Source organism: Pinus tabuliformis, chromosome 6, assembly GCF_031772625.1.
Source record: "Pinus tabuliformis cultivar Carrire ecotype Pingquan chromosome 6, CPIR1, whole genome shotgun sequence".
Lineage (NCBI taxonomy): Eukaryota > Viridiplantae > Streptophyta > Pinopsida > Pinales > Pinaceae > Pinus > Pinus tabuliformis.
Window position 1 is genome coordinate 1934634991 of NC_142292.1, and position 72089 is coordinate 1934707079.

General features: G+C 39.5%; 1 protein-coding gene and 1 pseudogene across 3 annotated transcripts; both read left to right on the plus strand.

Annotated features, from left to right (window-relative positions):
* Positions 1-12552: 12552 nt before the first annotated feature.
* Positions 12553-14608, plus strand: LOC149266927 (protein TRIGALACTOSYLDIACYLGLYCEROL 1, chloroplastic-like). 3 transcript variants are annotated; one of them, XM_089431245.1, is made up of 2 exons: positions 12553-12831; positions 12950-14608. In XM_089431245.1, exons 1-2 carry the CDS (start codon positions 12729-12731, stop codon positions 14236-14238), a joined length of 1392 nt encoding a protein of 463 aa, XP_089287371.1. In that variant the 5' UTR covers positions 12553-12728; the 3' UTR covers positions 14239-14608. The 3 variants fall into 3 exon arrangements, with proteins under 3 accessions (XP_089287371.1, XP_089287360.1, XP_089287364.1); XM_089431234.1 differs by having other exon boundaries at positions 12555-14249; positions 14359-14608; XM_089431238.1 differs by having other exon boundaries at positions 12555-12829; positions 12928-14608.
* An 8917-nt stretch (positions 14609-23525) lies between these two features.
* Positions 23526-50165, plus strand: LOC149266928 (boron transporter 1-like; annotated as a pseudogene).
* Positions 50166-72089: the final 21924 nt, after the last annotated feature.

Below are 72089 nucleotides of genomic sequence, written 5' to 3' on the forward strand. Positions count from 1 at the left end.
TGGAGGCTGGGAAAATTATTCCACAGAAATTCACAGTGCCGCTTTTCTTTGCGTTGGAGGAAGAGAGAGTGAGAACCCACACGTGGATGAAGATAGCTAAATCAAAAGGAGTGGCAGATATAGGCCCCTTGGAGGAACAACTCAAGGAGGCATAAAGAGAGTTAGCTATGGCCAAACACGTGGCAAACTGCCAGTAGGTATTCCTACAGGAAGAGAATGAGAAACTTAAACTGCAGCTATAGGAACTGAAGAAAGAAAAGGGCACATCATCAGGGGACACTACAGCAGAACATCAAGGCAAAGAAGGACTGCAAGTTGGTCTTGGGGAGCCAACCTCGCATCTACAGGAAAGGGAACTGCAAGCACAAATCGAGATACAAGCTCTCAAACAGCAGTTGCAGCAAAAAGAGGCACAACTGGCTTGCATGGCCAGTTGGGCCATGGATGCTCTACAATGTAGACAACCGGCCAAATCTTATGGCCTATACCTACGGGACCAGTGGCTGCAATTTCAAATTAATGCATTGGCGCAGAGGGGTATCTCCCAAATCCAAGACCCCCAGCAGTTCACAGAGTTATGCAATAGCAGTTCATCAAAGGACAAGGCTAAACTATCGGAGTTCTATCTCCATAATTTGGCCCTTCCTAATGTGACTTCATGGGATCCCAACACAGTTGTAGGAGATATGTAGTTGATGGCATTTGCCTCATGGTTGAACCATGAAGAAAAGAGAGCAGCAGAGGTCAAAGAGGCCATGAACCAAGAGTTACATGAGCCCTGCTGATTAGAGCAGAGCCAGGGGATCCCACTGCATTGATATCGGCCCACCAACACTTAGCCACCAACCCTCAAACTTTATTGAAATACATGGATCAGCAGGCTCAGGCCATAGCACATTTCGAGGATATGGAGCGACTATTAGGGGACAACTGTGTTCATGCTTGCACCCGCCGATGGAACACATTGTCCCACAGCCTCAAAATCAGAGAATATCACACTCCAACTCGAATGAGGGAAGCTCTAGCATGGGTGCCCCTCTACAAGAAGTCCATACAGAACCTCCAAGCCAGCTGGATTGGCCTCAAGCTAAGCCCACCTTTGCTTTTAGGATTGATGGAAGGCAGCACAGAAAAAGAAGAGCATAAGCAGTGGGAAGAGGTGGAAAGGAAGGCTAGGTTCCATGCCAGTGAGGAGGATACGACTTCAGAAGCCTGGGATGTGAGAGTGGCGGTGAAAGCAATGAAGGACGAGGAGCTGGATTAGTTGCTCAGGGATGAGCAATCATTTTAGCTGGGGGGTGGTGATGAGCCCCAAATTTGGTAACATTTTGGGCTCATTTGGCCTAACTACCCTTGCTCAACCCATCATTTTTCATAACTTATGCATCATTTTTAGTATGTTTATGTCATTTGTACGAATAAGGGCAATCACTATTCCTAGGTGGCTAACACGTGCTCATTTCAGTTTTTTTGACACATGATTGGAGCAAAACCGAGCAGATAAGGGCTAGGAGATAGCCAAGATGGGGTTGAGGATTCATAGGAGGGTTGTCCACGGCATTAAATGGCCTTCCTCGGGATCTTCACCCCCAACTCCGAGCTCCAACAGCCACCACAACCGGATCTGGAAGGCAGCCAAACGGATTTTGAGGAAGCAGTTGTTCACTCCCAGTTTGGTCAGCCAAGTCCCATAGATTTAGGAGGCCAGCTTGGGGCCTGGTGATGTATAAATGATAAGGCTTTAGTCTTCGAAAAGGACTTTTGAAACATTGTTGCACATTCTGCACTACGAGCTGCTAGCTTTGTTTTTGCTCTTTTGTAGCTATCATTGGCATACTTGTTGACTTATGATTATTATTTTTTAATGGGAAGCAGTCAGATTTGATCTCAGTTCTGAGTTTTTAAAGGAGCCATAGCTCTCGGGGTTGGGCCCAACCTGAGAGCCTAAGGCCTCCTTCTTTTGTATTGATATCTTTCCTTTCAGCAATATGGTTTTCTTTACATGCATTTGAAACGCAGTTTGTTGAGTTAGATTTCTTGGTGTGGTTAAGTAGGTCATTGTTAGAAGATAGAGTTGCTTCAGATGTTTAGAATAGAGTGAAGAGATTAGAATTGATAAAAGTTCCAGAAAAGGGTTGCCTGCACTCTCATTTTCACCTCTTTCTAGGGGCTGGAATTGCAGACAGTGCTACCCACCAAAAACATTGGTTTGCGTACTCATGCAATCTTTGGTGCAATATTTTCGTTTGTAGAAGTTGTCCATGCGCTCAGACCTCTTGGAATGTTTCTTTGCTTCAGTACCATACATGGTTTTCTTTAGAAATAACGTTGTTGTTCATTGGTTCCATTAAACAGTTAGGACAGATTAGGAATGTTTTGATTATGTGCAGGACGTGGATGATTTGGTTCAGTTTATATTGTGCAGTACATCTCCAGCATTCTCTTGCCCTTCTAAGCTTCATCCAGGCCAACTACTCATCTCCAAATTAGACCCCTTGTCTCTCAACTACTCTACTGCCCACGACATCCTACCTTTCTTCTTGGCCTTCCATTCCCTCTACCCTCTTTAAGACAAACTAGTTTTCCACACCCTCTCATCACCTCACCTCCCTGTCACTAAGTCATTACAAACCCCTCTCCTACCTCCCTACCCATCCATGCAGCCTCTTCCACTCACCCATCATCCAAAATCCAATCGTAGAACATCTTGTAGGAATTACTGAACATCCTGTAGAAATTCTGAAACATCCTGTAGAACCCCTGCAGACTTCCTGTAGAAGCTCATAAACTCGGTTTTTTGGCAGCCAAACTTTGTGAAACTCTCTGGAAGGGTGTTAGGGACCCCTTAGACCCTCTCTGAACCTTCCCAACCTTTTCCAAGCATTTCTCCTCCTTGATCCACCTCTGCACAGTAAAAAGCTAGTTAAAAGTACATGCATGATAATTCTAATAACTGAAACAAAAATACAAAAAATGTTTTCTTCAGATAGAGGTAGTCTAGACACATGCATTTTACCGTCATAGAAGTAATGGCATCTCTTTCAGTAGTTTTCATTCCCATCTTTGCATCAGTAAGACTAGCTGGTAGAATTAGGGTTTGCAAGGGTTTGCATTTCTTGTTGGCTTTCAGTTCCTTTCTGCAAGTAGATTAGCTTCCTTTGAGTTAGCTTTCGTCCATCAGTTAAAAAGCTTCTTATAAGAGCTCATAGAAGTTGGCTTGAGCCCCTAGCGGACTTGTGCCAGCTAACCAAGTGACAGCTGCGGCAAGAGCTAGTACTTGTGCATACAGCACCGTCGCTTCCAAGTTTGTTACGAACTACCGGGTTGATAAAACTAAAGAAGGAAACTCCAGAAGTTGTAGCAGTATTGCTAGAATGCTGGAGCCCACCAATATGGTCACCATGAGATACTAGAAAAGGTGGGAGAAAATGCCTATAAACTTTGTATACCCCCATACATGCACATTTACTTAGTTGTGAATGTAGAGAATCTAAAACTCTACTAGCCTTTCCCTGCTAAATCGGGAAGAGGAACATGTCCTACCTTCTATGGAGGACTTGACACTAAATGCTTAGGCATAATTAACATAATATATCATTTTGTAGAAGAGGTCCAAACTACAAGATGAGGGAAACATGACCTTTGGTAGATTGGGTTAAAAGGACAACTTCTAGGCAAGGCTAAATGGTACACCCAAGAGAAGGTGGATGAAAAATTTCCTCACCTTATTCAGTAGAAGCTTTGGTGGACCAAAATCCTCCCAAAATGGGGTAGTGTCATCTGGATTAGATAATTGTATTATTTTTCATCCATATCAATGCTTTTAGAGTGGAAAAAGTGGAGGAATTAACTCACATGACTATTTTTACTGGTGGGACCTAGTTTGGTAGATGAGGGTCCAAAACCTTCCGCGAGCATTTTGAAGCATCAAAGATGTTTTTGGAGGTAAAATTTTTCCAGTTTAGCATGAAATTTCTTTTCCTCTTCTACACATAAAGACATTTCCAAAATCATAAGAATCACCTTAATCAGAGTTTGTATGAAAAAGTTTTGCCACTTGGAAGTTGACCTTCTTGTTTTGACCACCATAATTTGAGTTGATGCCACGTCATGCCCCACTACTCATGGAAATGTAGCTAACCATGTGATTATGATGAAGTTGACTCTAGAAGAGTCCATATTGTAACTCTAGTTAAGAGTTGAAGGAGTCAAACCTAACCACAAGGAGGCTATCAAGTTGTGTTATAACTAGGCCACTAGGATTAAAAGGGTTTTGATTATTTTCAAGTACATTCGTTCCATAGACAAGCTGAGTAGCTGATAGGGATAGGGAGAGAGCACACATGGATGATTTGTGCATTACAGTAGCCCACAAGCCACATACTTCACTTATTTGTACTTACAACTATTTTCTATCGAGAGAAAGAAACTAGAGCGACCTCACCTTCCAGCTGGGTTTTCTCCTTTAAGGGTTTTCCAAGTTATATCTTCTGTCAAATGTGGTTTGTAAGTTTTTATTTTGTTGTTCTCTATTTTCTACATAATTAAAATTTGTATGCATACACAATAAACAATAATTTATAGATCCTGAAATCTAAAGAGAAATAAACCCTCATAGTGTAGATTTCATATTTTTAAGTATATTTTTATCAGATCTATTATGATGAACTATCAAGTGGAATATCCACGATAATTTGTTGATAAATATGCCTTTCACGACTTTGAGAGTGTAATCTAGGTCTTCAACTTCCTCTAAATCTCTCAAGATTTGTTCCTATCACTTCAACTTCCATTATGACCTTTCAACATCCTTGAATGTGCTCTCTCGATCCTGTGCACTTGTCATGTTTACCATTATCACATGTTAGTTGCATTCACCATTATCATGCACAAGTGTTGCATTCACCATGCACACTCATTGCACTAACCATGCATGCTCATCACATATTATGCACACTTTATATTGTGTTCCAATTGCATCTTGAAAGAAGTTAGAATTTAACGTGCTCTTTTCTTTAGCTTGTCAAACATTTGCTAACTTTGCCCCTAAAGCACATGATACATTCCCTTGCCCCCCTGCACCCCATCATGCCCATGCTTCATTTATATCATGCTCATCTAGGCCACATTCATATGTATGTATCATGTTCTCCTATTTCAAGGATACTTTTGCATTACACTCTTCAAAAAAAAGTTTAACCTAAAACAAGACATTATATAAGTGACACTTATATTGCTCCATTTTGCTCTCTCCCTTCGAATCTAACAAACTCAAAATGATTGAATCACGTATTTATGTTACCCAAATCACATTCTTTGATCATTTGGAGAGAATTTTAAGAAACACAATCATTACACAACCCAATATTTAAGAGATTGCACAATGTCCATCCCATATAAAATTATTGCAATTTTAAATTTTATATAACAACTCATAAAATATAATAAATTTAAGTATGCCAACATAAATTCATCTTAACTAAAAATCTTTTAAATACAAATTACATTATTTTTAAATTTATCTAAATATTTAATAGATATTTACTTTTATTATAAAATTACAATTCATTATGAACAAAATTACTATTGAGGGGTTTTCGCAGTGTATTATATTAGATATCATTTTTGGGATTCAACTATGTTAAGTGATTCATCTATGACCATTTCGTGATTTTTGAATTGTCCACTTAGCACTCATTATATTAGATATCATTTTTGGGATTCAACTACATTAAGTGATTCATCTATGACCATTTCGTGATTTTTGAGTAGTCCACTTAGCACTCATTGCATTGGGTGATGCTCACAGGGTTGAAGAAGTGGGATTGACACTAGTGAAATGAATCACATAGCGCCAATCATCACTTCCGGGGCTTGCACCCGGTAACCAAGACTTCCCAAGAGGTCACCCATCCTAGATTGTCTTTAGCTCAAGCGCGCTTAGTTGAGGAGTTTTCCTCACAATCAAGCCCACTTAGCTTGCTACCCCATTTCTAAAACCTTAGCAAGTATTGTGCCTCATGAAACATTCAAGTAGAGTTCCCTTTACTCTTTTGAATTTAAGTATTGAGGGGTTTTCACAATGCATTATATTAGATATCATTTTTGGGATTCAATTGTGTTAAGTAAGTCATTCATCTATGACCATTTCCATGAGAGGTAGTCGTAACTGACTAATTTCTCGTGATATTTAAATAGTCCACTTAGCACTCATTGCATCGGGTGATGCTCATAAGGGTGAAAAAGTGGGATTGAAACTAATGAAATGAATCACATAACGTGAATCATCACTTGTATTAATTCTTTTTAAATGTCAATTTTAATTATTTTTTTATTTCCCTAGATATTTAATAAATTCCAAATTAAAATAAAATTTGTATTATATTTTAAAATTACATTTATCATAAACAAAATTACTATTTATAATTATAATTTTCTTCTACAACTCCTTTCCAAATCCTTGTTTAAATTCTCATGATCTTGCTTAAAATTTTTCCATACACCTTCCTTTAATTCCCTCATAAGCGTTTGGAATCTTGCTGGATAAAAGTTTCCGTAACAACTTCCTCCCAAAGTGTTGCCTAAAGAAGAGAGAAATAAAAAAAATTCAATTGTACCTTATCCATGCTCTATACTCAAACCAAAAAATTGAGTTTCCTCCTTGTTCGAGCTTTCCATTGCATCCCTTCGACTATAGCTGTCACGCCCCTACACCTGCGGTAGTCTTCCAACCGCTTATAGCGAGGTGCGGCACCACCGAACGCTTTCTTTTCACCAATACTAACATTCATGGACTACGCCTAATTCACTTGTCCTTACTTAGTTTGTGTTTCGCAACCAAGTAAAATTACATTTATCCTTTATACCAATGAACACCCATACTCATTCATTATCCACAACAATTATAAAAGACAATAACAATTGCACAGTATAAAGGGGAGGGGCAACTCCCGAACAAGTTTGCCCGACAATATATTATAATCAATCTTTCTTCATAATAATACAATCATCACAAGTAATGCTTGGCAAACTCTAAGCCAATACTTAGCTTCTTTTACAATATAGGCAAATCGGCCTTTTACAATAACCATGTGCACGCCTTGCACAAAGGGTGGGTGCTCACCCGAGTCACCAAGACACTCTAGTCAATCCCAGCACAAATCTGCAATAAAGACAACCCTGGGAACACCTTGCCCAACCCACAATCGGCTCCAAGTAACACCCAAAACTGCGCCCTCAAGACATGCGAATGAGCTATGCGCACTCCCTCCAAATCTACGCACTTCTTGTTCACGCTTGAGCTTGTGCGAGTTGCCTTGTTCGAACTACTTGTCAAATGAATCCTCCACGCACATAATATATATGCGTGCTAACATGGTTTCACTGTGGGTGGTGGCACTCCAGCCGACCCCCAAAACATGGTTATCACACCGCTGCGTGCGCCCAAGTACATGTCGGCCTGCCCGCACATCTCTTCCACGCACATCGAGTATATATCCACAATCGTTCCATCGCATTTCCCAAGTGTCGTAAAACTTTCCACTTGTTTCGTCGCATAAGGTTCTCCATTTCGTCGCACCGTCACAGCGCACTCGTGCGCCTGCGCCCGCCCGTGCGCCCGCGTGCCCGTCGTCCGCCCGTGCGCCCGCGTGCCCGTCGTCCGCCGCGCCCGTCGCCGCGCGCCGTCGTCCGCCCGCGCGCCCATCGTGCACGTCGACTCGCCCGATGCCCAACCGCGGTCGTGCCCGAAGGCCTTACATTCTCCTCCACCTAAAATCGTTGTTGTCCTTGACAACATACCATCCCGGTAACCATCCACCAAGATCATCACTATCCATGATGTCAACTCCTCCACATAAGGCAAACATCCCTGCAACATATGTAGAACTCCATCTCCATCATGTCTCACCTTAGTGACCAACTGCCACCAAGATAACCATACCAAGGTATGCACCTCTATGGTATGTCCTCCATCAGATATCATCTCGGTCCATGATGATCGACCCCTCTGCCACAATTTCCACTGCAACATCTCATGTCGACCTCATCATGTGTCACCATGTGAACCTCTGTCATGATACTCCAACAAAATGCCAACACACCTCTGCACACTTCGCGACCCCATGTCTGAACTAGTTGGGTAGCTAATCCAACTGTCATGCTCAAACCATGAGAGTGAACATCCTCATGCCATCATCAGTTGTTCCTCAAACATCCTGCCACATCCTTGACTCATCAAGAATCTATCTCCATAATCCATGCTCAAGTCTACGGAAACTCCACCCATCTGCAACATGTCATGATGCTTGATGCCAAGCCATCCCTGCACCATCAGTCATACTTGCTCAACATGTTTAAGGACTCACTGCCATGAGTAGCTAACAATGAGCCCCATCTTCTTCATCCATCTAAGAAGATGTAGAGGGAGTAGAGCCTGAAGGCTCTCCCTCACTAATCAACTCAATCCATCTATCAGGATCCTCAATCTCCATCCTTTGTAGATAAGCAACCCGGTCTTCCTCCTGGACATCCGGTCTCACATATACCTCCTCCTCATCATCATCATCCTCAACCAACTCTAGCCTTCTTGACAAAGGCAAGATGCTATCTGAAAGTGATCTAATGACCAATGACTGCTCGGTAAGCTTTGCCTCAATAGTAGACAACTACTTACTCATGTCTCCCATTCTCTTCTCATCCTCCATTTGCATCACTCCCAACTTACAAACATGCCTTGTCACACCAATGGGTACATCTTCCCTTCCATCATAAATGTAGAGCTTCTTCAAATGTGGAACAATCATAGCATCAAATTGTTTCATGAATTCCATCCCCAATACAGCTTCATAGTCATTAATCCGCACTATAGTGAAGGCAATCTTCCCTGTCCATTCACCAAGTGTAGTGTCCACCCTCTCAGCTATACCAAGAATCTCAATAGGAGGAGAATTCACTGTCTTCATTTGTGCCTTTGCCGGTACAAATTTCAGCGCAATCCTTCTCGCAGTATCTTCACCCATGAAGTTGTGAGAAGCCCCACTATCCAACATAGTGAGTACATCAGCACCTCCAACCTTCATTCGAACATACTCCAATCTGTTCCTCTCAGGATCTCTCCTAGAGACCACATCTGTAGTAGCAGAAGCACCAAGTATCTGCATCATCCCCACAGAAGCACCTTCATTCTTCGCATCAGATTATGCAATAGCAGCCACCTTTGGTTTAGAAGGACAATTCTTCACCGTGTGTGGTCCAGCACATATCCAACACTTCAAGGCTTTCTTCGTGTTCGAACTATCATCTGATTTCGAAGCATCATCCTTCTTCTTATCTTTCGGTTTATCAGACTTCTTCTTCCTGTCATTAGAAGTCTCATCATAATGCTCCACCAACTTGTCAACAACAGCAAAAGCTTCTTCAAGTGTCCTAATCTTCTGCCTCTTCACTTCATTGCGTGCCCAAGGCTTCAACCCAATGATGAAGTTGAACACCTTGCCCCTCTCTGCCATGTTAGGAAGTTCCAGAGCTGCACTTGCAAACTCCCTCCGATATGCTTGTAGGTTCTCGGTCTGCTTTATGTACTTAATTTTTGTCCTTGCTTCCCATGTTTCATCTTGAGGACTAAAATGGGTCTGCAAAGCTTTCTTCATGTCATCCCACGAAGTGATGTCATCAGCACTAACATTGGCAATCTGATCCAACCTCCTTTGCCACCACATCTTAGCATCCTTTGTTAAGAACTGAGCAGCTACCTTGACCTTTGTCTCATCATCAGATAGACCCAATCGTTCCAAGTATTGCTCCATGTCCCATAGAAAGTTGCCAAGAGTCTTTGCATTCCTTGTGCCATCATAAGATTCCGGTTCCTTGACCTTCACATGAGGCACTCCTCCACCCGCGTTATGCCTCACGGCCTTCTTCAACGCCGCTATCTCATCCTTGGCTTCGTCAAGAGCTTTCTTCAAGTTCACAATCTCTGCAAGACCCTGATCCCTTGCTTCTTCAACCTCCTTGACCCTTACTTCAAGTTGTGTACACATAAGATCAGTGTACTCATATTGTGTCCGGAGTTCATCGTGTTGTGTTCGGAGTTCATCGAGCTCTTCCTTTATCTTCGAATTGGCCTCTTGTTCCTTAGCAAACAAGTCCATCTTCTTATCCCAAGAGGTCTCCATATCCTCCATCTTTTCCAACACCTTTTCAATGAACCCAATAGTAGTATTTTTCACAACGTGACTAGACCCAGCCTGAGATTCAGCTGCCATCTCTAACAACCTATTTCTTCTTTGCAATCTAGTTTCGACCATCCAACAGCTTCACCAAGTCACCTGCAACCCAAGTCCTTGATGCAACACTTATCAGGAAGTGTTTCACCAACCTCTTTCACCTGCAAGTACCCTTTCCACTGTCACGAGCAACCCTGCTCAACGGCTTCAAACCGAAGTCTTGTTCTCACCTGTCAAGTGTGTACCAGCTTCAATGCTTCAACACCTGAACCTGTTCACAAGCTTCAAACCTGTACTTCGTCACGAGCAACCCTGCTCTAACACCAACTCAAACCGAGCTCTGATACCACATGTCACCCCCCTACACCTGCGGTAGTCTTCCAACCGCTTATAGCGAGGTGCGGCACCACCGAACGCTTTCTTTTCACCAATACTAACATTCATGGACTACGCCTAATTCACTTGTCCTTACTTAGTTTGTGTTTTGCAACCAAGTAAAATTACATTTATCCTTTATACTAATGAACACCCATACTCATTCATTATCCACAACAATTATAAAAGACAATAACAATTGCACAATATAAAGGGGAGGGGCAACTCCCGAACAAGTCTGCCCGACAATATATTATAATCAATCTTTCTTCATAATAATACAATCATCACAAGTAATGCTTGGCAAACTCCAAGCCAATACTTAGCTTCTTTTACAATATAGGCAAATCAGCCTTTTACAATAACCATGTGCACGCCTTGCACAAAGGGTGGGTGCTCACCCGAGTCACCAAGACACTCTAGTCAATCCCGGCACAAATCTGCAATAAAGACAACCCTGGGCACACCTTGCCCAACCCACAACCGGCTCCAAGTAACACCCAAAACTGCGCCCTCAAGACATGCGCATGAGCTATGCGCACTCCCTCCAAATCTGCGCACTTCTTGTTCACCCTTGAGCTTGTGCGAGTTGCCTTGTTCGCACTACTTGTCAAATGAATCCTCCATGCACATAATATATATGCGTGCTAACATGGTTTCACTGTGGGTGGTGGCACTCCAGCGGACCCCCAAAACATGGTTATCACACCCCTGCGTGCGCCCAAGTACATGTCGGCCTGCCCGCACATCTCTTCCACGCACATCGAGTATATATCCACCATCGTTCCATCACATTTGCCAAGTGTCGTAAAACTGTCCACTCGTTTCGTCGCATAAGGTTCTCCGTTTCGTCGCACCGTCGCATTGTTACAGCGTGCCTGTGCGCCCGCGCGCCCGTCGTCCGCCCGCGTGCCCATCGTGCACGCCGACTCGCCCGACGCCCAACCGCGGTCGTGCCTGGAGGTCTTACAATAGCCCTCCCGGTCAAGAGTAGCCTTAAAGACAGTGAGGACATTTTGTCCATAAAATTTCGAATATTCTGTCAGTCTAAAGTTAAACTTGAGGCATGGTCAAGGTGTGAAACGAAGGAATGTTTGCAATACCAGTTATAATCTATGTTACACGGGAAACATTCCCAAGAGTTGGGAAACCCGTTCCAATGGTTCCCACACTCCCGGGAACTTTGGAACTATATGGGAACGTTCCCTTTTCAGCAGGAGCTGCAATGGGAGCTTGGGAAAGTTCCGGGAGCTTTGAAGACTATTTTTTTTGGAGTTCTGGCGTTCCCTAAGGTTGGGGAATACAAAGTTTTTAGAGAAATATGCTGAACTACCCACAAAACATGAGCCTAAGTTGAAACCTTCGCAGGAAGAAAGGCCAAAGACATCCTTAACACCGATATCCTTAATTGAGAAACTGGAGCAATCCCTTGATGGGTTAAGGAAGTGTGTGGCACCTCGATGTAAGGGCGATATCTGGGATGTCATGTTGATGAGTATTTCTTTTGTTGTTTATGTATATATATCACAGAAGATTGTGTTTGCATATTGTATGTGGCAGTCAATGCTTAAACATTAGAGTTGCTTTACTTTTTCTCTTAAGAATAACTAGAGAAACATAGGTAAAACTGTTCCTTTGTATTTTTAAGCCAGATTGTTTCAAAGACTCGTCATGTGTCATAATGAACTTGACATTTTAATATTTTATATATATAAAAGGAAGAGACTCACGAAGAGAGACACCCACAGAATATATTTATATATAACTTTATAAGAGATATTATATATTATATATTTAAATTAATTTTAATGTTTGAATATTTTGATTCAATATTAATTTTGATAATTATATAAATTACATAATTAAAAAAATATTTTATATTTTTATATTTTATATTTTTTTTATTATATAATATTAACGCTCCCGATTAGCAACTCTAGCCACCCTTACCAAAGTTCCGAACCTTCCCACGTTCCAAAAACTCATGCAACATTGGTTATAATCCTAAGAACTTAACAGGGTTAGTTCAGAGAAGAGGAGCTCATGGCTGCAGCCCCCGCTTCCCCTCATTTGCAAGCCGTTATAATCCTAAGAACTTAACAGGGTTAGTTCAGAGAAGAGGAGCTCATGGCTGCAGCCCCCGCTTCCCCTCATTTGCAAGCCAATTTGGAGCAGGAGAAGAAATTTAGTGCTCGAGGGACTTCAAAAACCGTCCCCACTTCTTCTAGGTATGTAAACGAATAACCTTAATTATTCTGCGCAGGCTTGCATGCATTTTTATCTGTGATTGGCGTTGTAATGTCAAATTATTGCCAATGAGCTTTAGCTGAACATGGACCTTTGGGCACACAAATATTGGATTCGCCCTGGTGTCCATCAATCTTATAGCCCGCATCGAACATTGTACAGTCACTCTAGATCGGGAATTGGGATTGAAAATGGCTTCTGTGGCCCCTTCCGGCCGTCGTTCTCTGGTAAGGTCGATCTGGTAATAAATCCTTTACCAGGGTTTTATTCCGGTTGTGGTCTGCGCAGCCCTAATGGCATGGGTTTCAAAGGAATGAGGTCAGGTTTTGTACCTGGGCGATTTTGGCCAAATAGCTACTCCATTAAAGGGTTGGCTGCACGTAACCGGCAATTTTACCTGAATAGCTATCCTCTAAACCTGGCATCTAAGGCTAGGGAAGTCCATGTCATGCAGCACACATTTCCAGATGGAAATACGGTACTTAAACTAAAACATCATGTCTGCAGGGGTAAATCTTTGGCAGCAATTAATGAATCTGTTTGTCATCCACAACTTAAGGAATCTGGAGATTTTGTAGATCAAGATGTAGGGAGTTCAATTCTGCAGGGATGGACACCACCCAGATATGTGTGGAGAGCTCTGACCGCGTGGATGATAGCAGGTCAGGTGATTGCCAGGGTTTTGAAGGGCAAAATCCATTCGAAAAATGTTTTCCAGCAGCTTGAGGTGGTTGGGCCTGGTTCCACTGGAGTTTGCTTGCTGACAGCTGCATTTGTGGGGATGGCTTTCACCATTCAGTTTGTGAGGGAGTTTACTAGACTGGGCTTGACTAGATCAGTTGGAGGAGTGTTGGCTCTCGCTTTCTCGCGGGAGCTCAGCCCGGTTGTTACAGCTATCATCATTGCAGGCCGAGTTGGCAGTGCGTTTGCTGCAGAGTTGGGCACTATGCAGGTATCTGAACAGACTGATACATTGAGGGTGCTGGGAACAGATCCTGTGGATTACCTTATAATTCCACGGGTTTTGGCGTGTTGTTTGGCTTTGCCAATTTTGACCTTGATCTGCTTCAGTGTATCCTTAGCTGCTAGTGTTTTGTTGGCTGATGGAGTCTACAATGTAAGTGCCAACATTATCTTGGAGTCTGCAAGAAGGTCTTTGGACCCCTGGGACATTATCAGTGCAATGGTAAAATCTACAGTTTTTGGTGGACTGATTTCTGTAATAAGTTGTGCATGGGGAGTTACAACTGTAGGAGGGGCAAAAGGTGTAGGGGAGTCTACAACTTCTGCAGTTGTAATCTCCTTAGTTTGTATCTTCGTTGCAGATTTTGTGCTGTCATGGTGCTTTTTCCAAGGTGCAGGAGATGCTCTTAAGGCTGCTATGGGCTAGTTTCTAGCTCGGTATGACTATTGTCATTTGACAACATGTGCATATGTAAACTGGCTGTTAAAATATGCATGTTCTTTGAGAAAGAATTTATTGCAATCATTTTATGTTAAATTGTTGCAGAGCCATTGTCACCTGAACAGCGAGCGAAGCAGAGTTAGCAGCCATCTGACAAGCTTGCATTTTGATGTTTCATAAATATAGATCTATAGCCAATGTTCCACCAAGGTTCCGGGACGAGGGGGCGCGGGAGCGGCCTATGCAAAAGCTCCCCACTATTTTTTAGGAAACGTGGGGAGCGTCAAGGTCTTAAAAACTTATAAATATAAAATATAATTTATTAATTGAGTCCACTATGACAATTTGGTTTGAATTGAAAAGCTGCAAAGCATGATCATTGATATGAATATCATTATCTAAATTTCTAATATCATATAAAATAATAAATTTAAAATTCTAATTTATAATCATACATTATAACAAAATACAAAGACAGCAATACCACCATCTTCAGCATTCTCATAATACACAACAAACCTCAACAATGTCATTGTAGAAGATCACTGTAGATCTATTCTTCTGCATCTCTGTTATCAATAAAAGATCTTAATCTCAGAATCTTAACACTTCTGTCCTCTGCAACTTCAACAATATGTTGTCAAGGCAACTCTGTTCAGTTCTAGGCCAAACTGCTATAATCATTGGTGAGTTTTGCCCATCTGTACATAGTATCAATTACAAGGATATACAAAACAACAGTGTTTTGTTATGCTCGTGTGAATTCTATTGTCAATTGTATCCTTGTTGAAGAGTGACTGTTGTGCAGACTCCTGATGGCATAACAAGATGCTGATGCCTCTGTCCACTGATGCACATTTGTGTCTAGAACATTACTCATACTTCTATCATAACTCCAAAAATCTGCAATCTAAACCTGTAGCTTCCATATCTGACAATTTGGCTATATGTATTACAGCTTCTGCTCCTTTACTTTGAAACTATTGTTTAAATTCAAATTACAATGACCTCAAGGATTACTGTAACTTGATTATACAGATACTTGTAAGACACCAGTTAGGGTTACTTAGAGAAATAAAAAATACTTCAACGTGATCGGTGTGTCTTTTAAAAAACAAGCACTGCCACACAAAAGTTAAGTTAATTTGATGCTGAACTTCTTTGCCTTCTAATAATTCTTATCGTCACAAACTGAATTCTTCACAAGAGGGAGCCTCTGATGTTGATCATCCATAGTGAATCTTGAAGAGCCGAGCTTTGAGAGAAGCAGAGAAGCATTGATGAGTAACCACTTCAGGGATGATCTCCGCACAGAATGTGTATGGTAATATTGAGCAGCAACCACAGATAAATGAATTTGTTTGGATCAAACCCAGAATTTGTCTAATCAAAGGGCCGACGGTTCATAGTGATAGAAATCCTCAAGATCTGTCTTCAATTCTGTCTAATATGTGCACTCCAAAATTCCTGCAAATAACCAAATCACATTACCAATGTGATAGCCATATCAAGGGTCCATTCTACAATCTACAATGTTCCGACAGATGCCATCGAGGTTCCATGCATGGGAGTGATCAGATCTAGTAATAACAACACACACAGCGCGCGAAGTCTGTGTGTGTTGTTATGTGTTTACCCTGTTGTTTTTATAACATGAAACAGTTAAATTCCAAAACCCTATGCTTAGTTTAACTGTTAATTAAAGATTAGTTTTAGGGTTAAGTTAATGAAAATTGTTTTTTTTGCATAAACATGTGCCACGTCCCCCCACGCCCCCTCTTGCTCCCCACGTCCCCCCACGTCCCCTTTTTCGGAAACGTCCCCTCAGGAAAGGGAAACGAATCCCTGGCACGCCCCCTTGAGTTTCCTCATTTTTGGGGTCATGGGGAAACGTCCCCTACTCGTCCCCAAGTCTCCAGAGCACGGGGGAGCGAGGAAACTAGACCCCTTGGGGGGTGAGTCCCCGTGGAGCATTGTCTATAACGTTGAAATATTTGTTGGGTGCTGTCAGGATTTCATTTTATTTCTGAAGGTTGTTTTTCTTTATATGACGGTAGTGTCATGATTTTGGGATCCTTTCTCGTGAAACAATAGTTGGGCATTTCTTCATATATGCTCATTCTCGTTGTTGAACATTCACCAAATAGTTCTTTACATAATCCAAAGTTGTATACGAAGAAACCATTTTTTTCCTCTAATACTATCTAATTCTAACTGCTTAGGTCATTTTAGTTCCTTTGGTTATGTATATTTTATGAGGAAGCATGATTTTAATAAATTTATCTTTTACAGATACGCTCAACTAGCAATGAATCTGTGAAATGGCAGCTTGGGTCTTCAAAATATTTTCTTTGGGCGAAGCATAACTTATATTTTCTTTGGGCTAAGCATAACTAATTTGATGTAATTTTTTTGCTTGTGCACTAGAGTGACTACTGAATTTGAACTACGATGCTTATGTGAACGCACGCATGTTTCTTTTATAATTCATGTATTGTTGTCCTTTATCAGAAGCAAGGAAAACAAAATCTATCAGGCCATATTGGGATTTAAGCACCTTGTTTAAGCATATATCTCGCATTTTTCGTATCAGCTCCTCGTGATAATCCTATGCTCTTAGCCATGGTTAATTAAGTCTCTATTTTGAAGAAGTGAAAATTCTTAGTAGTATATGATACATGTTCTAAGCGGCTAGATTGGTTTTATAGTGGGTCCAGAACTATCTAAAAAGCGGAACTTTGTGTTGATGCTACAAATATGCATGTGACAATGTTATAGTCTTGATTTTGGTTCATAGAGCTCCTCAAGAAGGTTTTCTAACATTTTGTCAGAATTGAGCTCCTCAAGAACGTTTTCTAACATTTTGTCAGAATCTTTCAGATGTGAACTGTGTAGCAAATTTCCCTGTCCGGCGTTTTGAGTGGATACTCCACCCATCATTATGGACCAGAAAGCAAGCCTTTTTATTTTTCAAAAATATTCTTCATCTCTATTTTACATTGTATGCATTACTTTTTTAGTGAATATATCTGATTATTCCACATATTCATATACATCTTTTACAATATGGATATTATCTTCCTTATTGGTGGTTTAAACTTGACCTTATGTAAGTGAAAGGCACCAGTTTTATTTTCTCTATCAAGACATCTCCTTTGATGATGAAACTTTTGCCAGGTCCTGAGGATGAACCACAATAGAGGGTTTGAAACATCGACCAATGAATATTGATGATGTGATTAATCTGAAAATCAATTTCAAAAAATCAATATGGATCACAAAATTCTGAGATCAAAAATTCTTGTCTAGTGATTTTTTGATCCAGAAGATCGTGACAGTTCAGGTTTTTATGAAAGCAAAATCCTCTGTTTGTAGGAGGAAAAGAGCTCAAAATCTTTGGCCAACATCAACAACAGAGAATTTCAGCTTCTAGATGTCCAGAAAGCATTATTGAAGGTACTTTGTGGTAAATCGTGGATGCAGTTTGTTTTTCTCTTTTGGATGTTACATTGATCTCTTTATCTGGCACCTTCTCATACACAATCTAATTTTATAAATTGTTTAAGCCATTTTTAATGCCTTGCTACCCTTAACCATAATGTTTGTAGCTTTTTATCTTCGATTGTGCTTCTTGATCCAAATTGCCTGCTTGGCATTTCTGAATTATTATATGCCAAGACAAACCTAGACATCAAAATTATTTTGTCCAGTTTCATTGACTTTTTCCTAACATCATAGTAGACCATTAAATATCATCTCTTTAAATCATTCTCTAAGTTGTATTTGGCTTCCATTTGCTTTAAGGAAAGCCAGTTCTGTCAACATATTTCAGTAAGTGCGTCAATCCGTTACGGAAAAGGGGTCTCAAAGATCTTGATATAAGTCATCATTATGGAAGGGTCATTTAGAGAGGTATTGAAGCCCAATCAAATTTGACTGTGGCAAGGGCATATAAGAATATCCGTTGGTGTTACAATACCTAGCATAACCTTTTAGCTCATTAGAGGATTATACAATAGAACTCACGTCGTACAATCTTAACCAAGTGCAATTGTAATTCCATCACAGAAAATGCAACAGAGTTAACTAGAGTGCAGTTGCATCGTGTAAGATTCAATTAGCTGCACGTACATAATGCAATTACTTGATTCACTTCACATCAAGGGCTCAAGTTATAACACAAAATGAATTAGAATAATTTACTAACTAGACATAATTACAAAATATGGTAATCATTTCAAATTCTAACTGCTTATGTTTCCATTTTGTGTGTGTTTTGCTTCAGCAACTACATCTTCCTGTACCTATTAGCTTCTTTGTTTGATCTGTCATCCCTTTACCTTTGCAATATCTGCATGTTCTGTAGCAAACCCTGTGATGAATTGGCTCCTTGCAACCTAACCTTGTGGTGTCTACACACTTCACAACCCAACCTTGCATCAAAACCTGCAACTTATCTAACACTACTTACTGGTGTTGTCCTGCTATGCCAACCTAACCTTGCAATCCACTTTCTAAACAGCAACCTATCCTCGTGGTTTGCATTGTAGCCTGCATCATCATCTGATCCTTAGTGAATAATTCATTATGAATTTCTAATTTTGTGGAACATCATCTGGTCATATTTAGATGCGTCTGACACTTTTTGTAGTAATTGTTCTGATTTTTGGCCTGCAATAGTTTGGCTTCAAAAGGCTATTCTTCAGCTGTTTCAGTGGCAAGCAAATTCTGTGAAAATTGTTACACGCATTTTGCTTAGAAATGATCCTTCCTAAGCTATTCAAAGCAGACATGACATGCTAAGGAGTATTCAATACTAACTCCACATGTTATTTCAAGTCTATATCATTTTTCCATAAACTCGAGAATCCCTATAATCTTTTCCTCTACTGTCAGGCGTTGTGACAATTGTTCTTGCCAAAGAGCAGTCTTCCTCTCCTCAGCTTCTTGGAGTTGTTCATATTGTTGGACTTTGTAGTGCATTCCATCAAAACTTTAAGATTGTCATGGAAAACATATAAACATGCCATCAACAAGCGAATTCCATTTTTAACCTTCGCAACTTAATCAGTGGTTTCTAGGGTTCGGTGCAATCTTCAAAAACCTCCAAGTCTTTCTTCTCAATGGTCATTAACTTCCAGTCGGGTCTCGAAATTCTTTTGCTTCAACACCCATCAATGTCTGCATTGATTGCACAAGCAACAGTAACTTAGTCTCCAGCACTTGCCAATATTTCACCTGAGATACTTCCTCTACTTCTTTCTCCTGAAGCATGGTTATTCTTGGCTAATATATCTTTGACTTTCTTTGAGCAATAACAAAAGATTTCAAATCAACAACAGCCTTCAAACCTTAATTTGAAATACACACTTCTTTCAACTTAGTGATTTCAACTTTATGTAAGCCCAATTTCTTATTTAGCCAAATATTTTCTTTATCATTTACTTTTTTGTGCAAAACATAATGTTTGTATTGCCAGCTAAATGCATTATATTGGCTATATTATCTTCAAATGAAAACAAGCTAGTCACATTGGTCATATTGGTTGTAATCAAAAGTATTACTTTAAGTTGTATTCTATCTATTTGACTTTTTTTATCTTCTTGGTGGTCGGACCCATCCCATCTCCGATGGCCTCCACCATCCCTGTCTTCCATTGTTTACAGACCTCCGTTTTCTCACATCTGCGTTCTTCATTTCCTTCCATCGCCCATTTCCCATCATTGGATTTTCATTGGTTAGACCTTTGGAGGCTAAGTTTTTAACTTATGACTTTTAAATGTGAGGGAGAGAATCTCTGATTGTGCATTTTGTATTACATCGAGTTATTGGATGGGTGACCCAAATACTTTGGTTAATTTCTAACCGCAACAACTGGTTTACAACTGGTTTAATTATTAATTGCACATTTATTGCCTTAAATTACTTATTAATGTAAATCTATTGAATAAAAAGCATACCTAAGATTTAAACACAAATAAAATAAATAGTTGAAGCACATTAAGCAATCTCATCCACATGCATGCACAGATTTATGCCCTTCAAATTTATTGTTTCATTAATGGAATTTTCTGCATATAAGGGCTCCCATCGTGCAAAAATAACCCTATGAGGAACTATACAAATATAACAAAGCCTGGAGAGATTTCAACTAATCAAACCCTCTACATGTCTATCCTTTGATCTTTATTGGCAGATATGGATTCTTCTTCCTCATTGTTCCTTGCTCTCTTCCTCAAACCCTACATACTTTGGTGAAAGTCCTTCTACACCCAATCACTAAGAGCTCATTATCTCTCTGCTTCTTGTGTTAAAAAATGTTGTTTCTCCTTTAGCCTAGGCTTCCTTCTATAAGTTTGAGTTATTGAACAATTCCACAACCCTAATATCCTAAGTGATTGATAGTTGAGATTAGATTTCAAGATCACTTAAAATTAAAGATTGAGATTCATTTTATTCATTAATGCAAATAACCTTTGCATTTCATTATGTGAACTCACATTTTCTTATAAAAAATTACTTTAATAATGCCATTAATTAAAGTAATTGCCAAGGTTAAGATACCTTGGGACAACTTCCATAAGTCTAGATACTACGACCTCTGTGGAAGTACTTGTCTGATGCTACCATCAACAACACTCACTCTTAGTGAGGATGATACTTCTTGGAGAGCCCCTTGGTACTAGCTTCCCTCTGGTCTTGGCACAATGTCCCATGGGCCATCTTTCACCATGACTTTCTTCCAAACCTCTTGGTTTGTTTCCTCTTCGATGATGCCACTGATCAATGCCATGTAGCTTGGAAACTTCTTTGAAGATTTGCTCTCCTTGACTGTGCTCTTAGGAGCCTCCACATGCTCGTGAGCATCCTTCAATGTTTACTCAAACACCTAAGGTCTCTTAATAGAACTAGAAGGAGCTACTCCTTGAATTGAAAGTCTCTGCACATTGTTCCACCTTTAGAGCCTCCTACTCCTCGTACTCTATCACTATTGGTGGCAACTCATGAGACTTCATAGATGCCAAGTTCTTGTTGAACTTAACAACTCTACTCACAATTGTCTTCATCTGTGTTGGTATGAAGATTCTATAAGTTTTTGAGGTCTCGCCATTTCCAACAAATATCCTATCCTAACCTAAAGGCTCCAGCTTTGTCCTCTTCTCCAAAAGAACATGGATGTTTATTGGACAACCAAATATCCCCAAGTGTCTTATCTTTGGCTTCACCTCTATGAATGTCCCCTCAAGAGTCTTGTCCTCCACTATCTTGTGAGGACTCTCATTCTATACATGCACTGTAGTATTACATGCCTTTGCCTAAAGAAACATAAACAAAACTTGGTCATGTAGCATAGACTTGGCAGGATCAATTTCTTTTTGCAACCCTATTCCGTTGGGGGTTGTACGAGACCGTGATCTCCCTCTTGATCCTTGCCACCTTGCAAAAATTCTTGAAGTCATTGGAGGTTTACTCACCTCCATTATCAGATCTTAAGACCTTGATCTTCTTGCATGTTTGTTTCTCCACTTAGGCCTTGAACTCCTAACACTGATTGAAAAACCTCATCCTTGGTCTTCATGAAGAACCAAATTTTTATGGAACAATCATCAATGAACATGATATAATATTATTCTCCCTAACTGATGCCATTGACATCAGTCCACACACATTTGAGTCACACATTTGGGTGAATGAGATCCAAGATCCCCTTGGACCTACCTCTGTTGTTTGGAAAAACAACCTTGGCATTATTTCCAAGTGTACACCATTTGCACACAAAATATTGCTTAATACTGAAATCTAGTAGACCAATGGCAATCTTCCTCAGGATCAAGAATGCCTTGTAGTGTAGGTGTCCCAACCTCCCGTGCTACAACTTGCACAAGTTGTCACTATCATGTACCAAATCTTGAACATGATTGCCCTTCAACCTGTATAAGTTTCCCTCTCTAACCTTGATACATGCCCTCAATGTGTCCTAAGAATCAAACACGTGGCCCATGTTTGAGTGACTCGCAATGTGACAAACCCTTTGGGAAACTTCCCCTCTTACATGTAAATATTTCATGTATTTTGATTATAAATTAAAAAGGGCCTGAGAATTTAGACAAATTCCAGAATTTGAGGAATGAGATTGCTTGGGATTTGAAGGAAGCATGACTTATTATTTGATCTGGATTTATATAGGAATACAACAAACTATAGATATAACCATAAATACAAAGATGCAGTAGAAATAACACTTCATTTCATTAATATCAAATACTAAAAAATATGCTTACAAACAAAATGGAAATAAGACTAGCTCGGGCGATGGTAGCTTATCTCTGAGAAAAGATGTGGCGGCTACATGCCTCTGAACTGTGTTACAATGAGGTTCAAAGGCCTATTTATTATTAAGAAATAGTGGAAAATCCTAAACATCCAAAAACCTAACCCTAGGAGATGAAGCCCCAAACTATGGGTCCCGTTTGGGTAAATTGGTACATCAACTTCCCAGGGTCGTAACTTTGGCATACGATTCCCATTTGACGTGCACAATACCTCATTAGAAATATCTATCCGAGGACCATGGTAAATTTTAGGGGCGAATAATCGTCCAAAGGCGAAATTTGAGGGTTTTTACACTTTAAGAGGGCGAATTTTTAATTAAAATAATAAAAACCTTTTTTATATAATTAGCCCTAATTTTATTTAAAAAATAATTAATTTTTTTATTTTAGCCCAAAATAAAAAATGGGCGGATAAACTAACCAAACCTTCATTTGGCCCCATTCGCTGGTTTTGGGAAATCATATCCCCTTAAAATCGCCAAATTTTGATATTTGCTCCTAGTTTGGGAGATTAAAATCGCCATATTTCTGATTTACAGTTTGGTTTTTCTGGTTTGGGAGTGGTTTGTGAAATTGTGAGGGTTGATTTGGTCCTGGGAGGTTAGATTTGTTTTGAAATGGAGGGAAGAGGTTAATTTGTTTTCAAAGGGAGGGCGGCTCCTTGTTTTCATGGATTCAGCCCCTTGTTTCACGAATTCTGGATTCATCGTGTATATGGCTCCCTATTTTCATGGATTCATGGTGTATATGGCTCCCTGGCTCCCTGTTTTCACGAATTCATCCTATATAAAATTGTTTTGGAATAGGGTTTTCGATCATAGTTCACAAATCCTAATTTTCTAGTTATTAGCAGCAGTTTCGGTGCGATATTCTTGCATTTTCAATTCGCTGGTTCTTCTCTTGTTTTGGTATCCATGGTTTCTTAGATCTGAACGTCTCATGCCACTGCAGCAGCAGCAACAACAGCCGGTACTTGACAGAATTGTTGGCTGAGCGCGAGAAATTAGGCCCCTTTATGCAGGTCCTGCCCATCTGTAGCCGACTTTTGAATCAGGGTAAGTTGGCTTCATATTCCTTGTTTTTCTAGGGGAGAAGATAGTTGTTGAGTATGATACAGATTATCAGTTGTTCTAGAAGGCCAAATTAGGTGGATTCATGCCTCCTGCAGTTGGAACAGGGGTGATAATCACTTTGCCAGCCAAAGCTGAATACTTCCGCTGGTTTGGAAGCACATATAACTGTGGTTGCAAGAGACCATGAATTTTTTTTAAGGGTTGGATATCAAATTTTGTTAGAGATTCTCTCCATTTGCCTATTACCCCACAAGCAAAAGAGAATCAACTAAAGATGCACAAACATGTAGAAGTATCATTATGCTGATTTGGATTTCATCTTTTGGAAAGAAGATTTGGCTTCAAAATTAACCTGAATGGTATATCGACTTTTCAGGAAATGGTCCATTCTGATTGTGGTCGAGGCCTTGTACCATGGTGTAAGTATTGAGGAAGTGATGACTGATAATGACCTCTTTACATCTGATAGAAAAGCTAAATAGAGATCATAGTATTGAACACGTGAGCGCGTTTCAACATATGAGAACTTTATAAGGTATGCTCAACTGTAGTGAATGTTGCTTTATTTTGCTACCAAGTTTATCCACGATGATTGTTTTTATATACAACACTGGAGCTGCTCGTAGTATGCATAATATTTGACTAGACCATGTTGGGCATTGCAAACATTTTCTTTTCTCTTAATTTTACCCATGGTTGAATCTCTGCTTCCACGTATTCTGCTATGTTTTTCAGAGCATGCAATGGATTTTTCATATTTAACATTATCTTGCCATTTACCCGGTCATTTGGACTTTGATAAACCACTGACAATACGTTTTTAACAAGCAAAGTGGCCTACATTGTTGAACCATTCGGGGAATGATCCAAGATATTTAGCAGCAATGGATTTCTCATCTCAGAAAATTTAAATTTCCCTACGGTTGATGTTAATGGCATCTCTGAAACCACTGTCATAAGGCTTCTCTCAATTTGTATTGGTGTTTTTGAACAATACCCTGCCAATCCCAAGGTTTTGCTCTCCAATTGCTAGAAGATTTCAATGCAATTCTTTCTTATACAAGTTAGAATTAGTGGCTTGCTTGGTTACGAATTTCTTTCATCAAAAGGTTCAATGATGCACACACTTTAAGCCATGACTTCATTGCCCTTGAATGTGCGGAGAAGGTTTGCTCATGTTTGGCAGATGCCTCCCAGGATCATCTAGCCAGGTCCTCTCAGGCATGGGTACTTTTCAAGGCCCAAACAATATCATTAGACAACGTATTGGATCATTCTCAGTGATTAATTCCATGGTAGATTCTTCTTTTTACCCTTTTCCTCTTCATCTTGTCTTATGTACCTCTAGTTAATCTCTTGCACTCTATCCTCTTTCCACTTTTTTGATATCATATTTAGTTCATGTTCTCTTGTTTGATCCTCTTATATTTTGTTTTATGCTTTTGGGGTAGCATAGGGTCCTACAAGTTGGTCAGGCTTAAATTTTTCTGTTGGCAGGTATTGCAAGATGACACTATATCTATAAAATATATTTCTTCTGTACTGACTATATTGCCTAGAATATTTTGGTCATTGAAGTTGCAGGTTGGCATGCTCTAATAGCCCACTTGGAGCATAACCCCTTGAAAAAATTGACATTAAGAAGAATTACATGAGAAAATTGCTCACTTAGATGTCAGTAAAAACAGGTAGGTCTTTAGACTTTTGATCATAGTTGAGAACATTCCTGAGATAACTTTCTTTGACACTCCAAACTATGAAATTTCTGAGAATGCTGCAAAATGAAAAACCTCTTGAGGAAATATCTTTAGCAAGAAGCCAAGCAGAGTTTGAATATTTTTCTTAACCAGACCATATAAGATTATGTTGTTATCACTAAGAAACTTGGTCAGATTTACCCTTGACTGGTATATCATAAAGGAGATCCTTCAATGACAAAGTTTTGCTTTGATCATAAAAAGCAAAATGCAGGTTTTGATAATTCTGGATCTGTGTTATTTGCTAAGGTTCAATGTTCACCATTTTGCCCAAAACGGGAACTAGACATGCTTAAACCTTCCGCACTCTTCAAAATATTTCCGCTTACACTGTTTGATTTATAAAACAGAGAATGCCAAGCCAACTGAGCAATGGAATCCATCAACTCCTATATATCTTCAGACTTGATTGTTTCTCTTGAAGTCTCATCTTCCTAAGGCTGATGATTGGTCAGAAAGAAGCCCTGACTTTTAGTAGGTGAGCTTTTCTCTAAACAAACCAATAGTGGCTTTCCTTGACCCTGTCAAGACTTCCAAATAAAGCTTTCCATCTTATTAGATTTTAACCATTTATTTTTCACATGCTAAGGGATGGAGGCTCTACCCTTTCCATACTTAGATTTCTGGTTGTTCAAATTTCTTCCTTAGGTAGCAATACCCTTTCATTTGGCTTAGCATCAACTTTAGAGTTCTGGGCATGGTAGACACACTGTAAGCTAGCTTGGGAGGAGGGGACCAGGTGCTGAATCCTGTCAACCGCCTTCTGTAGGAAATTAGGAATAATTCAAATAGAGGAGGATCTTCATATTGTCGAATTGAGGTCCTCCAAGTCCATGTGCCAATTCAGCTTCGCTGGGGGATTTCCAACAGACTGGTTGACATCATGGTAAATTTTAAGGGTGAATTATAGCCCATAGGAGAAATTTGAAATAGCATATAATGGCTTGGGATTCAAAAGAGGTGCAATACTCATCTGTTTCTGGCATGTCTAAGTTTAGGTTTGGGGTGTGGTTCAGTTGCTCTACTATGTATGGGTTTGGGGCAGTCCTTGCCTGTTTGGTTGGTTCTGTGACTGATTTTTTCCCTTGAAGTATATTCTTGAATGATTGTCTCCCATTTGCAGGTTTCTGCTTTGTTCCTGTGTCTTTTGCAGAGCTGCTTCCCCCTCCCCCACTTGCATTTTTGGGTTTATTGGGTGTCGTCGCTCCTCCCTTGAGCCTCAAATCGAGGATTATTGTGGAATCTGATAGGATATGATAATCTTGCAGGAGATGATTATCCTGTGGCTGTAATATACTACCTCTGTATAACAAATTTTGTTTGTTCATAGGGTATCCAATTTTTTGTGTGATGCATTGTTTCAGAATCATCACACTGTCTGCTTTATTTACCCAGAATATAAGTGATGTCCCAACAGGGGGCTTTATGAAAATTTGAAAGCAGGGGGTACTTACTAGCCTCTTAGTTCCAGTACCATCCTTGAAACCACAGGGCAAGACTGTTTCGGGTATGCCTTTCCCGGAGCTTTGATTGAACCGGAGGTAGGGAGCCTGTGACTTGACCACCGCTGAGCCGAGACAGATTTCCTGCCCAGAGAAACCCACCCAGAAACGACCCTGCATATGCCTTTAACAAAAACTGTTGCTGGAACAAGAGCAACCCAGGCCCGCACTCCCCTGTGGGAAGCAGAGGCAACAACCCCAAGATGCCCATTCTACAGAAAAACATCGTGGACCAAGAACAAGAACCCTAACTCCGCACCATTAATGATCCAGGAATCTGTCCGGGGAGAAAAAACAAGTGTTTCCGTAGCAGGACCAAAACCCCCGTCACTGAGGAGCTCCCTGGTCTTCCATCGAGGTAAAGATAGAGCAAAATTTGCCTGAAATGGCACAATACTGCCCCATCCGTTACTCGGTCCACTCCGAAAGGAATTTTCACCTTAGCCACCGTCCCTGCATGTCGCGGCAAGGAACCCAAGCCTTGCGGCAGCGACATTCGAGTAGAAGCCAAGCCAGGGAGCAAAAACCTATTTCGTTCTCCGCCCTGAGACATTTTTCGTTCCGATCGCATAAGTGATGTTGTTTCAATGTTATACAAATGAATTATTATATTTTATGTCTTAAAATTTAATAGTTTCCCATTATCATTGTTAAATATTTTTTGTGAAATCCCATTTTGCCTCAAAATTCAATTTCTGATATATGTTCTTTCAATGTTGACTCAACAATTCTTTTGCAAAGTACAATTCTATTTTCTATGAACAAGTGAATTTATATGAAGCATATCTCAACGCTTGGAAACTGTTGATGCAGGTTTGCATATCGATTTGAAATTTTACTTGTGGAATACTTAGTGAGATGTCAAAAGATAATCATGGGAAGAAACCATCAAGGCAAACAGATGTATTATCATACTTTCAAAAGGCTCCATCCAAAAATACACATTGTCTTCATGATTCAAGCTCATTTGAACAATCTGTTACTAAGAGAGAGATTAATTCTTGTGGAAATGCATTTGATATCCATACGATGGATGGAATAATAGGTTCCTCAAGTTGTCAAGGTGAGATAAATGCAGTTTCAACAGAAATTGGTGATGAAAATGTTAAAGATTTTTCCTTGGAAAGTGACACAATCCATTCGCGGAAAAGGAAAAGAGGCTAGTGGCCATAGGGAGATGATTCCAAGAAAATTGGGTCTCAAGTTTTCCATTTATTGAAGAAATACCTCTTGCAAATGAGAACGAGGTTTTCCGACAAGTTAGATGTATTGCGTGTAGTTGGAAAACTCAAAAGGTAGTGAAATTTCAAATGAAGCTAGATACGGTACAAAAGCATGCAGGAAAGGTGTATGAAAAGAAAATTGTAAATGGTAAAGAGAAATCTATTGTTAGATGGAAATTTTCTGAGGAATGTCGACATGTTGAATATGTAGAAGAATATAAAAAATATTTATTAAGAGGGAGGAAACTTGAGGCAGGCAGAGGAACCATCATATCTCTATTTAAAAAGACGATGGAAAGAAGTTTGTTATCCAAGATGATACAATTGAGCACTGTATTTCACATCTTATCTAAAGGTCGTCCTATGACAGATTATCCAGATCACATGAAATTACTATCTTTTCTTCAAGAGCCAAACTTTCCATCTTCTCATTGGTGTGTAACTAGTGGTTGGGGATGGGCAGGATATCTAACTCAAGTAGAAAAGGATGATTTGAAAGAGAAGATTGCAAATGCTAAGTTTTTGGCATTGTCTTTGGATGAGGTTACGGCTATAGATAATATTTCATAGATTTGCATGAGCATTTATATGGTTAATGACCATATTAGACATTCCTATCTACTTGGGATTATGAGAGAGACTTCTATAGCTGAAAATATTTATGAACTTGTTGTTAATGGATTGAAGGGAAGTGGTATGGATCAATTAATGATTGCAAAAAAATTGGTATGTGTTGGAGCAGATGGAGCAGCGGTAATGCAAGGACAAAGGAATGGCCTTTTTGTTAGGCTACAACTATCAACTTCACCATATATGCTTAATATTCATTGTATGGCTCATAGGATGAATCTTGCATTTAAAATAGTAAGCAAGCTTCCATCAGTTTCAAAAGTTGAAGATCTTGTACGTGAGATTCATGCATAATTTTCTTGTAGTCCCAAACGATATTTAGAGTTTCAACAATTTGCAGATGGTACTACGAATATAAAAAAACTACTGAAAAATGTTGATACAAGATGGATCTCATTAAATGGACTAGCTCAAAGACTATTTAGTGAGTTCAAATCTTTGGTAGGGTTGATGTATGAAAATCGCTATAATGTAGACAAAGCTCAAGATCTTCTTTCTCGAATAACTAATATAGAGACATTATTGACATTGGCTGGAATTCTTCCTATGCTACATGAAATGAATATTCTCGTGAAAATGTCTTAGAATCGCACAGTGTATATTGCGGAATGCACAAATGCGATAAAGTCAACATGTCTTGCATTGGATAATTTGTATATGATGCCAGACTCTTTCACTGGTCTAGAGTTCAAAAGTTGGACTGAGATCATTAATATAGAAAATACTGAAATTTTTTTGACGTTTGATGAAAAAGGGATACTATGTATCGCAGTGCGTGGGTATATGGTTCCCTTTCATTATATTAGCAAGATAGGATGAATCACCAAAGATTGCCCCGTGTTAAGAGACCAATTTGATAATATTGTGATTTCAGTGAGACAAAATTTGATATAAATTGCAAGATCACTATCATTAGAGATAAGAGAACAATTTTCTCGAGATGAATTGTTGGAGGCCATGTGTGTGGTATACCCTCAATACTGGAACAATTGTCAACGTCCAAGAACTTTAAAAGCTGATTTTCAAAAAAGATTAAAATGTTTAGTAGACCATTTTTGCAAGAAAGTCTCGATACATGGAGAACAAATTGAAGGTATTTTAGATTCATCAAAATTGTATCAACAAGGTGGACCCGTTGCTGAAACAATGTGCAAGCAATATCCTTTTTTGGAGAATCCTAATGAAAATGGGGCTATAACAAGATTATGGATTACTTTAAGTGCTAGCCAATACCTGCAAGAAAACATATCAGAATATTTCAAATTAGTAGATTTGTGTCAAACCATGATTTTGGGATCAATGGAGGATGAGAGAATGTTTAGTGCATTATCATTCTTGAAGTCAAAGTTGAGAAACAAGTTTGATAAACATGTGGATACATGTTTAAGATTATATGTAACAAAGTATGACATTGACAATTTTCCATACGAAAGAGCGCTAACTCTTTGGCGATCAGATTGTGATAGAAGGGTAAAAAACAATATAACAAATCTCTCTAATAAACTTGATATAGAACATAATGTTTTGGAGGCTCATAATGACAGTTCATTTAGAGAAAGATCATGTTCACAATTTAGAAAATGAAGACCAAGATGAGAACTGGGAAATTGAAATACCCTAGGACTCTTATTTTGGTATACATGTTCCATTGATCTTGCAAAATTACTATATGTCAACTTCAGGTAAAAATAGGTTCTATATTTGTATTTTTCATTGTAACATTGCAGCGACATTACTTTGATGTGTGTTATTTTAAGATTGATGTTTCATATTTAATCATTACATTGTTTGTTTCTTATCTGTGACAGGAAATAAAGCGGGATTTTGTTAGAAAATTATATATTACGGAACAATGGAACACATAAAATATTGCAGAAATATAAACATAGAAAACGCACAAAACAAGAGACACAGATATACGTGGTTCGCCCAGTTTGGGCTACGTCCACCCCGAACAGCCAGTCCTTCCTTTCTATTATCCAGCAAAATGAAGAGACACAACCTACAGCAAATCCGCTGTAATATCCTCTGTTTTCTCTCACAGTGTCACATCTCTGTTTCTTGCTCACAGAATACACATCTATATCTCAGCCTCCAATACAATGCCCTCATACAAAGAGAGGGGTTGCCTTCTAGGGCAAAAAACCCTAAACTAAACATAAGTTCTACCGTCAGATCATCTGCCTAATGAACGGCCCAGATTGACTAGAAATTACTATACTTTTACAAGGCAATTTTACATCTGTTTTTAGCTTCGAGGGCGTTGCCCCCGAGCCCCCGCCGGGGGACCGCTGGCCCCCGGACCCCCCCAACAGGGGGGGACAAGTCCTCCCCACACCCCCTCGCGTGGAGGGGTGTACAAACTTCCTGGGGTATACATCTGGCTAAAACAAAGACCTCTGAACAATCATGCTCCACACACAACAATCTCCCACTTGGAGAATGATTGTAGAAACTCCACCGCTGATTCATTTGCTGGATAATGACTCCTCTTTGGACCTGGCTGTTTCTCATCTTCATCGTCATGCTTGAAGACCAATTGAAACTGAGCATTTTCTCAGTTTCTCCCTGGTTACAACTTTTGTTAGCATATCTGCAGGATTCTGGCTATTGTGTATCTTTTCCAGCTTCAACTCTCCATCTTCCAACACTGATCATATGAAAATGGTACTTGAGTTGTATGTGTTTAGTCCTGGAATGAAATGCTGAGTTCTTTGCAAGATGAATGGCACTTTGGCTATCACTGTATAACGTGCCCATATCATGCTACTTACCCAATTCACCCATAAACCTTTGTAAACAAATCATTTCTTTACTAGCCTCTGTAGCAGTGACGTACTCTGCTTCTGTTGTTGAAAGTGCAACAACACTTTGGATTTTTGAAATCCAACTGACAGCTGTTCCACCAATGGTAAATACATATCCTGTAGTGCTCCTCCTGTTATCCCTGTCACCTGCCATATTTGCATCAACATATCCCTGTAGAGAAATGTTTGCACCACCAAAGCATAATGCTTGATTTGTGGTACCTTTGAAATATCTGAGAATCCATTTCACTGCCATCCAATGTTCCTTTCCTGGATTGTTCATGTACCTGCTTACAACTCCCACTGCATGTGCAATATCAGGTCTTGTGCATACCATTGCATACATTAAGCTTCCAACTACTGATGCATATGGAACTTTAGACATATAATCCATGTCTTCTTGGGTCTTTGGGCACATTTCCTTACTAAGTTTGAAATGGCTAGCAAAAGGTGTACTAACTGGTTTTGCATTGTGCATATTAAATATTTTCAACACCTTTTGTATGTACTCATTGTGAGACAATGTTAATTTGCAATTTTTCCTGTCTCTAGTGATTCTCATACCAAGGATTTGTTTTGCAACTCCCAAATCCTTCATTGCAAATGAATTTGCCAATTTTCTTTTGAGTACATTTATTTCCTGCATGTTAGATCCTGCAACAAGCATGTCATCCACATACAATAACAATATAATATAGCTGCCATCTTTTTGCTTTTTCAGATAAACACAATGATCAGAGTGACATCTAGTATAACTTTGTTCAGACATAAACTTGTCAAATTTTAGATACCACTGCCTTGGAGCCTCTTTCAAGCCATACAAACTCTTCTTCAACCTGCACACTAGTTTCTCCTTCCCTTTCACCTCATATCCTTATGGCTGCTGCATATATATCTCTTCCTCCAAATCCCCATGGAGAAAGACTATCTTTACATCTAACTGCTCAAGATGCAAATCTTCAGCTGCTACAAGACTTAAAATAGTTCTTATTGAAGTCATTTTAACAACAGGAGAAAATATTTTATCAAAATCAATACCTTTCTTCTGTGCAAACCCCTTCACCACAAGTCTAGCTTTGTACCTCTGTTTTCCTCCATCTTCTTCCTTCAGCCTGTAAACCCATTTATTCTTCAATGTAGTTTTTCCTGCAGGCAACCTGACTAAATCCCAAGTCTGGTTATGCATTAAGGAGTCCATCTCTTCTTCCATGGCTACCTCCCACTTCTTCCTGCTTTCAACCTGCATTGCTTCTTCATAACATTCAGGTTCACCAGAATCAGTCAACAATAAATAATATAATGAAGGAGAGTATCGTTCAGTGGGTCTACTTATCCTGGTAGATCTTCTAACACCACTTTCAGGTGTTTGGGGTGCTTGTTGCTGTTGTGGTGGTTGCTGTTGTTGATTATTATTATTTTCAGGCACCTTTACCTTTTCAGTGATTTCATCAAGAACTGCGTATTCCTTGTTTTCTTTTCCTGCAACTGATTCTTATACAAGACCTTTTCATTGAATATTAATTTATGCTCCTAATGATTTTGTGATTTTCGTAATCATATAAGCGATAACCAAAATCATTAACACCATATCCAATAAAGGTACATTTCTTTGACTTTGCCTCAAGTTTTGCTCTATTTTCTTTATCAATATGGACAAAGGCCTCACAACCAAAAGGCTTTAAAAAAGAGTAGTTTACCTTTTTACCTATCCATGCTTCCTCCGGAACACCACCATCCAAGGAACTTGAAGGCCCTCTGTTTATTAGATAAACAACAGTATCTACAGCGTCTTCCCAAAACTGTAAAGGCAATCCTGCATGCAATCTCATGCACCTTGCACGCTCCATGATTATTCTGTTCATCCTTTCTGACACACCATTTTCTTGTGGTGTTCTTGGAACTGTCTTCTCTCTGCGAATTCCATGTTCTGAATAATACCTATCAAACTCTTTGCTGTAATATTCACCTCCATTGTCTGATCTAAGACACTTCAATTTCTTTCCTATCTCAATCTCAACCAAAGCTTTCCATTTCTTGAAAGTATCAAATACATCATATTTATTCTTAATACAATAAATCCAAGTTTTTCTAGTTGCATCATCAATAAAAGTAACATAATAACGAGAGCCACTGAGAGATGATACCTGAGCAGGTCCCCATACATCTGTATGCACAAACTCTAATTTTTCATTCTTCTTTTCTTTCCCAACTCTGAGAAATCTGACTCTCTTATGTTTTCCATAAATGCAATTCTCACAGAAGTCCAAATCAACATTCTTCAAACCTGGCAACAAATTCCTTGAGTGAAGAATCTTCATCCACTTTTCACTCATGTGTCCGAGCTTATGATGCCATAATGCTGCATCTGCTCCTTTGGAAGTTAAAGCATTAACAGAGTTAAAAATACCATTGCATAAATACAATGTACCAACCTTTTCACCTTTTGCTATTACCATGGCTCCTTTGGTGACCTTCCAAGCTTTATCTGTGAAAGTTTTCACACAACCTTCACCGCCTAACTACCCTATTGAAATCAGATTTTTCTTTAGATTTGGAACATGCCTTACCTCCTTTAATAGCCATTGGTTTCCATTCTACTATTTTACAAGAACCTTACCCATTCCAACGATTTTACAGGGTTTATCATCACTGTTAAATTTGGACAACTAGGTCCAAACTCCATGTTCTGATGCTCAGATTAAGAGGCTAATATTTTTGTTGGATTCCTCTTTCTGAGAGGTGTAAAATCCATATAAAAATAGTCTTAATCCGATGAGCAGAACTTATATTTTGAATTTATTATTCTTAATAAATTATATGTGCAAAGTCAGCCAGTTTTGTAATGTAGGCTCACATGCCCAACAGATGTGTCACACACCCTCATTGATGGATATATATACAGGAAAAGTTGGAGAGAATTTGATCACAACACAACTCACATCTTTCTCTCTCATTCTAAAAAGTACGAGCTACCTGGAGGACGAATTTCAGCCACACGTGGGAAGGACGAAGAGGATTTTTCTGCTGCTAGGGTTTCGCAGAAGTTTGACCAGCGTTGACTTTGGTCAACGCTTGGTCCAAACAAGCTGAAAACTTGTGGGAGGTTCGATTTTTGAAGGCCGTACTACCTGGCACAAAAATCGAGGTCAAAGGGTTGACCATTTTGCTACTGCGTTGACTTTTAGCTTGCTGCCCCTGCGTTGACTTTTCAGGACAGCGTTGACTTTTGTAGAACTGACTTGGGTTGACTCATCTACTGGTTGGAGGGTTGTTGTGACACATGCTGGGCTGGCTGACCAAAGGAGACTTTGCTGGTTGAAGCATCCTGTTGACCGCCGAAACGAACACATACATTTTTCTTGTTTCTGATTTGTCTTCTGTAAGATCTGCTTATATGTTCTATCTGCATTTTGCTTATCTACTTGTATGATTGCTGTGAGAAAAGTGAAATTTCTCTTAGCATAGAACATCTACAAAACTTTACATGGTATCAGAGCTGAGGTGAAGACAAACTCTATCTATAGCAGTCATCATCGAAGTCAATGGATGCCTTTGTGTCGCTGTACATAAAGGATTATATACGCTATCAATGATATACACGTTGTAACGGAAAGATATACAGCGCAGCTGTAGAGGATATGTTTAGGCAGTAAAGGAAGCCGCAGTCACAAGGACATGAGGCTGCAGTCATGAAGAGTCAAGTCGTATTGATGAAGAGGTATCCGCAGGCTTAAGAGCACCGGCCAAAGTGCGAAGAGGAGTATTTCTGTGTCTTTTGTTTATGATCTGATTGGCCGAGTAAGGAAGGAGGCTAGCCGAGCTTGTAAAGAGGAGTTCTGGGCATAAAGACAAGGGTTATTCTCTATGCACAGGCTGCTGAGTGATTTTGAGTTTTACAATGGGAAAAATCTCTGTTTTGAGAGGGCCGAGAGGCCCAGCAAGGAGCAGGAAGAAGGCCGCAGTACCCTTGACCATCAACGCAGGAATTAAAGAGGTCTGAAGGCTGTATAGTAGGGCTGTCGTAGCAGCCACAGAAAGCCCTAACCAGGGCCGAAATTTCAGGATCCTGTGCATTGGTCGAAATGTATTTGTGGACAGAAATATGACGTCTATCACAGGTATGTGCTTGTCTTTTATAATGATGAATTTGCCAGATATTATGGTCCAGATTAGACAGTTTGCAATTCTGGTATAATGGGCTGTAAGAAGATGCTTGGTAAAGCTCCAAGTATAGTCCCTTGAGAGGGACAACAAGGGCTGTTAGAAGGCAGATGCTCTGGAGTCTTAAAATGGATATATGGAAGAGCTTAAGGGTAGTGTCACTTACTCTTATGACAGTTATGCATAGCAGTGATATTGTTCTCTTGACAAGTGATGAATGAAGATGATATATGGAAGAGATATTTGTTCCTATAACAATAATGTTTGGGCAGCGACTTTAGTGATATTTGGACAATGTTTCTTGATGTAAGGAAGTGATTCTTGTATGACAGTGATTTATATGGCTGTGATGTGACAATGATATATAGGACAGCATGATGATGATGCACAGGCAGCATTATAAGATCAAGAACATGAAGGGCAGCAGCATAAGATCATGGACATATAGGACAACATGATGATGATGCATATGCAGCATTATAAGATCATGAACATGAAGGGTAGCAGCATGATAAGATCATGGACATGGGCAGCATGATGATAATCACAACTATTGCAGCATGGCGTCATATGCAGTGATGCAGCAAGTGGACCTAGATGTAGTACTATGATAGGTGAAGCCGTCACTTTGGAGAATCAGTTGAAGCAGAATGTCTTCAACTGATCTCATCGTTATAGAAGATGATCTATGCTCAGATCTAGACAAGTCAAAGTGTTGACTTATGTTGTAAATGACTGGACACTATGCTAGAGAATGCCCCTTCCAGAAGAATTCTCCCGATAGTGACGACAACAACAACAACCGAAGGAATGGGAATCGAAGAAATGACAAATCCAAAGGAAAGAGGAAGGCTCACTTTGAAGGAAACAATCCACCTTCTAAAAGGACCAGAAATACCAGGTATGAGGAGTCTAATATTGTTAATAAAAGAAATGAGTATATTCTAATATCTGCTCTCTCAGCTGCATCTCCGCCCGACACTATGGATGTCTGGCTAATCGATAGTGATGCCTCTGCTGCTGTTAAACACAAGTTTCTGTGGGGAGAAGCTGCAAATACTGCTGTGTACATTCAAAACCGATGCCCTCATTCCGCTTTGGACTCCAAAACTCCCGAAGAGGTTTTCTCTGGTAAGAAACCTGATGTCTCACATTTTAGAATTTTTGGATGTCCTGTCTATTTTCATGTGCCGAAAGAAAAGAGAAGTAAGCTGGATGCTACTGGGAAGAAAGGAATGTTTGTGGGCTACAGTGAGACTTCTAAGGCATATAGAGTTTATGTACCTGGTCAAAGGGAAGTAGAGATAAGCCATGATGTCACTTTTGACGAAGATGCTTCCTTGAAGAAAGTAGTAGATCTTCCTAGATCTGAAGAAAACCATGAAGAAAGACCTGGAAATCTGGAAGAACCCCAGGATGAGACTATGCCTGATGTTGAAGGGCCAATGGACCCTATTGATCCTTCCCCTTCTCTAGGAAAGAGGCCATCATGGCTCCAGGACACCCTCGAAGATGCTGAGAGTCATGCTGCCCCAAGGGGAACATTCCGAGAAAGCAAGAAGCCGTGTAGATACCAAGGGTATCTAGCTGCCATGAGTACTATTATACAATCTGAACCTAGATCTTTTGAGGAAGCCATCAAGCATCAAGTCTGGAAGGATGCTATGCATGAAGAATATGAGGCTATTATGAAGAATGATGTCTGGGATGTGGTCCCGAGACCGAAGGACAAATCTGTTGTCACCGCTAAATGGCTCTACAAGATTAAACATGGATCTGATGGGAGTGCTGAAAAGTTTAAGGCAAGATTTGTTGCCCGTGGCTTCTCTCAAAAGGAAGGAATTGACTATGATGATATATTTGCACCTGTGGCTCGATATACCACCATCCGATCCATCATAGCCCTTGCTGCTACGCAAGGATGGAGTCTTCATCAGATGGATGTCAAGACCGTTTTTCTGCATGGTGCAGTAAAGGAAGAGGTGTATGTAGAACAACCTCTGGGATTTAAAGTTCAAGATCGAGACACTTATGTCTGCAGGTTGAAGAAAGCCCTCTATGGGTTAAAGCAAGCACCCAGAGCTTGGTATGAGAGGATGGATAGTTACTTGATGAAGCTGGGCTTCACTCGAAGCAATGCTGATCCAAACCTTTACTTTAAGGTTGAGGAAGGAAAGCCTCTCATTCTAGTGCTATATGTGGACGACCTCTTCCTGACAGGTGATGACCCTCTCATTCATCAATGTAAGAGGGAGCTTGCTGCTGAGTTCGAGATGAAAGACCTAGGACTGATGCACTATTTCCTAGGCCTGGAGGTCTGGCAGAGACCTGGAGAGATTTTCCTTTCTCAAGGAAAGTATATTGTGAAGCTTCTGGAAAGATTTGGGATGGTGGACTGTAAGTCCGTGTCGACACCAATGGAACTCAACTTTAAGAAGTTGAGTGGCAGCGCTGCAGGGCCTATCTTGGCCAATCCTACTGAGTATCGTCAACTCATAGGAGCTTTGATGTTCTTAGTGAACACCCGTCCGGACATATGTTTTGCAGTGAATACTTTGAGTCAACAGATGGTTGAGCCTCATCATTTTCACTGGGTTGGTGCCAAGAATCTTTTGAGATATCTTCGGGGCACGATAAACCATGGGCTGAGATACACTGCCGGGAGTGTGATACTCCGGGGATATACTGATGCCGATTGGGCTGGCAGTGTGGTGGATCGTAAGAGCACATCTGGATGCTGTTTCAATCTTGGTTCTTCTTCGATCTCATGGATGAGCAGGAAGCAGAAGTCGGTGGCTTTGAGCACCGTGGAGGCCGAATACATTGCTGCTAGTATGGCCTGTTGTGAAGCAGTTTGGTTGAGGAAGCTCTTTAGTGAGCTGTTCCAACATGTGCTAGATACCACTGTAATACTCTGTGATAATCAGAGTGGGATTCGTATGACTGAGAATCCTGTGTTCCACGACCGATCCAAGCATATTGATATCAGGTACCACTTTATCCGGGATATGGTACAGCGAGGCGCCGTAAGGCTCGATCATATAGGAACTGATGAGCAGGTCGCGGATATTCTCACTAAGCCCCTGGGGAAGGTCAAGTTCCTAACCTTCCGTGAGAGTCTTGGTGTCGTGGAAAGACCCTATGATGTGGGTCCTGTTGGACGATGAGCTCTGGGAGCTCTGGGGGGCTTTGGGGATAGCTTCTCGGAGCTATAAGCACTCATAATGCTTCTGCCCCACCCTTGTGATTATTGAGCTGGTTCGCCACTCATTTAATCTGTGCCCCGTATGCATCCTACCCATTGAGTTCAGGGGTCATGGGAAGTACCTCTCATTTGGCCAATGAGGTGTGGAAAAGATAGAGACTATTAGCAAAGACTGATGGACGCATCAGAGATTGCCGTACTCTCTATCTAGGATGGCATGGTCCAACCACTTGATCTGGGATCAAGATTTGTGAGGTCTGGGACCTCTGGACTGATTATGTCAGTCAGGGAATGATGTCTTTGTGACTGACCCACTTCTGTTCTGAAATAAAGAAGCCAACAAAGCAAGTTTCGGCAGGATGACTCACGATGTTAATTGCACTAATAGATGGAGTTCTCCCTAGTTGAGAGGGAGTGTTAAATTTGGACAACTAGGTCCAAACTCCATGTTCTGATGCTCAGATTAAGAGGCTAATATTTTTGTTGGATTCCTCTTTCTGAGAGGTGTAAAATCCATATAAAAATAGTCTTAATCCGATGAGCAGAACTTATATTTTGAATTTATTATTCTTAATAAATTATATGTGCAAGGTCAGCCAGTTTTGTAATGTAGGCTCACATGCCCAACAGATGTGTCACACACCCTCATTGATGGATATATATACAGGAAAAGTTGGAGAGAATTTGATCACAACACAACTCACATCTTTCTCTCTCATTCTAAAAAGTACGAGCTACCTGGAGGACGAATTTCAGCCACACGTGGGAAGGACGAAGAGGATTTTTCCGCTGCTAGGGTTTCTGCTGCTAGGGTTTCGCAGAAGTTTGACCAGCGTTGACTTTGGTCAACGCTTGGTCCAAACAAGCTGAAAACTTGTGGGAGGTTCGATTTTTGAAGGCAGTACTACCTGGCACAAAAATCGAGGTCAAAGGGTTGACCGTTTTGCTACTGCGTTGACTTTTAGCTTGCTGCCCCTGCGTTGACTTTTCAGGACAGCGTTGACTTTTGTAGAACTGACTTGGGTTGACTCATCTATTGGTTGGAGGGTTGTTGTGACACATGCTGGGCTGGCTGACCAAAGGAGACTTTGCTGGTTGAAGCATCCTGTTGACCGCGGAAACGAACACATACATTTTTCTTGTTTCTGATTTGTCTTCTGTAAGATCTGCTTATATGTTCTATCTGCATTTTGCTTATCTACTTGTATGATTGCTGTGAGAAAAGTGAAATTGCTCTTAGCATAGAACATCTACAAAACTTTACAATCACCCAGACGAACTTGTCCGAAATCTCCTTGATCATAGTCATGAAAGTATTTCTTATCAGGTGTGGCATGGAATGAAGCCCCTGAATCTACCACCCAGGAATCAGTAATATTTTCGAAAGAAAGAATCAAAGCATCTTGTAACACCTCACCTGTCACATTTGCTTCATGATTGTTTTCTTGTTGTGCATCTCCTTCTTTTCCCTTTTGAGATCTACGATATTTCTTTAGGTGTCCTTTCTTTCCACATTTCCAGCACACTATCCCCGATCTGGACTTGGATCTGCCTTTCCTTAATTTACTGTGATATCCTAAGCTCTTTCCTCTTTCCATTTTTCTTCCTCTAGACTATGCACTCAAAGCATTTCCCGATGTCTCACCGGAGCTTTTCCGTCGCATTTCCTCGCTAAGGATAGCACCGACAACATCATCAAACTTTAAAGTAATAGATCTAGAAATAGAGTTACTAATGGCCATTACCAAACCATTCCAACTTTTTGGTAATGAGCACAAGAATAACAGAGCTCTAACGTCATCATCAAAGTTTACCCCTATAGAGCTTAACTGACTTGTAACTATATTAAAATCATTTAAATGGTTTGCAACAGATCCACCTTCCGACATATTCATATTAAATAACTGTTTCATAAGAAATACCTTGTTTGAGGCCGAGGGTTTTTCATATAGTTTCGACAACGTCTGCATCAAACCCTCTGTTGTGGTTTCCTTCGAAATGTTGAAGGCGACTGACGCAGCAAGGCACAACCGTATTGTTCCGAGTGCCTTTCTATCGAGAAGGTTCCATTCTTCATCTTTCATACCCGTCGGCATCTTTGCTTTTCCGCCCAATGGTAGGTATAGATCTTTCTGATACAGATAATATTCCATCTGCATCTTCCACAGCGAGAAGTTTTAGCCGTTAAATTTCTCGACCCTAAACTTACCATCTTCCGCATTGCTCCCACTCGAACCGGGAACCCTTCTTTCCTGCGAGTTTATCAGCCAAATAGACCTTCGGCTCCGATACTAGTTGTTAGAAAATTATATATTACGAAGAAATGGAACACATAAAATATTGCAGAAATATAAACACAGAAAACATACAAAACAAGAGAGACACAGATATACGTGGTTCACCTAGTTTGGGCTACGTCCACCTCGAACAGCCAGTCCTTCCTTTCTATTATCCAGCAAAATGAAGAGACACAACCTACAACAAATCCACTGTAATATCCTCTGTTTTCTCTCGCAGTCTCACATCTCTCACAGAATACACATCTATATCTCAGCCTGCAATACAATGCCCTCATACAAAGAGAGGGGTTGCCTTCTAGGGCAAAAAACCCTAAACTAAACATAAGTTCTACTGTCAGATCATCTGCATAATGAACGGCCCAGATTGACTAGAAATTACTATACTTTTACAAGGCAATTTTACATTTGTTTTTAGCTTCGGGGGCGCTGCCCCCAAGCCCCCGTAGGGGGACCGCTGGCCCCCAGACCCCCCAGCCGAGGGGGATCGGCCCCCCCGAACCCCCACGGGGGGGACAAGTCCCCCCCGGACCCCTCCGCGTGGAGGGGTGTACAAACTTCCTGGGGTATACATCCAGCTGAAACAAAGACCTCTGAACAATCATGCTCCACACACAACAGATTTGGTGAGGTTGGGACCTATTTCTTTTCACATAGATAGTATCTGACTATTATTAAATGATAAATAACAAATTTAACAGCACTTTCAAGTCATTTGTTAGCCATTTCTTGTCAGCCATTTATTAGCCATGTTTTCAAGTCTTTCAGGAACTAAGTTGTTCGGGTCCCAAAATGTCCTTAGGACCATTAAGGGATGAGATAACATGAGTCAGTCCAACTCATGCCCCGAAATTAATTTTTACCTATTATGTAAGTGTTTTGTTACCACTTATCACCAGCAAAATTCTACCATAACATAAACCAACCTGAAGACAACACTTCACATCTTCCTTTTACATAAATTCTCTATGGATCTCCCTACTATACTTTCCCGAGACCAACGTCCTTTCTTGGTAGGTCTCTCCATCATACCACTAATCGCACAATAGACACACAGTAGTAACTACCGCATTCTATAAACCTCTCTAGTCTCAGTTATTGGTGTCCCTGTCACACTTGACCAATACAATCTTGCAGGTTTATTTTTTTATCATATCTTTATTTTTTGTTATTTTGTGTATTTAAGTTTAGCACCATCTAAGAGTAATGAGTTAGTGTCCTTTGGATTTGATCTTTGATTGGAAATGAAGTCGGATTTGATGAAGCTGGGACCTATTTCTTTTCACATAGACAATGTCCTAGTATTAAATGATAAATAACTAATTTAAGAAGTCTAACGCTAAGCAACAATGGGCTTATTCAAGTACATGAAATTGCGTTGATGTCTAGCTCTGATATCCTAGAAATTTTAGCGGTTTGTTTGCTTCTTGTTTAGAGGATTTTGTCAAGTTTGAAATTTTTGGTTTGTTCTGGTTAGATTTTTTTATTTTGTGTAGTATCCATCAGATTTCCTTTCACTTTGTGGCATGATTTCAACATCTTCACCTTTTAGAATATAGTAAAATATTATTCTTATTTTATGTTTTTTTGGAAAAGAATTATTGATAATTGGAAAGGGAAATAAGCCCTAGGTAGCTAAGCGAAGAGAAAAATGGTCTATGTACTAGGTTCCTGCGCATTCATCGTAGGAGACCTATTGGCATGAGACCGACATTCCTTTTATGCAATTACACTTTGTCAAGGCGGAGCTGAGTTCGCTGACTTGGGAAGAACACTGACAGCTGATCATAATGCTAAGGAGATTATAATGTTGGTTTCAAAAGCAGGATTGTGAAAATTGTTTGCACTAGTTCTTCTTTTGGTCATATTTACTACCAAATTTGTGTCTAGCTAATTTTTTACATTTGTAATGACCTTGTGTAGATTTGGTTTGAAGAGCTTGATGTTAGAGTGAGAAGACTCTCTACAAACCACAAGGACTACATTGTCTTGGAGGGCACTCGATGTTCTTGGTGTTGCTGAGTCTCTTCGCTCGAAGCGTAAATGGATACAATGGTATGGCCATAACATCACTTAATTTGATCCTCTTTACTAATCTCCTAATATCATTTCAATACATCAAATTGTTTTGTTTTCATGGAATTTAGAGATACATCAGTGATGTTATTTTGTCTTGGAAATACTAAATTATTTTGTTTTGATATCACCCAGTTTGAGTTGTTCTTTGCAACTACCACTTGATCCTTTAACAAGCATTTGAAATTCAAAGCGTAATAAAGCTCTTTTAGTTTTTTTCCAGAAGAAGATTGCTACAAGCCAATGAATATTATTGTGATTAAACTAGATGTTGCACTTGGTACCATAGGCCTTGTAAAAGGGTTGTACTCCATTTTAGTCTATGGCAGTAGACTGATTTCTAACTACTCCATGTACCCACATATGATAAAATAATTTTCATTTTTGGCTCGCTAAATATACAAAGAGAAAATTGCTTAACAATATTGCTTAATTTGACAATAATTTTACTTTTATCTGATACAAGAGTGGAGGTAGTCTTAGTTTTTACATATTTCTCAGTAGTTGTTCTCCTTTGGCAACAACATCATCCTTCAACAAATACATTCCAGCTTGTACAGAGGAAAGTTGATGTTTAGTAGAGGGCCCATAAGAGATCCTCTAAGGGAGGTGCAGTAGTTTAGTAGGATAACTGGATGAGGAACATGTATGAATGTATTGTCTTCAATTAGGAAGGCACAATTACCCATCCAGGGGAGGGCATGCATGAATCTCTATTTTGTGAATGGTGCAGTTTTCTAAGTGTGTTGGGTGCATGAGTTCATGTGTCTAGTCTACCCTACTGGGTCTTGTATTTGAAGCAGTGTTATCCACGCGTGATGGTGATATCCACTAGGTTCATTAGGGTTAGGGTTAGGGTTAGGGATATCGGATGAAGGCAGATTCAATGGTTCAAGTCCTATAAAAGCTAGATTGACGAATTACAAAGAAATTATTGGACACACATCTCACTCAAAAACGACGACCCAAAATCCCTATGGAACCTTGCGATATGTTGTTATGGATAATGCTTACCTATGAATTTGCACCTCTACAACTTCAGCCGAGTTCTGTAGGGGGGAATTATAATTTCCCCTAGTGCCAATTCCCCCTACTACTTGACCTCGTGGAATATCTGCTTAGATAGTGGAGTGCGAGGCTTGAGGTGGGGTGAGGTGCTTTTTATGCACACATGTGAACCCTTAAAAATGGCATTCCTAGGCTAGGGTGGAACACTGTATCTAGAATAGGTTTCTTGCTAGTTTTACACACTTACCTCATGTTGTTCTCAGCCCGAGCTGCCATTCTAATTCAAACAAGAATCTCCCACATATATTTCATTGCATGTATATCCTAATATTGGAAGGTTAACACTCCTCACAACCACCCAGTCTAGCCCCAATTTACAATTTTTTTTTGGAATATATATCCTGGCACTTCCTCTCATTCTGAGGATGGTATCTAGGGTAAACCCAAATTATTTGGGGCATGGGGCAATCAACAATACATTCATTAAGAGGTCAGCATGTCACTTGTGAGAATTGGTCCTAGGTGTGGAGGGATAACATCCCCCCTCAATTGCTTGGGCTAGACCCAATTGAATAGAATGCTTTTTGCAAAATATATCCTGAGAAAACCCAAGGAACTTTGCCTCATTATGAGGATGGCACCCAGGCGTAAGCAAATTCCTTAGGGCCAAAGGCCATATCAGCATGTCATTGGTGGGAATAGAACCATTGTAGGGAGGATAACAATCATTCCACCTAACCAGTGGAGCTAGACCCAATTGACATTAGATGTGTTTGCAATTAGACAAAGGTGTAGGAATTTTGGAAATGAGTTTTTTGGTGTTTTTGGACGCATCGCTGCTTGTAGTGCTCAAGAGCACAAGTATTTTAAAGATCTAGGTTTTGTACCTTGACCTGTATATTAGCTGTGGGGATAAAAATATTATTCACTTGTTGTAGCGTACCCAGCATCATCTCACCAATGAGTTTCTCTTTGGATACTGGTAAAATAGATGGAAACCTGTATAAGTAACATGATCAAGTATACCGTGTTTTAGAAAAAAATTATTTTGCCACATTTGCTAAGGATTTGCACCATTGGTGTAGCTGGATTGTGGTGGTTCTAGTTCTTCAAGACTATTGAACAAAACTTTATTAGGAAATTAAGTTGTTTACGATTGTCAAATATGACTGATCATTTGAAACTCTTTGCCATCTGCTGTTACTGACATGGTATTTTATAATATTGTGCAATATGGTTTTCTATGCTTTATAGTGTGAGTATTTACTTGTTATGTTGATGTGTAGAGATTATGATATTCAAGTGGTTTTTATGCTAGTTTTGATGATAACATCTCAATGGTGATGGAACCCTTGCTTTGAATCATGCAAGGTTCTAATGGTGAACTGTGAAAGAGAATGCTTATTTTGGATTCTAACCACGAAAATTTTCTCAAAAGTCCAGCGCATAGAAAAAGGTGAAATGTTGTATATAACTGATGTTTGTTTCTGAGCAAGAAGTCTTGTTAAATTTGAAATATGATATATACTAGTGACTTTGTTTTTGAAGCACGTTTTTTGATTATGAGGCATAGTTTTTTTCTAGTTATATTTCAAAATTTAAACCTTCTTGTTCTTGATGGTTTTACAAAGGATTTTAGTGACATTGTATCCTTGTGGAATTAATGCTAGGGGTGCCTTGTTGAGAATAAGGGTATATTCTATGATATTTATGTCTTTTCTTCAATGGATTTCATGCACCATATGTTTGCATTGATGATGAAGTAACTCTGTGATTATCTTGATCTACATGGATAGCTCATTGTTGGTGTTGTTTGCTCATGGGTAGCACTGCATTTTTGAACTCTTTGGATTAATGATGGAGATGATCCTTGCTCGTTGCTTCATGTGATCCTGTGCTTCTTCAGAAGAGGTTGGCTAAGTAGTTGATCATTGTTTTGCCACCATAGATGTAGCATTCTCTTGTTTGTGTAAGAAATTATGCCTGAATTTAGGTTCTTACATTGTTTCATTGGTGATTGACATGTCTTCTTGCTAAAGTTGTTTTGGTTATGATCAAGTTTTGTGAAGTTTTAACAGCGTTGACCCTCTTAGTTGCTTTGTGGTTAGGTGCATGTTCCAGGTCTTGAGCCAACAGGAATTGATCTTCTCTCGGTGAGGACAAACATTATCTTTTTTCTTTGGAATATGATCAAAGGATGTCTGGTAACAATTTTTCTTAATGCTGACAACTTTGTTGTTTGTTTCTTTGTTTTTATGCCACCATGTTCCCTCCCAGAAAATGCTGTGCCTGGAGCCCAGTAGACGCATCACTGCTCGTAGTGCTCAGGAGCACGAGTATTTCAAAGATCTAGGTTTTGTACCCTGACCTGTATATTGGTTGTGGGGATAAAAAGATTATTGGCCTGTTGTAGCATAGCCTGCATCATCTCACTAGTGAGTTTCTCTTTGGAGACTGGTAAAATAGATGGAAACCTGTATAAGTAACATGATCAAGTATACCATGTTTAAAAAAAAATTATTTTGCCACTTTTGCTAAGGATTTGCACCATTGGTGTAGCTGGATTGTGGTGGTTCTAGTTATTCAAGACTATTGAACAAAAATTTATTTGGAAATTAAGTTGTTTACGATTGTCAAATATGACTGATCATTTGAAATTCTTTGCCATCTGCTGTTAGTAAACATCAATGTAACAAAGAATATATCCAAGCAAAAATAAGAGAGCACTTACTTTTTAAATCATTCCATCTGCCCACATCACTTCAATATCCCCATTTTTGAGACCTATAATATTCCCAATCGAGGATAAATCTGATTCTTCGGTATCCATACCTACTTTAGCCTTACACCTTCTTGAAGACCCTTGCTGGAAAATTTGCTCTGTAATTTTGGTCTCATTTACACATTTTGGCTTCAGTTCAATTTCTTTATCATCACCAGACTGATCCTCAAAGGCCATACCAGCCTTAGCTTTTTGTCTTTTTCTCAAAGATCTCTGTTCTGAAGATAGCTCTGTTCTAATACAATACTCAAGTTTTGGCTCCATTTCACAATCTTTCTCAATGTTTGAATCATTTTCTATTTTCATACAATTCTCAAGTGATGAGATGTTTTGACACACCTTATCATCCACTGATGATTCAACAACACCAGACACTTCTAGTAGCTCTGCAACAGATGCCAGTCGAATAACAATGTCCCCAATACAATAATTGTAATATGGGTTCTCAATTAGCTCAATTGTAATCGCAATGCTAAGTTTTTATCTAAATTCAGTGACTGCAAAAAAATAGAATGGGTGTGGATGGTTTCTAAGGTTGAAAAGGAGATTTCAATATGGTGTAATAGATGGTTATTATCATGGGGGGTAAGATAGTGCTGGTGAAATCCCTACTTGAAGCCATTCTTGTGTACTAAGTGTTTTTTCCCTTTATTCCCAAATGGGTCCTGGAACAGGTAAGAAGACTTAGTTTCAGATTCCTATGGGCTGGGGACAAATAGAAAAAAGAATATTCCTTGGGTCTCATGGGAAAAAACTGTTGTTCCTAAAGAGATGTGAGCATGGGACATTTAAAAGCTCCATTGCTTGGAAAGAGAACTGGTTGCTAAATATGTCTAAAGAATTATAGAAGGGAAGGGCTTATTGAGAAAGGTGGTGAGCTGGAAGTACATACAACCTCTTTCTACTGAGGATTGTATAATATCTCAAAATAAATCCTATAATAAATCGTCAGTGATTTGGAAGGTGGCGGTGTTGGCCTTTCCACTGATTGGAAGACAGTTGGTTTGAACTTTGGAAGGTTGGGGGTGGCAACAACACAAGGCAAGGGGATGATCCTTGGCTGCTTATAACCCATAATCCTTCTTTGTATTCTCCGTTTGACATAAAATGTGTGCTCCCATAGCCCAAACATGATAAGGCATTGATCTTTCCTTTCATCCACCACCTCAAAACATAGAATCCATTCTTTTTTTTTCGTTTCCATGCAATAACAGTACTTATTTTTCCACACAGGAAATGCTTGATGTGCCATTGTTATACATTTTTGGAGCTTTCATTCCGGCAACAATGATTGCAGTGCTTTATTATTTTGATCATAGCATTGCATTCCAACTTGCCCAACAAAAGGAATTCAACTTTAGAAAACCTTCTTCATACCATTATGACTTACTTCTCTTAGGATTTTTGGTATGCAAATTACCTCAGAATATATATATTATTTAGAACTATGTTGTAATTTTTGTCAGAGTTCATGTTTAGGTTCAACTGTCACTAGCTACCCTATCCTGGAAGAGCTCTTGCTCTCCTGAAGACATCTTGATCTAACTCTTCATTCTTTGTTTTCACCTCCATAAAAAATCTCTAGTGGATTCATAAATTTTCCTTTTATTGTGGCAGACTATTTTATGTGGTCTTGTTGGCATACCTCCTTCAAATAGTGTTATTCCTCAATCTCCCATGCACATGAAAAGCTTAGCTACCCTCAAACATCAGGTACCAATATATTGGAATTATCAATTGCAACTTCTCAGGGAAAAGATACAATTCAAACATTTTATAGATGAGTAACTTACAAGTACTTCTATTACAGTTGGTGCATAGAAAGTTAGTGACAACAGTCCGGAAAGCTATGTAGAAAAATTCAACCTTAGGGCAATTATAGGGAAACATGCAAGAAGCCTATGAGCAAATGCAGAACCCACTGGTTTATCAACCTCCACCTGCCTTGGTAATGGTCTTATTTTTGAGTTTGGGTGTTTCATTTTATATAATTTTCCTCTCCCTTTATTTATGTCTTGTCATGTCCCAACCATTTGTGTAGGCACTTAAGGAATTGAAAGAGACCACAATTCGGTTGGCCGCAAGTACTGGGAATATGGATGCCCCAGTTGATGAATCAATTTTTAATGTTGACAAGGATGCGGATGACCTGCTTCCTATTGAGGTGAAAGAACAACGATTGGGTAATTTGTTGCAATCTTTGATGGTGGTTGGCTGCCTTGTAGCAATGCCCATCATTTTAAAGATCCCAACTTCTGTGCTTTGGGGTTACTTTGCCTTCATGGCCATAGAGAGTTTGCTAGGAAATCAATTTTGGGAAAGGATATTGTTTCTTTTCACTGCTCCAAGCCGTAGATAAAAGTATGAACTTTATTCAAACTATAATGTGATTGAATTTAATGCTTGTAATATAGTTTTCAAAGCTGATCAATGTTGAACCAATGGTTATAGAGTACTTCAGGAGTATCATGCTACATTTCTTGAAATGGTGCCTTTCAAGACAATTGCCACTTTCACCATTTTCCAGACATGTTATTTGCTGGCATGTTTTGGTATCACATGGGTGCCTATATATGGTGTTCTCTTCCCACCACTGGTCATGTTGTTAGTCCCAGCGAGGCAGTGTATCCTTCCCAAGTTTTTCAAAGGAGCACATCTTCAATAATTGGATGCAGTAGAGTATGAAGAAGCCCCTGGAATGCCATGCAATATAATAGTGAGTGCAAGACACATATCAAACAAATTTTAAAAATATTACTCAATTCTATTTCATAACCCCTGTAGCATGAACAATAATAAATTGGACTGTAACATGTATTGCTTGCAGGAAGCTGGAATTTAGGGGTTTGGACTAGGAAGCATGGGGACAGGTGCAAATGATGGCGAAGTTTTGGATGAGATGATTACATGAAGTCGCGGTGAGGTCAAACACACATATAGTCCACGGATAACTAGCTCAAGTGATTGCACACCAATTCATGGATCTAAGTCTGCATTAATTCCCCAAATTGTAGAAGCTAAACAAATATATAGCCCCCGTATAAGTGAGATCAGATAAACACATAGGCCTCACAGAGGGGAAAAGCATTCGGGCATTCCCCTGGTTAGTCAAGGAAAAAATATGAGTCCAAGTGCATCTGGTTTGAGGCCACATAAACCAACTTCCAATTAGGTGTTTGGAGTCTAAATCCTCGGCCAATAATCTTTCCCTTCAGTGAGCATATCTTATGTTGAATAGTACATATTTTGTTGGCTTATCATTATTTAATCATTGTGCCATAAATCACTCAGTTGTATTTGGTGTGTCTTTACAAAGAACCTCTGTCCATATTAGAGGATAGGGTAGACCATATAGTGCGTGTAAAAAAATGTAATGGAAGTCGAGCTTGAAGTATTTCTGTTTTCTTGTAGCATGAAATCTATTATGTCAGTCTTGTGGTTCTGTAGACCTCGGCATGCCAAATAAGCATGGTGGTATTAAAGGGTCCTCTGAGTGGTTTGAGCTTCATAGAAAGTCATCCTTCTTCTACCAGTTGGATCTTAACCACAAAGTTTGCAACCTTTAATGTTTCATTGAAATAAAAAATGTGGAAATTAAACTTGACAAATGAAAGGGAAATGGTAAGGCTTACAATATTAGAACTTCTATAAATGTTTAGCCATTACCTTTAAAAACTAACCAAGGGAAATGTCAAATGATCAAGGATATGTTGAGATGGAAATATCTATTTTTCATGACAGTAAAACATTTAGATAATGGAAATAATGAATTTGTGCATTCAAGTTAATCAGATTTATCTTGAATGGTTGGGAAGATTTGTTATTATCTTCAATAATTTAAGTCTTGTAAAGAAAATTCAGATTCCACATTTTATTTTGACATATTTAATTTTCTTTGCAATTGTAAAACATTACAAATTTTATTCAAAATATGTGCAGTTACTATTTCAATGTGATATATTCATGCTTTCAATGAAGTTCCTCCATGATTTATCTCTGGTTTGTGTTATCGATGGCAACAAACTTGAAGAAAAACATGGAATATGAAGCCATATACAAGGAATATGAAGCCAGTGTGTTACGTTAATTTATGAGCAGTTTTATGCTCTGCAGTATAATCTGTGAGAAAATTGGCTACAATATTCAACATACAGAGGACATTAGGAGTTTCTCAATTTGTGCTATTATATGCTATGGATTTTCTAACCGATATCTTGAAAATGCAGTCTTCACTTGCCATCTATGCCTGAGTTCTGCAACGCTTTGTTACTTTCAAGCCATGCGTAATGTCATATTGTTTGTTGCAACTTTAATGTAGAGAGCTAACCAGGAAGGCGTTGGGTCATTCATAGAGGATGCTTAGGCATGATTCCAGGCTTTTGAAAATAATTGTGATTTCCATCACTGTAGTCATAGCACTTGATAGAAAGTTGGGATATTCATGAGTGTGAATTTATGTTTGTATGTTTACATACTTTGTTATGAATTAACTAATGCTCAGTAGCAGTAGACATTGGACAAGTATATTTTTATACTTCTGTTTTAAACTGAAACAAATCCAGGGCTAAAAGGAATGGATTGATTGCACTAGTCATCCTTCTGTAACTTTCCAACATAGGCTGGAGTAAACAGATTGTAATTTGGGTAATTTTTCTAACTACAAATAGGAACATACTTGTGTATTGGCAGGGTGGTTTTGAGGTCCCTAGAAGTGATGAATTTGAATTTTTCTTGATTTTATATATAGTATTAGGTTTTTTCTCATGCTTTCTGTGAATGACAAGGGTGAATTTTATCCTACACCCACTAGGTTATCGATATGTAATTTCGGTAATTTTGATTTCAAAATATATTTTAAAGAAATGCAATGATTTCATTTGTGTATTAAATAAACATAATATTCTAATGGAATTCTGCATTTGTGGTTTACCTATACAGATTCCATGGAGAAGTATTAGTGGTGTGACATCAATTTTCCTCAAGCAGAGGCTTTAGTTTTACTCTTTTCTGGAAGCAAATACTTTCTTCCAACATTTTTGAGTTCCATGAAAAATTTGAAAGTCCTAATAGTATTCAATTATGGGTTCAAGAGAGACATAGTATTCAATTATGGGTTAAATGATCCACACTGAATGATCTATCGACCTTATCTTCACTTAGTTTAAGACTATTCACTTGGAGAGGCTGCATGTGCCCCCACTTCAAGAGCATAGTAAAGTCATGTAGAACTTAGAGAAGCTATCTTTAAGCTTTTAGTGAAGATTGGAAAAATGTCTGGGTTCAATAACACCCAGTCGAGCATTAAGCTTCCAATAATGCTAGATTTTAACCTGGAGCACTTTTGTGATTTGGAGGAGATGCCCCCTCGTATTTGTGACACATCTTTAGTTGTGAATTGGACTATTACTAACTGTCATTTCCTTCGAAGGTTACTTGATGACTTGGGGAACCCCAACTCTTTAAGAATGTTAAGGAAGGAAAGAAATTACATTATGCTAAGTTCTCTTATGCTTTTCAAGTTTTTCTTAGATATCTACAACGTTTCAGGCAGGAAAGTACATTCTGTTAATGAAAATTTGTCTTGATAGAAAAGGCCCAATTTCAAATTCTAATGCTTTCAAAAAACATTGTATAACTGCAATGTTTTTAAAAGGAGAGCATATTTTTTCAATTTAAGTATCATGATCCCATATTCCAACTTATTTTTCAGTAACCCATTAGGCTTTGTAGCTTTGGATAAATCCATGTCTTTTGATAAGGTCCTCTTCCAAATTAGAATGCAGTTTCCCTTTGGCGATAGCCACATACAATGTCTTGATTTTGTTATTGAGAAAATAGAGGTTGTGAAACAACCCTGTGCCATACAAGGACTTGATTCATTGATTATGTATCAATTATGGCTCTTGATGCAACAATGTCCTGGTTTTGTTGTTTGAAAATAGAGGTTATGCTTTACTATTTCACATAATTTCTTACAATCTTTCCATAAGTATTGATTTGTAATCTCAGTCACTGAGGGATAACAATAATGACAAAGGTAATAGTCCATGGTTTGAAGTTCCCCTCTTACTAAATATTTAAAATATCACCACAATTTAATTGTTAGTTAAAGGAATTGTATTTGATTTGTAAACAATTCATTGCTTGATTTGTAGATTTTGATTTTTTTCCATTTTTTATTTTTTCCTCAAATTTGGTGTGAGATATCTTCCAAGATTTGGGTTAAATATTCTCGGAACGTTACAACTTTTCCAGTAAGTGTGCTTTGAAACATTGTTGTTGCTTTTCCATGGTGTTAATGCAAATAAGCATTGCAACTAGTGCCATTATTTAGATTAAGTGCTGAAATCTAGGTGGTCTTGTAATGATGGAGTGATTGCTTTCTAGCTACTAAGGCCATATGCATTTTTATCTCTTATGTTGTCCTGAGATATTCAAATTTAGAATAAGAATTGAGGTCTTGTTTCCACTGTAGATTGCAGTCAGTTTCTTGAACATAATACATAGTAGATTATCTTTTACTAATCAACTGTGGATGTGATCCCTCGCAGGAAAGGAATTCAAAGTGATTTTGATTTCACATTGATTTGTCAAAACATCTACACAGGAAAGTAGATTCAAAGTGACACTGATTTGTCAAAATGGAGGCAAGAGAAAGGAAACTTTGTATTCAAAATTCTCTTAATTTCATATGTACATGCACAAATATATTAGTAGAAAATTTTGAAGGGCTGTCTAAGTAATATTTTCCATTCCACTACATTCTTTACAGCTTGTAAATAAATAACTCGGAACAATTCATTACACTACTTGTTATTCTTTATTAATTAGTGGTTAAGATTTTGATATTGAACTGGCTAAGATTTTTCTTCCTTCTGTGAAATTGTGTGTTCTACAATGCTTCTTTTCCATTCACTATGTATAGCATATAAAGTGTGTCTAATGGAGCAGGAAGATTGGAAAGTCTTGTGATCCTTGAACTATGTTACAAGGCAGAAACCCAATGGGGCAGGGTAGGTGCATCCCCACAAAGGGGTCACAAATACCAAAGTTGGTATTGGCTAGTGCCTTGAGCTAGAAAATTTCATTTACCCTTGTATTAACAGTGAATCTAGAGAGGATTCTAATATTATCTTTATAAGATTTATATCAGTTAAGATTGATGAATAAAATTCATGAGACATGAGCTAGGATGTCCTTGCAAGGTGGTTGTTGATTATTGGAAGCTATGATGGCCATTATGTCAGGCCAGGTGGTCGCACTCCCCTGATCGTGAGCACGATTGTGATCAAGATGGAAGACTTCATAGTCTAGATTGATTGTTTAATAGTGATAGTTAGTGGGCTCATTCAAAAAAGCTTCTATTTCACTAATCCTTTTTATAGAGTTGTCAGATTCAATTTCCAAAGGTTTTGATTACACTATAGAGTTGATTTCTGAGAGAGTTGTGACTCACAGTGTTAAGTATAGCAGCTATGACACTTGAATGAAGACAAGCATAGTAGAGGTACTAGACTCTGTTATAAGCTTACCTGCATATTATAAGGGACTTGTTTGGCTTTTTTATAATTTTATAAACAAGTTCCATGTTGTGGAAATGTGAAAAAAAAACAGTGATATTGCCACCATGCGACTCTTGTCATATATGGTTTTCTACATTTTCAAAAAATTCTCTAAGAGTTCACAATGCTAAGATTCACTAGGACTTTACAAAGTTTTATTATTTAGTGAAAGACTCACCAAGATCTTACAAGATTTTATAACTGAGTAAAATATTCGCCATGCTTTTACAAGATAATATAATCTGGTGAGAGATTCGCCAAAAAAATTATATATACATATTATATTATTGATAAAATCACCTTCCATTTTTCCTATATACCATGGAGATTCGCCCATTTATTATACATATAAATTTAAGGGGGGTTCTTAAAATTTTCCCTGTTGAGGACTACAACTTTTGAATGGCCAGCATTGGTCCATGACCCATGTTGGCTTTGGTTTTCCCAAAAAATGTTGTTTAGGGCCTCAAAACGGCTTCGGAAGTTCAAGGCCCAAAAAACTGCCAAAAATAGTAAATTGTGCTACAAATAAGGAAACTAAAAAAATGAAAGAAGCAATGGTGGAGGTCCAAGTGGCATACGCGGGTGGCCACCAATATCGACCTAGATCATTATTGTAGCCATGAATGGCTGGTAGGTATGCTTTAAATTGCACTAAACATATAAGTTAATAACATTGGGCAAGAAGACAAAAGAAACATGCTTTACTTGGACAAATTCAAAGGCAAAAAGGACAAAAATTTATAAGGATGGGCTGCATGGGAAACTAGGATAGTTGAAGTCAACCAACTAGAGAATGGGAAAAGAGCTAACACAACAACATTCCCACCACCACTCGGAAAAGACAAAACCACCATGGCTGAGGGGAAGTCAGGGGTACATAAAATGTACGTCCACACAACCAAAAAAAATTGCAACTGTGAGATGGGGAGGATGATCACAGACTACACAAAAGGAAGGGGAACATTTGCAGAAGAGGTATTCTGAAGTATGGGGAGAACAATAAAGAAGGTAGGAGAGTAGAGAAGGAAGCTCAGTGTAACAAGACAAAGGAAGAAGCTTTAGGGAAAGGAATGCAAAAGCACATGTTGCACTGAGAAAGCATAAGCACATGAGGAAAGAGCACATAGCTCTGTGTCACTACCAGAAGGCAAGGGGTAGAGCAAACATTTAGTTGAACATTAAGAGCTAGTGGGTGGAGGCGGTTGGTCCTCTAGAGTCCTTAGTTTAGATGGTAGAATTGGTTTAATCCCTTAAGCACCCATACTCAAGATCTGGAATCTGGATCAAAGGTGGCTACTATAGGAAAGCCTTGGATGCAAAGTGTCTAAGGTTGGGCGGAGAGTTGACGTCCCAGACTCAATTGCCCATTTCCAATTGAGATAAGTAACCTTCATGTTTAATTCGTATAATGAATTTCATGTTTATGCTATTTGAGATGAAATGGTGCCATTGGTGTATGATGTGTGACTTGTGACTTGGTTTTTTATATGGATGATTGGTATGTTCATCCATACTATCTTAACAATGCCTAAACAATGTAATGAGTTCACGTGTGAAAAGTTGTCTACATGTATGGTACTCAACCTTTAATCATGATGATGAACTCTTGCACATAAAATGACATGCTCGATTGGGCAGAGCTCAAGATGATTTGAATACCACACATATGCACATATATATATATATATATATATAATTGGGCAGAGCTCAAGATGATTTGAATACCATACATATGCACATATATATATATATGTGCATATGTATGGTATTCAAATCATCTTGAGCTCTGCCCAATTATATATATATATATATATATATGTGCATATGTGTGGTATTCAAATCATCTTGAGCTCTGCCCAATCGAGCATGTCATTTTATGTGCAAGAGTTCATCATCATGATTAAAGGTTGAGTACCATACATGTAGACAACTTTTCACACGTGAACTCATTACATTGTTTAGGTATATATATATATATATATCCCTGCACAATTGAAAGAACACAATATAAACTTATGGATTGAAACCATGAACCTTATGTGTGTATGGACTAATGAGCTTAGATAATACCAATAAATTAGTGTTGTTGTGGCCCTATTAAGGATAGGAACGCTTGTAGTTATATATATTTGTGTGGTAGAGGGGCACATTGCAGTTCGTAGCTCATATCTCTAACTAATCAATATGTTCTTGTGTGATCTCTTATCTGCTGAGTTACACTGCTAAAAGTATGGTAATCATGACCATGAAATAACTCTAGCTGATTTGATGCATGTGATATGTCATGAAATGGGATTTTCTGCCTACTTGAGGAATGTTGATTTTATGTAGGTTTACCGAGTAAATGCTAGGATTCCCAGATGTATTCATCGACTTGTTTTTTTCTTATTATTGCCCTGAGAGGCCTATACCTGTTCAAACTATTATGAGCTTGAAATTTGTCCAATGGGCCGTAATGAAAATGAATGGAAGATATATGTATATGAGTTCTGAAATTGACAATAAGTTTTTATTAAGCCTTGTATAAATGTTACTAAACTCAGGAGGGACAACCTGATATATATATATATATATATATATATATATATTGAATGGGCTAGATCGAACCTTGTTGAAATCTCATGAAAAATGCATGCAACATTAAGGCCATGTATTTGCGCGGGGTGGTAATCTCTCAAACTTTTTGAGGAAAGGAATTAAGCCTCGATACAACCATGCGTTCTGGGACTATAACCAGGCATGAAAGAAAAAGGACTTTGGACCATCGACCTGAGAAGAGCACTATATAACCGTCCACGTGCCCTGGAGGTTTAATAGCTTGAAGAAATCAATGGAAGACTAGCCAAGTCCCGTTGAGGTGAAAATGTTGGGACGAAATGGCATGTGGGGTAAAATGTAAACAATGGTGCGATAAGGTGGAAAGACCCTAAATCACATATAACGTGAAAGAAATAAAAATACAAGGATTCAAGACTTATGTGGGACCCAAACCACATGGAGGGCATGATGACAGATGAGATCACCCTAGACCCCAAAGATTTTGAATGAAGGACATGGCAGAAATCTCGGGCTTTACGTCCCGGGATGACATGGTGTGTGGGTCCATTTAGTGGGGACAAATGATGGGTGGCGTGAGCATGTATGTCTATAGGTAAATTGGGAGACTAATCCATTTCCACGTAACCCCATAACTTTTGTAGGAGGCACCCTGGAACCTTATAAGGGAGTCTTGGGAAGAAACTCCCAGGATTAAATTAGTAGGGTGAAGCGACAATGGTGGAGCTTCGAGCTTGCTACAATAACTAGTGGCATTAGACATGTGGAGGAGGGATAACTGAGGATCCACGTAGCCCAGAAGGTCATCCCTTAATAATTTCAACAAGGAGCTATATTAGAACCCATTGGGATTATATTCCTAGGGTGGCATGGCATAGAGGGCCCACACCCGCATCCATTTGAATAAATATTATATATGTGTGTGTTATGGGTTGGTCCATGTGGACCATATAAAGGGGATTGATACATGACTCCAGTATGAACGGGTCGAAAACTATGTGGAATTACCATGTCGGTGGAGACATGATGTACAACTGGGGTAGCTATGTGGGCGCCACATGGCAGGTGAAGATGATGTGGCATTATCTCATAGAAAAATATTTGGATGCTCGTATCTTTTGATCCAGGAGTCAAATTGGGACAATATTTACATTGTTTAAAAGGTCTCGATAAGACAAACGTAATGATGCAATCCATTTTAGGTTTTGAGAAAGTCGAAAACAATCGAAAAAAATATTTTAGACCGCATCTCCATAACTAGACTTTGGAGATCAGGTCCAACATATTAACTACCTCCTACTACCTTAGGAAGGGCTAGGGATAGTAGGGGGTGTGTTACACATGACATAATAAATGACCATTCTTCCCCTTATTTTTGTCATTTCACTTGGTAGATGGATTTTTTAGGTGATTTGGAGTGCAACTGAGGGTTACTGTGCAGTGTTAAAAGGGATTCTAAGTGTTGCATAAGTGAATTTGTCTACCAATCTTCAAGTATTTTCCTACAATAGTCCATTGTCTTCATCATTGCACAAAGATTATGGATCAATCATCAAGGCCAAATGGTAAAGGTCAAAGGAAAGGGAGGAATGGCTCCATTGATGTTGTCCACCCTCCATTTTCTTCAGGGTATGCTAGAGCTACATCTGTTGGAAGTAGAGATGCAACAACAACTTCAAATGTTGAAAAAACATTGTTTTAGGAAGATAACATGTCAAGAATAGAAGTATCCACTATGGAGCATGGTACAAGAAAATAAGGGCTTAGGACTAGGCTAAATGGGGGAGGAAATATTCTTTGGACCAATGATTTGTTACACAATCAATTTAGGAGCACTTACTTTCGAGTTAAGGGCCATTTTTTGGGCACACCTTGTGAACTTGGAGCATGTCCAAGGGTAAGTGTATCCAAATGAAAAGAATTGGGAAGAGAGGAAAATGTTGGCTTGCGGATGATGGCAACAACATCTAGGAAAACGAAAAATGAATATCCTCTTCCATTCTTGAGGAAATCATCTAGCAATTATCCTTTTGTGAGTGGGAGTGCATCCTAAGAAAAGAAAAAGAGGGTAGCTAGTCTAATGGATAAGATGTTTCAATGAGAGAGGTGAGATGAGATTGATCTTACCATTGTTTTTTTCTATCTCAAATTTATCTCATTTGATGTTTCCTTTTTCCAAAGGAAAAATCGTAATCTTTTCATTATGGGGGAAAACTTACATGTAGTAGATGCCTACAAGCATATGCGATAACTATAGGTCGAGGACTTTTTCAAAATATTAGCTGTTTCAAAAAGTATGGCCTTGCCATTTCTTGTACCAATGTTCAGTTTGTATGACTCTTCTTTCAGCAAAAATATAAATATATACATATTGTTTATAGCTATACATTAACACAAAAATAAAAATATACTTAAGGCCTATCCTCCCTATAGTATTCCTGATCTATATATGGCCTGTGATGATACTGATAGATCTCTGATCCCTGTTGTTCATCGATTATCCACAAGCCTCTGGTTAATAGTGAGCCCTCCTTGGAAAATTTGTCAACATCTTCATTGTGTTCCCTATATATATGATGACAAGAGGCTGTATTAAAAATTGCTTCGAGATTATAGTCTTTGTCCAAGATATTTTGTAGAGAAATAGCATGACAATGATTTTTGTTATTGAACCAATTGACGATAATTTGTGAGTCTCCAAATATCTGTATGGAAGTGCAGTTATGAGCATGTGCAAAATGGAGCAAGTGTCTGAGAGTGATAAGCTCAGCGAAATTATTTGTTCCCTCCCCTAGTCCTAAATGAACTTTGTAGCAATGATGTTTCGAGAGGTATAATAAGAAACCCCCTCCGTAGCCATGTGGTTGAGCAGCCCCATCAAAGAAAGCCCACGACTGCGATTTATCAATCCAACTAGGTCCCGAGATTTTGCGAGTGTGTGCCTTAGCCTTATCAGGGATGTCATGATAGACTTCCATTGCCTTTGCAATGAGCAGTGGCTAGTAGGCAGATTCGTTCTTAAAAATAAGGCGGTTTCGGGTGAGCCATAAGGTCCAGTAAATTATTAGAGGTAAGCATTGTGCTTTTGCTCCCTTGTGGTCAGTAGTCCAATTGTTCCATGCTTGTGAGATAGAAGAACCCTGCCATGCATTACCCAGACGTGCTGGTGGTGGTGTTTTCAATCTCCATATCTGTTGCCACCATGCATTAGTGTGCATGGGCTTACGGTGCAGTCGCAGATGGTTATAGCCCAGTTTAGGAGTGTATTTCCTGTGCTCAGCCATGATCCATACTAATACATCCGGGTCCTGGTTGAGAGTTACATGTGCTTCAGACAATGCCACTAGATATGATTCCCAGGTGTGCTGCCATTGAACAGGAATATTCAGGTCATGTGCTATTTGCCAACATCGTCTAAATATGGTACTGTGTTCATGATCGGCAATCTGCGCAATCGTCATGAGATTCCTGTGATTGAGATAGTGTATGAGATCCAGATGCAGTTGGTATCTATTACCCCCACCTATCCACGGATTGATACCTAGACAAACAGATGTTCCATTGTTGATGCACCAAGCCAAGCCTGCTCTAATGAAGGGCATTGTTTGTAAGATTTCTTTCCATACAATGGATATGCCCCCTTGAGGCCAGTCTTGCAAATGGACCCAGTCCAATGTTTGCTGCGGCCAAATTTATTTATGATATGTCACATTCGTCCATAGATTCTTTGCAGTGAGAAGAGACCAGCTCATCTTGGCTGCAAGAGATTGGGAAAAAATAGGCAGATCTTTTAACCCCCACCCCCCCATTTTTTTGGCAAATCAATTTTCTTCCATCTTACCCAAGAAAATGTTTTACCTTCCTTTTTGCCATTCCATAGTTATTGGTAGCATAGCTGTTGTATACGACTGAGAATTCCCCGAGGGATCTAGGCAAGTGATATTCAATATACCGGGGTGGCTTCCAAAACTGATTTTATCAAGACAAGTCTCCCTACTCTTGAAAGAAATCTATGGTTCTAGATTTTCAACCTCTTCTCAATTTTAATCACTAACCAGATCCAGTCAACAATCCGATAGCTGTGGGGTTTGATTTGGAATCCCAAGTATTTGAGTTCATCCGAGAGGTTGTGTGATTGGTAATGAAAATACTGATGGGCTGCTCTGTCCTCCTATGGGGTGGTATGTGACAATGTAATAGTCGATTTTGACTGGTTTGTTGCCATGCCTGTGGCTTTTTCAAATAGAGTTAGAATATCATGGAAGGAGGCTGTATCCCTGATGCTGCCATCCAAGAAAATCAGGACATCATCTAAAAAGAGCAGATGTGTGAGGTGGCAGAGTTCGTTCATTCTCAGTCCTTTGAGACTTCCATTCCTTTTTATGGAGGCGATGAGCCTACTAAGTCCTTCCATCACTAATAGAAACAGATGAGGAGACAATGGACATCCCTGCTACAGTCCACGTTCGACATGAAAGAATTGGGATGCCGAGCCATTAATTAGAATCCTGAAGGAAGTTGTGTTCATGCAGTAGATAATCTAGTCTGTGAATGCTAAAGGAAACCCTAAGTGAATGAGGATCATCTTGATGAACAACTTGTTTACCCGATCAAATTCCTTGGCCAAATCAATCTTGAGGATTAAGCTTTTCAGATTCCTAGATTTAATAGAATGAATGGCTTTCTGGGTTGTGCCTATGGCTTCATGGATCTACCTGTTGTGGAGGAAAGAAAATTTATCAGGGGAAATATGGTGGGAGAGTATGGGACGAAGCCGATTTTCTATGATCTTTGCGATGATTTTGTATAGGGTATTGCAGAGTGAGATGGGACGGAAGTCATTGAAGGATGCTAGTGAGTCAGATTTTGGAATGAGAGCAATGAAGGTGGCATTGATAGCCTCATACATTCTTCCAGTTGTCCTGCACTCTTCAACAACATTGAGTAGATCATTCCCAATGAGATCAAAAAATGCTAAATAGAATTCAATAGGTCACCCATCTGGACCAGGGCTTTTATCTTTCTGAAAACATTTTAATGTCCCTTCAAGTTCATCTCTGGTGATTGGAGAAGTTAACTCATCTACCATTTCCTAGTCAACAAATCTTGGGAAGTGCCCTGCTACTTGAATGATCTCAACAAGGTTTGTAATAGGAGGCTCCTTGAATAGCTGTTGGAAATATGATATGCCCAACTGTGAAAGCTGATGAAAGGTTTTTGCACTACCTCCATAAGGGATGGGCAATTGCCAGATAGTATTGGAGGCTTTCCTCCCCTTTGGAAAATTTTTGGAAATACCTAGAGTTCTCATCCTATGCTTTGAGCCAGATTGCCCGGCTCTTGAGTCTCCAAGTTTCCTCTCGTTCCTTCAAGATTTTTGCTCTTTTATTTTCCAGATCAATCAGGTTTGATTTGGCTTTAGCACTTAAGAAACCTTTTTTGTTGTCATCGATAAGGTCCGCTAAGGCTGCTTCCACAGAGGATAGGGTATGGATATCCATTTGGTATTTTTCCTTTGCACACTTGATAGTAGCTTCTTGAGCTGGAGAAGGTTTTGACAAAATCCCTCAGCCCAAGTGTAACATTGTGGGGGGGAGTTTTGTGTCCAGTAATTGGTGACCAGATCTATGAACAAGGGATCTTGTAGCTAGGATGAATTGAATTTGAACGGGGCCTTGGGCTTGGTTGGCTGACCAACAATTTCCAGATAGATAGGCGAGTGGTTAGAGATGCCTCCGGACCCAACCCACTGCCTGTAACGAGATAAATGCTGAATCAACCAATTTTTAATGACAAAACGATCCAGTGTTCTGGCAAGGGCTACCTCCCTAACCCTTTTATTCCTCCAAGTGGGTAGTGGCCTATTCATAGGAACATCTGTGAGGTGGGCCTATTCAAGGAGATTTTCCATGATCTCAGAGAGTGGATCAATCTGTGTTGATGATCCCTAAGACTCACTGTATCCAATAGAAAAGTTGAGGTCCCCTCCCAGGATGAGGTTATCAAGTGAGGATAGGGAGAGATTAAGGAGCTGATTCCAGAAGGTATCCTGCCCTTGACACGGCCCATATACATTCATTACTCAGAACTCCATTCCCATCTCTGCAGAGAAAAAATCAATACCAATGTACCCTTTCCCTCCCCAAGTCAATTTAGGGTTTACAATACGGGGATTATATCCCAAGGCCAGCCCACTTGATCGACCCGTAGCATCGAGAGCAATGAACTCCCACCCTGGGCATAAACTCTGCAGAACCCTGGTAATGTGTTGAGCTTCCCCAGGGTTTCTTGTAGGAGGATAATATCAACAGGCTCAACAGTAAAAAATCTGCGGAGGGCTAGTTTTTTGGGAGTGCTAGCCAAACCCCTGCAGTTAAAGGAAGGGAATTTCATGGGGGAACCATGTCAAGGTTTTTTTTGCTCTAAGAACCCAGTCTAGTGAAGATTGTCTTCTTGAGATCACCTCAGTGCTTGCTCGAAGAATAGCATGCAAGAGGTAAGATTTACGCCCTAGTGGGTGTTTGATGGTTGTTGAGGGGAGAGTCAGGCCAAGGCCAGAGATTGATAGATGTGATTATGTTATAGACATTTTTGTGCCCTACAACCCCAAGCATGAAATGTCCATAAACCAAGGGCTCCTAAGTCCCTAAAAGTGTTCTTCTAACCCCTAAAGGAATGAGGTCAACAGATTACAGCTTCTCCCAGAAGTTCTCCATGAGAAACTACTCAGAATTGGTCAAAACAGGATCATTGTAGCTGCTCCACTGGCTAAGTGCGTTGCATCTCACCTAAATACACTGTGAGGGTGCGTTGCATTTCAAAAGTCCCTTCTGTGGGGTGCGATGGGCGAGAAATGACAAATGGCAGTGTCATTCCGCGAGGTGGAGAGGCAATGGAAGCTTCTAGAATCTTCCCCTGTGACACTTGCCTCACTGAATTCGACCAAGGATGAGTAAGAGGCCCTCAGTGTCCAAGTGGAAGCAAGAACTGTCAGAGAGAAGACACTAATAAAATCACAAGCTGACTCATCCCGCTTACAAATATCTATATATGGATCCCTCATCCCAGAGATCGAGAGGCTGGAATTTTGCATATTGTAAGGAATTGCTGTTGGTTTCTAGAGACAAACATCAGATTGTTGGGTGATCTAAGCTTTGTTTGAGGTGAAGAGGGGCTTCTTTGCTGGGAGGTTGATGCTGGGTCGGAACAACTGGTTGTAACTCCTCCTGGATCTTTTCTTGTTTATCAATAAAAGCTATTTGAGTTTTCCTCCATGCTTTTGTATCATTGATGATTGTTACGTTTGTAGGGTCAATTTACATCTGATCCTAGATTGTTTATGATTATAGATCCATGTCTCTGTATAGTGCTATTCTTCTGTGATCTTACAGGTACTTTGTGAAGCTGGGCATGCAAGGGAGCAGGTAGCTGAGGACTATCAAAGAAGAGAGGGATCGAATCGAAGGATTGGCGCAAGACAGAGGTTGGTCTTTCTGTTCCTCTCTATCTATAATTCATAAAGGAAAAACAAAAATAGTTTTTCTCTGTTTGTTTCTAAGGCAGCTGTCACACCTTAGTGGGATAGAGAAGTTCTAAATAGACACTTTTCCCTGTAACAAAATGGCGACTCCACTGGGGAACTAATTAGTTTGTTTGTTTATCATTCTTTGTTGTTTGTTTCATAAACTTACAGGTAGCATTCGAACTGCATTTGCCATAACAAATGCAAAGTAGATAACTGCTACTTCAATCCATCTACCAGATCTGTTTATGATTTAAACAACTGATTCACAAACTATCCGATTTCCCTTGTGATAGCTCTTAGATCCTCCTTAGATCTACCCATGATTGTTGCATTACTGATTGCTTTTTACTCGGCCAAAACCCAAGAACTGAACTACAAACTGTGACTCAGAACCTGAACAGAGTCTCGTTTCTGGCCCAGCGCAGGTACTGTTCAGAGATTCTGAATTTCAGCGCATTTCCCGAGTGGACAACCTGCGCTGCATTTTAGATTCTCTGCGTTACAGGTGCGCTGATCAGACTAGCTCTGTGTAGCTGTGGCTTCTGTGATTCATTCTTTCCAATTCTATTCCTGATTCTTACTGCCTATGATCAGTATATGTCTGTTTGAAACCCCTTTTCCTTGTTGTTATTCCGCCTCCTTTGTACAAAAGAACTATTGATGTTTTTGTGTGTTTGTTGAGTCATTTACAGTTCTCCTTTGCAAAAGTAGCATAGTCATACTGTCGTCCTTTGATTTGAATCTGTCGCAAGTGTTGATTTAGATCGTAGGAAAAAGTTTGATTGCTGTTGATGGTCGATTATCCTGTTACTATTGCTTTTGGTCTGAATTTGTAATTTTCTAGTGTCAAGAACAAGTATTCAGTTCAAAATCATAAGGTGTTGTAATCGTCTCCATTTTTTGATTTCGAAAAGAAGTTTGTTGATATTTTTTGCTTTAAAAGAAATTCAGATTTATGCATCAACTTTCTTTTTAGCATCCATATACTAAGAAAGTCGAAAACAAATAAATGCATGTGCATTTGCATATAAACGGTCTGATTGGCTTGATTTAGGAAAGTGCATTTAGAGTGTGCTCTTTGCTCTTTGTGAAAATATTTTGTCTTTGTTTTCCCTAGTAGCTAGGATTTTCATTGCATAAAGGAGATAAAAAGTTTGTTTATCATCTTAGATTGCATTTTAGGAATTACATCTACATCTCGTGGTGAACCCGAAAGGCAAACTTCATAAACAAGATCAACTTAAAATAAATTCAATGAATCTAACAACGCTTTGGAACTTAACGCACAACATTTAGAAGTCTAGGCTAGAGACGTATTCCGGAGTTGTAAAGCCTGGTAACTGTTGTTCTCACTGATGGTTGGGTGATTCCTCCACTTTGAAACGATAAGTGCCAGTACGGATTTGTGCTCCCACATACCGTCGAGTATATTTTGGGGGACCCCAATAGGCTTAATCCTTTATCCATAGGAAGCCGTGTCTACCGCCCTATCGATCGCAATGCACTGAACACAGCATTCGGGAAGATTGACTGCTGTACCGTAAAAAGTATTCTGCAGTTTTGCGATTGGTTTGGTACTCCCTCTACCTAGACTTCCATAACAGTCCCTTTCGTTCCTTTTCAAACTCCTTAACGGAAAAGGTCCATCTGAGCACTTGTCACTTCAGGCTCATTAAAAATCGAAGGAGACTAGAGTCATCTTTTGTTTTTTCTCGATTCTTAAAAGCTGAAAAAACAAGTTGTGTCAAAGCGTCTAAAATCCATTTAATTCGGAAACATACTTCCCCTTTATTTTAGTTGATCGAGTAATCTGCAATCGTGGAAGAAAGTCAATTGAAACCCCATCGTTCACGGAGGCTTACGAGTCAACCGTCTTTGTCTTTGGAATCGAAGCCAGTACAGACAAAGCGAACTCATTTAATCGGTTCCAAATCTCCTATTAAAGTTAGAACAAGTGTTCCAACGACATCAAAGACTCCGGTTACTCGAAACATTTCTGGAATCCCTGCCTTTACAGAAGAAGTTCAGCAGCCACAGAAGGACAATGATACTGATCCTAGTATGAGAGTAAACACTTGTGTTACCAGACCAGTTCCATCTACAACCGGTTCGGAGGGTCTTTCTCTTCAAACATTTGTCGCTGCCGATTTCACACCTTCTTCGGCACCAGAAATATTCTACGGACCTGATGGTCTTCCCCTTCTACCTGGTCTGATTGCCATAGAAGAAATTGTAGAAGATACTCCAACAAGTACTCCAACGCAATTTGGAGTTGGGGTCACTCTATATCCTTCTTCATTAGAAGTTAGTCTACCACCAGTGGAAGCTCCTGTAGAATCGCTAGGTAATCTTTTGGATAGACTACAAATGTGAACAACTGTCAACATCTAGGACTGTGTCATCTGACACAGTAATGACAGAACTCCCTGCTATCACTCTGACAATGTTCGTCGGTATACCATCTGTCCCGACTAGCTCTCAACCGCTAGAAGGAGTCCACTCAGGGGCTATTTCGACAGTATGGTATGTTCTTGTTTGTTCATCCGGAATAATATCCGGAAACTCTTATGTTGAGTCTCAACAAATTGATCCATTTGGGCAGTCCGGCCCCCAAAGGCAAAAAATTCCCTGAGTTCTGGATTACCACCGTATGGGGGGCAGTATACCCTTTCATTATCCCCTCCGGGAGGATATCCATACGGGAGTTCACAACCACATTCAGGTTATACTGGAATTACCTCAAGCAGTTGGGTACCTATACTACCTCAACAACCAAGAGTTGTATACTCGATGCAACAATGCTTACCTATGTCAAATATCCCAACTACACCAGCTATTGTGACGGTGTCGCAAGTTCAAGTGCTGCCTGTTGTATGCCAACCTCAGGTTTCTCAGGTTGTAATGCAACAGCCCCTTGACCCTGTGACTCAACCACAATCGCCGACCGGTGGAACGACACAGGTTCAGACGGGTACAATTACCCCTCATCTTGGTCAAACTGTTAGTATCGGGCAACAACACATGGCTTCACAACCATGGCTGGTGCAATACCAACAACCGCAATTCCAACAAGTATACCAAGGTTCTGAGCAACAAATATTTGCTAATAGTGGATAGCCGTACATTCAAAACGGTCAAAATCAACCATTTTACAATGGTCATGCCCACCAACCTTACCAAACATACCAGCATCAAATGCATTATGCCGGTATGCAAAGACCAACTGCTCAGGCAATCCCATCTTATCCTAGGTATGCTTCACCTAACCTAAATCAACAGTTACCCTTTGTGGCAACTTTGGAGTTACCTGATTTAAACCGGTTAACAAACGATCCAATCGCTTACGCCCCTTGGTGGCCAGCGATTCCGCATAAACTTCCATCAGATATTCCTAAATTTAATGGAAATCCGGGTGAAGATCCATCGAATCACGTGATGACCTTTCATCTATGTTGTTCATCAAACACCCTAAATGATGATTCGATTAGGCTTCGCCTTTTTCAGAGGACGTTAACTGGTCCGACAACAAAATGGTATATCGAATTTCCTAGAGCTTCATTCGACAACTTCAGTACCCTAGCCACAACCTTTTTAACCCATTTTCAATTACCGATAAGGTACGAAACGGGAATGGAACTTCTTACCAATTTCAAACAAACAACGGCCACTCACATATCTGATCATATACATGAGTGGTGACGTCGTCGTAGAATTGTGAAAACGTATGTTCCCGATTAGCTGTTAGCTGAATGGTTTATTAAGTCCTTATTACCTTCTATCACAGAAGATGTGGCAAAGGGAAGAGTCGTTACTGAAGAGCAAGTTATTGCTCGTGCACAATATCTAGACTTGATCTATACTCAGTTTGGCACGCTCTACGATAAAATACCTGATGCTTCTAGACTAGAATTCTCAATTCCTCCTCCTCCTAAATCAAACAATGACTCTCATGCTGACGATGGCGTGATTGGCGCAACAGACACGAAATCGACAAAGGCTACATCTAAAAAGGCCCTTAAGATTTCTAGTCAAAATGCAAATGAGGAACTTCTTGCCTTGGAAGTAAATGCCGTGTCGACAGACAAAGGCAAACAACTGAAGCAACCAGGGGGCAAGAAGAAAAAGAAAGGGAGAAAAAAGAAGCAGAATGAGTCATCTCCTGAAAAACCTTCTGCAAACCCTTCTGGGCAAAGGAAACCCCCTGCGGGGTGTCATATATGCGATGAGGATCATCGGACGAGAGATTGTCCACATAAAGCTGAAGTTAAGAAACTCTTTAAGAGTTCAAAAACCTCAGTAGTATTGACTGATTCATTTCCAAACCCGGGAACCAAACTGGTTGCTAATCAAAATGCTTCTCGATCCCAAGTGCTTATGTTGTCTATCTCAAAGCAGGAAAGTGATGCTTTGAAAAGGAATAAAGATTACGGGAATCCACAGTTGTCGAATAACAAGGCTAATGAACAACCTAGTAGTTCGACAACAACTTTGACCGAAGTTATGCCACCCATTATTCCTGAACCAATGATAAAGTCACCAAAGGGAGTAGTACACAAATCGACATTTAATCCTCGTGCAAAAGTAGCACAGAATTATAATATAATAAAGGACCTGGCTCAATCGCCGTCCGCTATGTCAACACTTGAGGTACCGCAAAATTGGCCCTCCAAAAAGCAAGCTTTATTATCAGCAATAGGTGGGATTGGCCCAATGGATTCCAATCTTGTGGCCTTTGATCATAAAGGATATGATCCTTAGTTACCAGCTCAACTAGATTTCCTTATTCAAGTGAAAGCCCTCAACAAAACTGTTCATCGAACAATTATTGATGAGGGGGCATCTACATGTATTATGTCGATGAGTTGCTAGAAAAATTTAGGCTCACCACCCTCGTCGAGATCCTCAACAACGTTAAAAGCATTTGATGGATGATCATACACTCCATACGAGATTTTAACTAACTTGCAAGTTGAACTGGGGGGAAAAACAGTAGAAATTGATGTTGAAGTAATCGACGGAAACCTCGATTACAACATTCTACTGGGAAGGCCCTGGATATATGCCATGGCCACAGTTGTGTCGACCTACTTCAAGAAGATTTCATTTCCCTTTCAAGGAGGAATTACAATCGTTGACCAACAAACATTTCTCCCCAACAGTTCACAAGTTACGGGAAGCATTCCAATGATCCATGGAAGCAATCATTCGCTTCAAAATATCGGAGTAGGTCTCTTAAAAGACCCTGCCTTAATGGGTACTTTTGCCCTACCGCCTCCGAGGAACCTGGCGGAAGTGGCCATAGTGGAAACCCGCAATATGAAATCTTCTATATCTAATGGGTTCAGAAGATTCCTAAACATTTTGTCAGCATGGATCATCGCCCTAATAAAAATATTGTAGAAATCAATTTTCTTGGCTTGGGGGGCAAACCCAAATCAACGATCATCGAGTGTTTGGATAGATAGGTCTAAGGAATATGGCACCTCTTCAGATCCTTGGATGCATGTACATTCTACAGACGAAGGAATCATTCAATCAATGATGATAGGAGAGGCACCATGGGAAGATTACCACCATCGCTCCCATCTTCCGGATTACCACGAAGATTATTCCAGCAACCTTAATCATCCATCAGTTTTTGATTTTCTATCAAATAATGTAAATACAGTGGATTCCGAGGACGGTTCTTATCTCGTGTCGACCTCGTTAAAAAATGAAACAAGGAGTCATGAGGATAGTTCTTTTACTGTGACAACCTCATTAAAAAATGAAACAAATCCCCTTTCCAAATCTCAAAGGTAAACCTTCATTCCAACCATAGAGTTGAATGCAATGAAGCTTGGGGGCATGCACCTCGATTTGTGTTAATATGTTGGGGGCACGCAAACTTATCACGAGCAGTGTTATTGCAGGGTTCAAGCTCCTTAAAAAATAAACCCGCCACGAGCAGTGTTACTGCAGGGTTCAAGCTCGTTAAAAAATAAACCCGCATCGAGCAGTTTTAGCGCATAGTTCAAGCTCGTTTAAAAAAATAAACATAAGCCATGAGCAAATGTTCCCCCCAGTGTTTAAGCTCAATAAAAAAATGAACCGATTTCCCTGTAAATAACCATTGTGAATGTAGTATTTCAGCCTTTAAAAGCCTTGGTCGTGTTCTCACCATCACTTCCACTCTGTATTGGCCAATCATTCACCTCCATTTGATTGTTTACCCCTTTTGAGGAACAACTGCGAAGAGTGATCTCACTAGCAATCCTTGTAACACTGCCATGATTGGAACATTCCAAACCTTACCTGGAATCAGCTTCTACCCATATTATCACTCGTTCCTCAAAAGACGAGTCTCCTTTAAGCTCTTTTCAACTGACTCGTAAAATATTAAAATATTTCTGAGCCATTGGCCTCTCCAGCTCGTTAAAGGTACAGTAAGTGCTATCCCTCCTCTAGATTTTAATCTTTTTGGACCTGAGGGATTATTACACAAAAAGGTCGAGCGCTTTTTTTGTTCGGCTCGTTGAAAGTATCGAAAATTCATCCCTTCTGTATTGTTTTATACTTTTTCGGACTTAAGGGATTAGATAACGAAAAAGGAATTTTGGAGTTACCTTTACGTTCCTTTTCAAACTCTCTAAAATTGAAAAGGACCGAGTTATCTTTGTCGTTAAACTCGTTAAAAATATTAATAGCGACAAACTTGTCTATAGACGAGAACGAGTTTCACTATCACTAGGCTCGTTAAAACATAGCGATGGGTTTGCCCGAAGGGAAAATTATAGAACAAGCATATGTTATCCTCCTCAAGCTTAACAAAAATAAAGAGGTACTGGTCAACAATGACTGGGGAAAAATTGGGAAGAAAACTCAAAGAAACTTTGTTGGTAGCAAGTCGCTTTTGAACATGACACTTCCACTCCGTGTCCGAGTCGGGTTGGGTTGTTTCATTCACCGGTCACATCACCATGGTCAAGCCATACCATCCACATTTGGGGTTAATGCTACCGATCCATCACATCAGTGTCGCTGATATGTTCAAGAGAAGTCATTCAGTGAATTCACCTGTGTCTCACCCACTACCATACATTATACTCCATTCCTTCATGACTGCCACTGTGAACCTTATATCACCAGATCGTTTTTCACCTCCATTAAAATAATTTTCTCCTTTCCGTGTCATTGATGTGGGATTCATTAAGGCCCTCCTGTGACGGATCACCTCTTGTCGACATCAGCTCATTATCCGAGAAGTTGATCTAGGAACACCCCATTCAGTACTTTGAAGCTTGCATGCCTCAATGGCAAGTTTCTCACTTCCGGCGACAGGTTTACATCAATGGCC

Coding starts and splice junctions, on each gene's coding strand:
- LOC149266927 (XM_089431245.1), top strand. CDS start 12,729: ATGGCTGCAGCCCCCGCTTCCCCTCATTTGCAAGCCAATTTGGAGCAG. Junction 12,832..12,949: donor CGTCCCCACTTCTTCTAGGT/ATGTAAACGAAT, acceptor ACCTTTGGGCAC/ACAAATATTGGATTCGCCCT.